Below are 72,089 nucleotides of genomic sequence, written 5' to 3'. Positions count from 1 at the left end.
GCTTGTAATAAAACTGCTTAGGGGAAGAAGAAAAAGCACAGTTGCTAAATATAGCAACTTAAAAGTGTATAAAGCAGAGCCAAAGCAGTGTCAGCAGGCAATGATGCAATCTGCATGATGCAACTTCGTGTAGTCACATTCCAGGCTTTAAATAACTCTATTGTATAGCCCTGCAGTGTGCGATTCTGTTTGGCAAGCATACCCCCACGGCAGCTTTCCGTGAATGATGAATGCAAATCAATATTACTACTTCATCTATTCCTTTGAAATACTGTGCATGTTTTCATTTTAGCTTTGCCTCTGCAGGAGACAATATAATAATCTAAGGGTCCCCAACCCCCAGGCCACACAAATAAGCCAAGCTCCATTCACAGGATGCAGGCAGCATGCAAAACCATGCCCCCTCTGAGCCGCGGAAAAACCTTTCTCCATGGAACCAATCCCTGGTGCCCAAAAGGTTGGGGGCCACTAATATATTCTATTCTTCTTGTTGTGAATCAATAAAAAGTAACTAGCCTAAATGCAAAGCAGGTTTTGAAAGCCTGCACACCTGATTGGTCCTTAAACAACGAATAAGGATTGGTCCATAACAAGTCCCTGATTGGCCAATATTAGGACACTTCTTATTGGGTATTAGTTGAACTTGTTGCACATATTATTGGTTAATAAGGTAGCAGCCAACCCTATAAAAGGGTTACTGCTGCCCATAGCCTTGCTCTGTTCTGTTCTATCTACTGTTATTAAAGAGTTGAAGTCACTGGTCAGATGTCTGGTCTCCATTATTCTCCAAACTTAACACTGGCGACAGGGTGGGATGCGGAGACCGAAGAGCTGACTGATCTACAGAGCAACCAACAGAGCACGTGGTCGAACACGCACTATCAACGGCAACATGGCCAGCGGTGCTGTACCACCCACTCCATTCGACCCAGAAACCGAGGACTGGGAGTCGACATGGATAGGTTCCAGATGTTTCTGGAGACCAACAATTTGAAAGATGCAACAACCAGCAAAAAAAGAGCTATATTTCTAACCCACTGCGGGCCTACCGTGTTTAAAATGGCAAAATCACTTGCCAAGCCAGCCAAGTAAAAGCGATGGACTGGGACGTCCTCGAGCCTTTGCTACGGGCCCTGCGCCCACCGTGCCAACCTTAGTCAGAAGACACGAATATTACCAGAGGGTCCAGCGGAAAGGCGAAAGCCTTGCCAACTACGTCGCAGACCTCCGCAACCTTGGAGGCCTCTGCGGATTCTCTGACTTAGAAGAAGCCCTCCGAGACCGCCTAGTTCTGGGCCTAGAAGACTGCACGATCCAGAGTAAAATCATGGCTAAGGGGACATCAGCCTCACCGATGCCCTTAAAGAAGCCACTGCAGCGGAGGCAACCAAAAAGTCGGCAGCCGAATGCGTCGCACCAGTGCACCGCACGCCAACTCACCAACGATACCTCTCGCCTCGCTCAGAGAGACACCCAGTATTGACTCACCATGAAGACCTAGAATCCCGTCAGAAAGCGATGAGGAAGAGGTCAACCGACTCTGAGCGAACGAGACCAGTCCACACAACGCTCATTTCGACCTTGTGCAGGATGTGGAGCTAATCACCCACGATCCAGCTGCAAATTCCTCGACGCACTCTGCCGCGTTTGGAAAAGAGGTCACATCGCAAAGGTTTGCAGAAGCAAACAAAACTCCAACTCAAACCCGACAGGCCGAATGCCAGTCTTCAGGATTCTTCGGCACACCCGAGACAAACTGAATCACCAATGGGGAAGCCACTCCTACAGAAACAAACCGTCCACCACTTCCACCAGGCGGGAAGAAACCAGGCGGGAAGAGACCCACCAATTACCATAGGCCACGCTACATCCCTTGATGCCGGGAAAATCAGAGTGAAGGTCGCTATCGAAAACAAACCTTGTGTAATGGAGGTGGACTCAGGATCATCCCTCTCGATGGTGTCCTGGAAGACGCTCCAACAGCTCATTCCGACGATTCGCCGCCAAGACCTCAACCCTCAAAGGGTTATACTCAAAGATTACCAGGGTAACCGAATTCCCGTTGTCGGGTCCCACCGATTCCAGGTCTCTTTCAAGGACCGCATCCGTCGCACTGCCACTGACTGTCGTTGACCGTGACCGGCCTAGTCTTTTAGGCCTGCAATGGTTCAGACCGCTCGGAATCACTGTAGCGGAGTCCACCGTGCCGAGAGCAACAATTGGGAGGAAGCCTCGTGCAAGAATTCCAAGACGTTTTGCGAACGGACTAGGCAAGTACAAGGGGACCCCGATCTCATTTAACTTGAACCTGAGGTAGCACCCATCCGCCTTAAGCCGCATCGGGTGCCGTTCGCCCTGAAACCTAAAATCGATGAACAACTCGATAAGCTAATAGCACAGGGCGTGCTGGAACCCACCGACCACGCCCGGTGGGAAACCCCAATAGTGACGCCTATCAAGCCTGATGGGTCACTGAGAATTTGGAGACTACCGGGCCACCTAAACCACGCACTTCAGCAAAGTGCATATCCAGTGCCGGTAGTGCAACACCTGCTCCATTCCCTGGGCGGCGGGAAAGTTTTAGCTAAATTAGACCTAGCGCAGGCGTATCAACAATTGCCTGTAGATCCGGCCACCGCGGAGGTGCAAACTATCGTCACGCATAGGGCGCATTTAAATGCAACCGGCTCCAGTTCGGGGTAAGCGTTGCACCAGGAATCTTTCAGAGCTTAATGGAAAGGCTGTTACAAGGAATAAGAGGGGTCGTACCGTATTTCGACGATGTACTCATCGCCGCCCTAACAGAGACATTCTAGAAAAACGACTCCGAGAGGTCTTACAAAGGTTCCAAGACGCAGAGCCTCAAAGTTAAAAAAATAAATGCCAGTTATGTACCGAAAGGGTGGAGTTTTGGGATACCTCCTGGACAGTCAAGGAATCCATCCCACTGAGGACAAATTAAAGGCAATTAGAAGGCCCCCACTCCAAGGAACAAGGCAGATCTACAGGCGTTCCTTGGACTTATCAATTTTTATAACGTCTTTTTACCCAATAAAACAACGGTAGCTGAACCATTACATAGACTCTTAGACAAAAAGCAACGTGGGTTTGGGGACAACGTGAACAATACGCTTTCCAACAAGTAAAGAAATTGCTAACTTCTGATTCTGTACTTATGCAGTACAACGAGACTCTGCCGCTAACTATTACTTGTGACGCCTCACCTTTTGGGGTTGGAACAATCCTGGCCCACGTATTACCGAACGGAGCAGAAGCTCCCATCGCTTTTTTCGCGAACTTTAGCTAAAGCTGAAAGAAATTATAGTCAGCTGGATAAAGAAGCTTTAGCTATTGTCGCTGCAGTTAAACGATTTCATGAATATGTGTATGGGCGTGCGTTTACAATAATTACTGATCATAAACCACTACTGGGGATTATTGCGGGTAATAAACCAACCCCGTATATATTGTCCCCCAGAATGACCCGCTGGTCTGAATTCTTGGCGGCGTACAACTACACCTTGCAACACCGCCCGGGAAATCAATTCTCCACGCTGATGCATTGAGCAGAACGCCGCTCCCAGAATCGGTTGAAGATCCAGCCCCAACCATCACAACGCTGCAAATTGAGGCTCTACACGTGCCGCCACTGACAGCGAGAGACATTGCCCTCGAAACAAAAGCGAGATCCGGTCCTGCAACACATCCTACGCTGGGTTGAACGTGGTTGGCCAACAGAACAACTATCACCTGAATTGGCGCCTTTCAAAGCCCGCCAAACCGAACTGTTTTCCCAAAAGGGCTGCATCTTGTGGGCGATAGAGTCGTAATCCGGGCAAACTGCAACGAACTGTTTTAGCGGTATTGCACGACGGACATCCGGGCATCGTGCGGATGAAAGCACTCGCACGGAGCTACGCCTGGTGGCGGGAATCGACAAAAGAATCGAGGCCTGGGTCGCTACTTGTCAACGTTGCCAGGACGTCAGCAACGCCCCACCTAAAGCAAGCCCAACCGAATGGGAAACTCCGAGGGACCATGGTCCCGTATTCATATTGACTTTGCGGGGCCTACAAAGGACACACTTTCCTTATTACTGTCGCGCCTATTCAAATTGGCTCGAGATCCATCGAATGAACACAACTACAACGGACTCAGTTATCAACAAATTAAACAGGCTATTTGCCACACATGGTTTTCCGGACGTTCTGGTCTCGGATAACGCCCACAGTTCACAGCATTACCATTTGAACAATATCTTGCTGACCGGGGCATCCGCCATGCGCTAACCTCGCCCGCGCACCCTGCGGCGAACGGACGTGCAGAGCGCATGGTACAGTTTGTAAAAAGACCCTCCACAAAATGGAATTCGAAACATCGATGAAAAAATCAATCGAATTTTATTGTTGCAGCACATCACGCCCACAGCGTTACCAACAAAACGCCCACCGAACTTCTCATGGGGCGGAAACTACGATCTCACCTTGACTGGCTCCACCCCGCATACGCACCTGAAAAGCCTTTCGGCTCCAGCAGCAAATGCCGGGAATTTAAGGTAGGCGATTTAATCTTTGCCAAAAACTTCTCCGGCGACCCTTTATGGATACCCACAACCGTCACCCACCTCACAGGGCCTAGATCTTACCGCCTGCTAACAGACGATGGGAGGGTGTGGAAACGCCATATAGACAACTCCGTTCGAGATTACCACCCAGCGCCCATGGCCCCGGGTTCACCAACTGAGGGGAGGAAATATCGAGGAAATTGACTTCGATATGACAGATAGCAGGCCAACGGAAACCCTACGGCCCAGCGAAGTACCAGGAATCGAAGCAGGGAGGGAGTTGACTTTCCCATGGGACGTGAACACGGGGAAACCGAACTGCGAAACCCCGAAGAAACACTGATTGGTGGGGACAACCACAACGAAAGCAACACGGAAATTCCGTGCAGCGAAACGGAGCTTAACAGAGATCATCCAAACGCTCCACCGGAACCGGACTTTAGGCCTAACCGGTGGAACCACGGAATCATCCAGACAGACCAAACGGCCTGTCTATCTTGAGGATTTTGTTACAGCTCCCTCAAACGGAACCCAAGGGGAGGGTGTTGTGAATCAATAAAAAGTAACTAGCCTAAATGCAAAGCAGGTTTTGAAAGCCTGCACACCTGATTGGTCCTTAAACAACGAATAAGGATTGGTCCATAACAAGTCCCTGATTGGCCAATATTAGGACACTTCTTATTGGGTATTAGTTGAACTTGTTGCACATATTATTGGTTAATAAGGTAGCAGCCAACCCTATAAAAGGGTTACTGCTGCCCATAGCCTTGCTCTGTTCTGTGCGATCTACTGTTATTAAAGAGTTGAAGTCACTGGTCAGATGTCTGGTCTCCATTATTCTCCAAACTTAACACTTCTATAGTACAAGAAGCAATGGGTGGAGACTAATCAAGGAGAGAACCAATCTAGAATTAAGGAGAATTTTCCTGACAATTATGAAAATTAATCAGTGGAGCAACTTATCTCCAGAGGTTCTGGGTGCTCCAGCACTAGACGTTTTTAAGAAGAGATTGGACAACATTTTGTCTGAAATGGTATGGAGTTCCTGCTTGAGCAGGAGGTTGGACTAGAAGACCTTCAAGGTCCCTTCTATTATTCTGTTATTCTGTTATTACTGATAGTCCTCAACTTACAACAGTTTATCTAGCGACCATTCAAAGTTACAATGACACTGAAAAATGTGACTTATGATCATTTTTCACAGTTAACACCAAAATCCCCAGAAAAGCAAGCTCTGAAAAGCTGGAAGAATGCTACATAGGGAGATGGGGTGGACTGCAACCCGAGATCAGATCAGTCTTCCTTTTCCTGCAATGCATTGAGCCAGACGTTTCCTTTCTGCAAATACACCTGTCTCTAATGAAGCAGCGTGTTAGCAGTGCCACCCTTCATACTTGGAGATATAGATAGATGGATAGATGGAGAGAGAGAGAGATAAATAGATAGATAAGAGATATAGATATAGACAGACAGACAGACAGATAGAGATAAATAGATAGATAGATAAGAGATATAGATATAGACAGATAGAGAGACAGAGATAGAGAGATAGAGATAAATAGATAGGTAACAGATATAGATATAGATAGATAGATTATATCTATCTATCTATCTATCTATCTATCTATCTATCTATCTATCTATGGTATTCAGCTTTGTTTGGGTATTTTCCCACGTCATTATAGTTGTGCTTTTAAAGTTGTAGCAACGTTTCGGCAGAATCTCATCTGCCATCATCAGGCTTCTGTATTGTGTTCGTCTGTCACAGCACAACTATAATGACGTGGGAAAATACCTGAACAAAGCTGAATACTATACATGTAAGTACCCACGAAAACTTAAGAATATGTATATGTATATGTATATGTATATGTATATGTATATGTATATGTATATGTATATGTATGTATGTATGTACGTATGCAGGTATGTGTGTATATGTATATGTATATGTATATGTATATGTATATGTATATGTATATATATATTTGTTTTCTGAGGTTTTCGCGAGTATTTGTATGTGGATCTTTGGTTATTCGGGTTTTTAAACCTAGGAAACGTCGGCAAAATACTTCCAATTTTATGCGGGAGAAAACCCGAATAACCAAAGATCTATCTATCTATCTATCTATCTATCTATCTATCTATCTATCTATCTATCTATCTATATGGTATTCAGCTTTGTTCGGGTATTTTCCACGTCATTGTAGTTGTGCTTTTAAAGTTGTAGCAGCGTTTGGCAGAATCTCATCTGCCATCATCAGGCTTCTGTATTGTGTTCATACAGAAGCCTGATGATGGCAGATGAGATTCTGCTGAAACGTTGCTACAACTTTAAAAGCACAACTACAATGACGTGGGAAAATACCTGAACAAAGCTGAATACTATACATGTAAGTACCCGCGAAAACTTAAGAATATATATATACACATACATACACATATATTCTATCTATTTATCTCTATCTCTATCTCTCTATCTATATATATCTTTCTCTCGCCCCACCCCGCCCAGCCCCACTCCACCCCACCCCTTCTCTCCAAAACCAGGCTTTAATCCAGGCAAGGATTAAAGGAACTACCAAAATTAAGAAGCACATTTCTTCTGTGGGCCAGTTCATCAAATGAGTTTTTTACTGCCTGATGACAGCAGCAGTGACACTGCATGGAGAGAGGTCAGAGGGCCAAAGGGAAAGGAAAGCAGATGCTTCCTTCCAGTTCACAAAGGCTTTCAGGGAACCCCCAGGGACATCCCCCACATCTGGCATTACTTCCAGTGACCAATCTTTCAAAAAACAGTTAATCTCCCATCAGGTTCTGGCTTCATACCTTAAGAGGGAATCAGAGAAACTGGAACAAGGCCACACATGCAAAGTTGGGAAACTATCCAAGCTCAGTCTCACTTTGCTTCCTCTTTTGCCCAGACTTGTTTTAAACCTTAAATCTGTGGCAAAGTGGGGAACAAATTTTAGGCTGACTTTTGACAGCAGAGAAAGGGAAACAAAATTCAAAGAAATTTTTGATAGCACACACACACATACACACACACACTCACACACTCACACACACATGCCCTTTGTGTGAAAAAGTGGAGAGCAAAGCACCAGCAAGTTTTGACAGATGGCTACATATATATACCTAGCCATCTGTCAAAAACTATCAGCCGACCACAAGTGTTATTATCAGTTATGCATGTAGGAGATGTCACACCGACCTTATTTTATCACTAGCGAATTGTGATATCAGAAAATCTGAACAAGCCTTGGATAACATTCTTAGCCAGATATCCAGGAATCTATGCAAACATTTCTAGATCACAAAATTATGGCTCTAACCTAAAATTAGGTAGTGTCCCCCAAATGCTAAGAATCTACTTTGTTAATTAAAAAATAAATAAATTATGGCCCACTATTTCAGGGGTCTCCAACCTTGGCCACTTTAAGATTTGTGGACTTCAACTCCCAGAGTTCCTCAGCCAGCAAAGCTGGCTGAGGAACTCTGGGAGTTGAAGTCCTGCTCTATTCTACAGAAGCAAATCAGAATGTGACTGAAATAATTAGCATATAAAACAGGTATAATCACTCTGGTTCCTTTTTTAATGATTTTCTTATTACATACAGACATACACATACACACACTTCCACTGTGTTAATTCAATTAATATATATATATATTTTAAGAAAAAAACAAAGCAATATAAATGAAAAGAAGTCACATTGTCTGAGTTTTTGACAGGTTTAGATTAGATTAGATTAGATTAGAATTCTTTATTGGACAGGTGAGATTGGACACACAAAGAACTTGTCTTGGTGCAAATGCTCTCAGTATAAGATGGCTAAGATTCTGTGCAGTTCAGAGAACGTCCGAATCCCACTCCTGGTTGGCTCCACCCCCTACCCCTCCCCTCCCAGGAGTCCCCACATGGCCTATTTTGGATGCAGGTAAGTGCAGGGCGCACGTGGAGGCTCGGCGAGGGTGAAAAACAGGCCTCCCAGAAGTTTGGGAAGGGTGAAACTGGGCACGTTTCCAGCTTCCAGAGAGCCTCCAGAGCCTGGGGAGGGCAAAAACGCCCCCACCCCACCGCTGTGGTGCAGGAGGCCGACTAGGCCACACCCATCATGGCCACGCCCACCCAGCAACCAGGCAGAGAAACCTTTGCTAAAATTTTTGAAGCCCACCCCTGCACATGCCCCTACAACCTTATCAAAAAGTGCAAAAGTGAAATGCTCATGTTGGTTTTAATGTAGAAATGAATGTTTAGAAATTAGTATAATTTAAACTGAAATGGGACAATGTTCAACATAACAAGGAAAACCCTAAGCAGGGATTTCAGTACACATTTACTCATTTGCTACCAATGAGTAATTTCAACTGGAATGTAGATAGACTGTGCCTCCTGCATTTGGAGATGTTCCTGAAAAATTGCTGCATGCTTTACAAGAACATAACATCTTCCTTCCACCCATTAAAACAGTCTTTCTTTTCTCCTGCTATCACACAAGCCTAGAAAAACATGTGATTGTTTAGGGAGTCAGTTCACAGTTAATATAGCTTTTTAATTTTATTTATTTATTCAGTATATATGGCCACCTATATACATACATAACTCTGACTGGCTAACAATAATTAGATACAAGATTTAAAACCTTCTAAACAAACCAATAAATGACATAAACAGCAGCTGAAGCAAAAGACCAATTAATACAATCACTATAAGGGTTCAAACCCCAGATTTGGTAACAAAATCAGATCTTCAAAACTCCAATGAAAGGCCAGAAGGATCGGAACAAGTCTAATACACAAGGTGATGTTTCAGAGAGTGAGTGCCACAACAGACAATGTTTTCTATCTGGCTCCTGCCACATGATACTCCATAAGTATCTGAAGTATGTCCTTCGTATTGGATATGACAGGAAAGATACTACAACTGGGTAAAGACATTCCTGCAAGTAACTGAGCCCCACGTTACTTTGAATGGAACCTGGAACCAAACTTCCAGAGCTGAGATATCACATGCACCAAATAAGCACAAATAACAGCCCGAACGGCAGCATTTTGCATTGGCTGAAGCTTCTGAATGCTCTTCAAAGGTAGCCCCATTTAGAGTGCATTGCACTAGTCCAATCTGTAGCTACCTGGTCCAGAAAAGGGCATAACTGACACACAACACATAGGCATGCCTACGTATTTTTTATGCAGGAGCCGTGAGTCAAGAAAGATCTCAAAATTGCACATAGGTTTCACCTGGGATAATACAAACTCATCCAGAACTAAAGATGGAAAACCCCCAGAACTAGGAGGTCTTAAAACTCAGAGCTACTCAGTCTTGCTAATCAGTCTCTGTTGTTCCCCATTATAATGGTATATGGGAATTTCCTTGTATGTCGAAGAGTAACAGTCACAAAGTAGATAACAGTTAAATGGCTGAGTCTGCAACAGGAATGTGGGTATGGCAAACCTCTCAGATAGGGGGAAAGATGTACCGTATATTTTGCTCCATAAGACACACTTTTTTGTCTCCCAAAAGTGGGTGGAAATGTCTGTGCATCTTATGGAGCGAATACTGCCAAAGCCCCACCCACCTGCCGGCCCCCACCCATCGGTCATTTTTGGCCTCTGCATGCCCTGTGTTTGGCCTCCATGGAGGATGCCTGTCACTGCTGCTGTCTATTGCCACCATTCGCCACTGTCTATCGCTGCCGCCATTCGCCACCACCGCCTATCAGCAGTTGGATTGGCCTCCTGGAATACCACCAATCAGCTGTTCCAAGTGGCTCAACCCAGTGACTGCTGATGCCCATCATTGCCAAGCGGCAGCAGCGGCGATAGGTGGCAGCGGCAACAGGAGGTGGCGATCCCCACCGCTTGAAATAGAAGAAGGAGCACAACATTGAAAAGGAAAGATAATAATTTTATTATTATCCAACTATCATTGGATTCCAAATTACAGAGGAAAGTGGAACATTGTTACAGTAAAAGATTTATCTAGATCAGGGCTATCAAACTCATGGTCCGTGGGCCAGACGCGTCACTGGCTGGCCACACCCATGCCCGGTTTAGCAAAGGGGGAAAAAGTTGTGATATGTCACATGACAACACGAGTTTGACACCCCTGATCTAGATCAATGCTACTCAATTTGACAACTTTAAGATAAGTGAACTTCAAGAAGTATGGCTGGTTGTGGAATTCTGGGAGTTGAAGTCCACTTATCTTACAGTTGCCAAGGTTGAGACACATTGATGTAAAAAATTGGATTCCCAATATAAACAGGATAATTACTTGTTAATTGGATAGGCTATATGTTCATTGGCTTGTCACTTCCTAAAAAGCCCTATCTTTTCCAGGAGTTGGCCATGCAGAGTGGTAAAAAGTGGATTCCCAATTAAGTAATTAACTTCGAAGAGCTTACAGCAATTGTTAGCTTATCATGGTGAGGTTTTTAGCTAACAGCACTGGAAAGAATATATTACTAAGCCTTGCATCAAATCAGTTCAAAGACAGAGAAGAAATTCTGCCTTGAGTTGATTACAAATGGAAAAAGATGTTAGTGGGAGAATCTTTGCCTTGATTCAGTCAAGGACAGAAAAATACCAGTGGAAATTTTTTCCTTTGGGACCAGTCTTTTTAGTCTGGTTAGGCAAGGAATGAAATGGGAAAAAGAATGGTTTGTGGAAATTTTTATTATCCTTTGCAACCAAAATCTCTAAATAATTTGTACTTGGATTAATATGTGGATCTGAACGCCCCCATGGCTCAATAGGTGACTTTCTCAAAAGTTTGTATTGACAATTTTCAGGTTGAACAACTGTGAATAAATCTTTCTTAAGAAAAAAGGTACACAATATGTATAGTTCAGAATGCATAGGAATGTGTGTGCATTTTAAAAGGGCAGAGAGAGGAGGACAACTCCTGAAAAGAAATATCATTCGCCCTCACCGAAACCAAGAAAAGATTAACTCTACTTGCTTATAAGCACTGTCATGATTCAACTTATGCTGCCTGAGTCAGGCCACATAACAATTATGGGTGTGTGTGTGTAAGATATTCCCATTATCTACAAGCTTTCCATTATGGGAGAATCTCTTTTCTGTGCCCTTCGGGAGAAACTCCAACTTGCCTCTGACATCTCCAGTGGGGATAAAAAAACAGAAACCTGGGAGAGGGGTGTTATCTCATGACACTGCTTTACCCTGACCTCTAGGTCACTGTGAAATGTAGCTTGTAAATATGACCCAAGAGAAATATTATTTTCAGAAGAAAGCAAGCACCAGCTTGGAATTTCCAAAGGGAAGACAAATGACTAGATATGAAAGTAGCCTTTAATTATGTTTTTCCAACCAAACCAGGTTCCCTTTTCTTGAAGTTTTCTTTCTTTTTTTAAAAACAGCTTATTGAAAAAAGATCCTAGTTTTCTTTTTATCATGGATGGTGGGGGGGGGAGTTAAAAGTGAAGCCCTACATTTTTGAAACCACCTGTGAGTTCACAAAAAAAACCTCAAACTTTGAAGAAACGCACACAGTGGTACTTAACCAAAAGAGTCAGACTATTTCCTGAATTACCTCAAGAATAAGTTCCCTTCAGTTTTGGGGAGATTACTCAACAGAACTGGCAGCTATGCAAATAAACCTTCACAAAGTTTGATGATTTAAAGAAAATTTAAAGAGGGTGTTTGCTTTCAAGAGAAAAAAGTTCAATGTGACGCTAAAGCGTAAAATTGCAGGATGTTTTTTATTTATAAAGCTTACTTCTGCATCTAATGCTTGGTCAAAGTAAAGATTTGAATTTGGATCTATTACAATTTTGTGGCAGGGCAAGGATGGGTATTTTGTTGCATCTTAACCTCTAAACATATTCAAAGCTGAAGGGTTGCAGAAATTGAGCAGTCTGGTCAATCTCTCTCTTTATCCTTCCACAATTCATTTTCATTTATTTGGTAAATGCAAGCCTATGATTTAAGGACATTAATTGTTCCATTTAAAAGTTAAAAGCTGTTATCTACTTGCCTGAGTGTTTGTCTTGGCATAATGTAAGCATTTTAAACCAAAATCTTGCAGTTTCTAGATGGAAGCTGGACTTTTTTATTTTGAGCCCATGGCAACTGGTAGGTGGTCTTCAAAACCATGTAGAGCATTACAGTAGTCCAACCTAAAAAAGATAAGACATTAGCATTTGTTTCTAGGTCCTCCTGCTCCAGGTAGGATTACAAACTGGAACACCAGCCAAAGCTGGTGAAGGCTACCAAGTCACAGCCTCCACTGCCTTTCTAGCAGTAGCCATGAGCATAGAATGACCTGAGTCACAGACTTGTTCCTTTATGGGAAGTCTTACCAATTCAGAATAAAAACTGGAGCCAAACGAGAGCCAGAAAGTCTCTCCCCAAATAATACTTCCTATTTTCAGCTTTTTCTTTCCAATCCAATTCTTCACAGCAACCAAGCCCAACGTCAGGACTTCCATAGTATCTCCAGCCCAACCCAGGGTGGCTATGTATAGCTACCGGTAAGTATGATTAACTTGGCAATACCTAACCCAAACCAGGTCTCTTCAGGTTTTTTAAAATTGATATTAAAAAGCAGGAGAGGGAGAAACGAGCTATGTAGAATTACACAAAAATGTAAAACGCTCCTTCTCCTCTACCTTTCAACTGGAACTATCCACTTACCAGTAGGAAGGAATAGAATGGGCCAGGCACAATGCCTCCAATTTCCAGCCCTTACAATAGTACAGAAGGATATCACAGATGATTCAGATGGTACTGGACTTAGCTAAAAGATCTAACAGGATTAGGAAGGTCAAATTACCCTCATCTAGGTCCTGTAAAGGCCTTCAACCAATGTAACTAGCACTGTTCTATGTCCACGAAGACTCACTAGAAGGAATTCAGATAATCCAGTTCATCTAAAGCCCTTTGCAGGTGAAGTCCCATCACTTCTCAACCATCTTCCTTAAAAAAGGGAAAATTGGATACTAGACAATAGTACAGGTAGACCTTGATTTACAACAGTTCATGTAGTGACTGTTTACAGTTACAACAGCACTGGAAAAAAACGATTTATGATTGTTTTTCACACTTGCCACCATTGCATCATCCCCATGGTCATATGATTGTTTGCCAACTGGTTTATATCCCCAGGTCATGTGATCACCTTCTGCAGCCTTCTGACAAGCAAAGTCAATGGGGAATCCATATTCACTTCACAACCATGTTCCTAACTTTTAAAAAATGCAAGGACTCACTGAACAACTGTGGCAAGAAAAGTCATAAAATGGGGCAAACTCACTTAGCAACATAAAATTTGGGCTCCATTGTGGTTGTAATTCAAGGACTACCTGTAATCTACACTGGCAGTATCCAAAGAAGCCTTCTTTAAGAGGGAATACAAAATTGTGTCTTTCAAGGAAGCTGACATCACTACCTCTCCCAATGAGAAACTGACAACCTCCCTCATCACTGGCTTCCTACAGCCAGTCATTGAACTGATTATTGATCTACTCTACAGACGGTAGTACACGTCCTAGCGATTCCTTGATTGTTGATTCACATCCTCAGACTCAACAAGCCAAAAATAATCCCAGGTAATGTTGCAAGACATTTTTCCACATCTCCTCAGAACCTGCCCATGCAGAGTCCAGATTTAAACAAATTCGAGCAATTTTTATCAGCAAGAGGTTGCACATACATCTACCGTACCTCCAGCAACCCAGACACAGAAATCAAACCCAGACAGATCTCCAAGGTATGGCTGACTATTCACCTACAAAGAGCCAGGGTTGTTGCTTTGTGTCACTGTCTGCTGTGGGAATTCCCAAAACCGTCCTCTTCTCTGGAACTGCTGTGACAGGTTGCTTTTCTCTCCCACTTTGCTTGCCTGGAAAAATCTGTGCAAAATATCAAAATCAAATAAAAAATGAGGGAGGAAAATAAAAATATTCCTCCTGCCATGGTTTCACATCCCAGAGAACCAGGAATTCAAACCTTCAGGTTGACCCATTAAGTAGTTCTACAACCAGCTGGTTTAGCTACTTGAGTGTTTTCAAGATGAGCAGCCCTTTCTCTGCCCTTCTCATTTTCCATTGTGCAACCACACAGCTATCCCACAATGCATTCATTGCAGACTATGCCTATTTAATTTGCCCCATGAGCTTATGATAACAATTAGATGGCACATAAAGTTTCAGATCAAAACAACTGGCTATAACCAGCAAGTAACACCCACCAAATGAAACCCACCATTAAATCAGAAAGTGGAGAGGGAAGTTTGAACTATATAGTGCAAATGTTTATGTTATGATTTGTTGTTTTTGAATAATAATTATCATTGCAGGCAGCCCATGGACTATAAGTTCGATATGCATGATGTAATGGAATATTCTTAAATAGTTTACTTTCTACAGAATGATGATATAAGAAACTGATATAGCTTACAATCTGAAATATACTAATTTACCAGAGCTAAGATTTAAAAAGAATCTATCCAACAGCATCCTTTTCAATAGAATTGATTTTAAATTGTGGCGCTTCTTTGTACTTTGCATATAATTTCTTTCATCACATTTTTAATATATCAGCAAGCATAAGGACTAGAATGATTTCTTTCTCTGGAAAAAAAAATGATGAAAATCACAGAATGCCTTGGGAGCCAGATAAACTTTAAAGTCTGTGCATAATCAGTCCTTAAAATAAAATGCCAGTGCTTAAACAAAACTGCATAGCAATGTATTAAAAATCTAAAATTAAATTTTCAGTTTACATAGCATTTGTTCATGTATCACTTATTTCTGCTGGATATCAGCAAGCTACAGTTTGTCTTGTACATTGTTACTCATTCTGGCATACCTTGGTACTAGATCCTGAGAGTCAATATGGACAGACATTTCTAGGATTTGATATGTGACATGTGATGAGATTTGAAATATTAAAATGTCTAGTGCTATTTCCTTTTCTTCTACACCAGGAGTGTCAAACTTGATTTCATTGAGGGCTACATCAGGGTTGTGTTTGACCTTGGGGGGGTGGGAAAGGTGGATGGTGCCAGAGTGGGCATGGCCAGCTCAACATCACTAGTGTTGGGGGCATCTGGGGTGGCCCGAGCACTCTGCCAGCAAAAACGGGCTCCCAAGCTCCGTTTTTGGCTGCGATGGCCTCCTGCAACCCTCTGCCCCGGAAACAGAACTCAGGAAGGCTGCTGCAGCCCACTTGAGCTCCATTTTCACTGGCAGAGGCACCGCGGGCCAGTCCTTTGCTGTTTCCAGGGTGGCTCTACAGGCCAGGTCTAAGCACCACACAGGCCGGATCTTGCCCGCAGGCCTTGAGTTTGACAACTCCTGTTCTATACCAATATTTCCCAACCTTGGCAACTTTAAGACCTGTGGACTTCAACTTCCAGAGCATCTAAAGAAGGTGATGGAGATTCCGCCAGTCTTCCATATATATCTGGAAGATGTATTAATATATGTATTGAAATTTTTAGCTACTGCTGCTAAAAATCAAAAAGATTCAAAAAAATTCAAAAAGAAAAGGAAGAAGGCCACCACCGCTCCTGAGAAGAAATGAATGGAGGAGGCATCTCACTTCTAAGCCATCCCAGGAATCTCACTCTGAAGTCTAAAACTAAATTAAAAGCATCTGTATCTACATTTTTATCTACATACATGTACATGTACACACAAGGTAATATTATTCCACCACATTAGTAAATAAAGAAGTTAGATCCATTCACACTTTCATGTATTCCTACAGTATAGGATTTCATACTCTCTGGCAAAATGCCGCTACTTTTTGTTACATGCATTATTTTTTTGTATTAGAAATACAATAAAATGTACAAAGATGTGCTTATTAGGTTCCTGAAATGCAAAATATTTATTTGGTATTCATTAAAATACTACCAAAATGCACTACATCTAGGGAAATAGTTTGAAAAGATATGGACATTAGGCAAAACTCCAAACAAAATGCAGACCTTATGAAAAGTGCATTAAAAAATCATTTAAATTTTAGCACCAACTTTACAAAAAATACAACAGATACTTTCTTAACAAATCAGTACATTTGGACAAAATAAATTCTGGACTGGAAAAACAAGAAATTAAGGTCACAGACAGGACTTTCCAGATTAGATCATGCCTACATGGACTCCAGATCACTTCTATTTCCAATTCAAGGGGGTGGTTTTAACCCATAGAACACTTCTTGGTTTGGAACTTTAATATCTATATAAAAGTTCCTTCCCATGCATTCCTACTTATCTTAAGTTCATACCTGGAGGACCTGTCCTGAATGCCTTCCCAAGCTAAAATGAGGTGAGTGGCTATCCAGGACCAGGTGAATGCCAAATATCCGTCTCTATTATCCTTTTCCACATCTTTAGTCTTTTAGACTTCTTAATTACAGCAATCTTTGTTCAGCAACCACAATTGGGACTAGCAATTTAGTTTTTAAGTGAAGCAGTCACTAAGTGAAACTGTGACTATACTTATAATCTTACTTCAGCTTCCCTTTGCTTTACAGACCTGTGAAGGTCATAAAATTACCTTTTTATCACCACCTTAACTGTGAATGATCACTAAACAAAGCAATCACTATTCAAGGATGTCTTCCCTTGCTGGGACACTTTTATGATGTTCATGCCTTTTTATTCTATTTTGTTTTGTCTGTTTCATTGTTTGCATTGTTTTGTCCATTTCCCCCTAAATTTTAATACGTATTTTAATCATTTTAATTTACTGTTTAACTGCGGCCTTTGATAAACCACTTTGCAATTTGACATGAGCAAATACTTAAAGGAACAAATACATAGGCATAAAGCTTTAGGCAGATAAACCAGATTTATGTTTTGTATTTATTTTGTACTTTTTTGTGTCATTTTTGTACTTTTCTACCTCTCTTCTGATGCTTTATGTTAGTGGGTTTTTTTTTCAAACTTGGTAATTTTAAAATGTGTGGACTTCACCTCTCAGAATTCCCCAGCCAGTGTGCATCTTGAAGTTGTCAAGTTTGAAAGACACCATTTTAGGTTGAATTCATGCTTCTGAATCCTACCTTCTATCATTCTTACCGTTACCCTCCTGTACTCTTATGATTTAAATTTTTAAAGTTCTGTATAGTTTAATTCCCCAGCAGTTATCTCCAATAACTTTGAATGCTTTTGCTTTGTCTGCAATTACTTTTAATAGAAAATGGACTTCAAAACTGATAGGAATAAGCGTATTTCTCTTTATCCCTTTCTTGTTCAACTAATTTATGCCGAAACAGAAGGTATGTGCTGAAATAGAGCAAACTGCTAAAAAATAAAATCATAAAGGACTCAATATTAACCAATGGTAAGGTCATCAGGAAATGTTTCCTCTTAATTAAGAAATGGCCAAATGCCATGCTGAATCTTGGAAAAAGCCACAGGAACCTCAGGACTACTTAAAAGAAGGGAAGCTGCTAAAGAGAGAGAGAAAAAAAGGAGAGGATGTGGTTTGTAATTTTGGTGGGGGGATGGAGACAAGAAAGCAGGCAGCTTATTTGTGGGGTGGGGGCAAGGCATGTTCTTCAAAGACTTTTGGCATCTATAATATATATTTAAAGTGGGTTGCAAGCACAGCAGTTTGTTATTACTGGAAGTTACTGCTTATCCTGAAGTTACTTTTGCAATGTTTTATTTTCTTCCCAATTTTTTTTTTTTTTTTGCAACCCACTTAAACTACCTCCTTTCATCTTCTTTGCCTGCCTTCCAAAATTCTGCTTCTTAAAGGACATTTTCTGTCTCTCTTTGCTGTTCTTCGTTTCAGGTACTCCACTTGAAAAGCACATCCTGCACGGAAAGTGGCATGAAGGCTAAGTATCGGAAGTGCACCTGGAAATGTAGGTCACCCAGTGGGAAAAAGTAAGTTGTCCTTCACTTTAATCAAGAATTTTATCAGTTGTCCCTCTCACCAGATACTCAGTGACAGATGCAGTTTTAAGTAGGGAAATGGGGCCGCATGTTAAAAATAACATGTTGAAATACAATGGCAGTACGCAGCTGCTTAAATATTTAGCTAGTGAGAGATAGCACGAGCATGTTCCAAATGTTTGGAAGTCTTCAGAAAGAGGGTGGCATTTTTCAGCAGCAGCAAGGCTGGATGTCTTTAATGCTTTCTTGGGGAGCATTGGTGTTCTCTGATTAAGAAGAAAACCACCAGACCATTTTTCAAACCCCAGAGTTGCTCTTGAATCAGCTGCATTGCAAGCACTGTCATCATAGCTGTATTCCAGGAAATCTGAGGGTTTTTTGTTTTTTTCTGAAACCAGATTGACAAGGCCTTGGAAGCCTGTAATTATGCTGCAATCCTGTGCTAAGAAGAAAACAAGAGCATAGCTGCAGGTTTCTAGGAAGGGTTAGAGTTTTCTGGCAATTTATGACAAAGTTAGTTTCATCAGGTTGGAGGCTCTCCACTTTGCCTTCAATGTCCATGCACTGCACTAGTCAAAGTAAAAGGGAAGCTGTGATGATGATGTCCTCCAGGTAACAATGATGTCCTCAAGGTAACTGATGAATAAACAGAAGTGGCTCCTTCTTGCTGTCTGCCAAAATTCAGACACCCAGAATGCACTGCACTGCCCAGGCATGGCTTTTTGGAAGAGGTAACTGCTACCGTTCAGCAATCTCAATACACGGGAACTGTAGAGGGCTTTTTTTACACTAGTAAAAAACTTGTCCGTGTTTCTTTTGGGACAACCTTTACAAAACTGTTCCACCACAAGGCAGGAGGTACAATTAAAATAAGCAAGATATCCACTACTATAGAAAGCTAGACCCCATTCTGATATCTTCTTAGGTTCCAATCAACATAGTATCATTTAAGGTTAAAATAAGAGTGTCCAGACTTGGCAACTTTAAGACCTGTGGACTTCAACTGCCATAATTCCCCAGCCAGCCATGCTCAGTAGAAACCTGAGAATATGTTGATAGCAAATTGAAATGCCTGCTGTAAAAGGGAGGGCTTGCTCATAAAGCCATGGGAGCAGGGATGGGATTCTACCAGTTCTATCCGGTTCTATAGAACCCCTTGTTAACTTTCTAAGCAGTTTGGAGAACTGATAGTTAGAAGCAAGCTCAGTTTGTTTTTTTTCCACCCTTATTACATTCTTGGCAGTATGCCTAGACTTATTGTCTCCAGAGCTTTTGGGGCTTGGCTTTCTTAAAGGGGAAGGGTTGTTTTAAGATTTTTACACTGCTGTTGGGAGGAAATACTTCCCTGGACAATCAGCACTTTGAAGAAATAATTGAATAATGAAGCAAAGCTTTTAGTGACAGGGAACCAAGATGAGTGACATTCAGCAAGGCTTCTTGGCTAATTAGAAAGATTGACATTCAAACGTGAGTTTACATACTCTTTCTGAGTTTTGGTCTAAAACTGGTTTTTGGTGAAGGTTAATTCTGTGCTTGGTGAAGTTTAATCCTGTGTTTATTGATGGGATGATTTTCCCTATTCAGCTTCAACAAGCAACTGTTGTGATTTAATTATTTGTATTGTGTTTGAATTTTTTCCTGCCTCGTGGTTTCTTTTTCTATCTGGGGAGGGGGTGTTTCTTCACTGCTTTAGTACTATCTGGCACTGTCCTTTTGGCGTGTACTTCCAAGAGGCAGGATGCAAGCTTGGCACTGATTTTTTTTTACTGCCTTTCTGGAGAGCATGTGACCTTTCCTTAAATCTGGATGATTTCCTTAGGATATCTTGTGAAGTGAGTGAGACCAGCTGGTATCTTTAAGTGGTGCAAATGGATCTAAGGATTGCTTTTTCTGGGTGTGCTTTTTCTGGAGAGCTTAAATGACTTCTCTGCTAAAGGGTTTCACTTTATGAGCAAGAGTTGGCTGCTTGATAGTTATCAATGCATTTTAACTATTTTCATTCCTCCAGGTACTCTGGCTTGCAAGTATTTTTAATCTAACGACTGGTATTTAGGCCAGCTTTTTGCAAGCAAAGAAGCTTTTCGTATTTTTGTACAGGTAATCCTTGACTTACAACAGTTCATTTAGTGACCATTCAAAGTTACAATGGCACTGAAAAAAGTGACTTATGACCACTTTTCGCACTTATGACCGTTGCAGCATCCCCACTGTCATGAGAGGCCAGGTGAGGAGAAGCTGCCCTTGACATGAGTGATGTTGAGTTGGCCATGCCCACCGAGTCACATGACCACCAAGCCACACCCACCAACTAAGCCACACCCACAGAATCGGTTGTTAAAAAAACTAAATCCACCCCTGCATGGGAGATCTATTTAAGTACAAAATATTGAAACCTATACACATGTTTCCTATTATCATTGTTTATCTTTCTTCTTGTCAGGTGAGCATATTCCCAAACAAGGCACTAGTCTATAGCCACTCGTCATCTTTATTTTTAAGAAAGCTTTTAGAATCCAGGGTCAATCCTGAAAATGTAGAAGAGGCCACAGGCTGGAAATTAGTTCTATGACATGCTAGTTTCTCTGCTTTTTAAAATAAATTGTTTCTTAATGCAGAACATCATAATGAACAGTTTGATGAAAAGAGTCCAGGAACGCAGTATTATTCCTAGATAGCCCCTTTGGAGCTCTTGAATGGTTTGCTTTCTATGTAAGATATTCTGCTATGTGCACTTTCTGCAAAGCTGCCTAAGTTTCCTTGACTTGATGTTGCACCAAATGCAGCATGCATCGCATATACCCAAAATGAACTGAGCTTTTGGGTTGGGAAAACAAATTTCAGAATTTTTAAGGGAGTAAAACAGATGGCTGATACTTTTTGAAGACATAAGGTAGCCATCTTGTTCCTTAATCGCCATCCCAAAATGCAAAAAGAGGCTCAAATGTATGACCTCATCCATTTTAGACAACCTCTGGAGGCCACAGAAAGGATAACAGGATGCTTTTCTTGCACCCATAAGCTTAAAGGGTACAAAGCAACATGGGTATGGAAATGGATGACTGTCCCAATTGACAGCTGAAGATTCTTGATGAATCTGGTATCTACTTGAGCTTTTATGGTGATAGGATTGTACTTTTGCTTTAAGAGTGCACTGATTCAGCATCAGCTGAACATTTGGGGAAAAGGAATGGCCCAGAAATGTTTTCAGAACATACCAAAGTAGAAAATATTGTGCTTCTTTTCAGTACCGAAGAAATCCTGCTGGAAAAAGGCCTTGGCTGGAACATTCCATTCTTGAAAACTGTACCATGTAGGGACTGCATGCCTGGGTAGCTGATCAACAAAACATCTCCTCTCTGTATCTAACAGCTTCCTGTGCAACGTCATATGCCTTCTGTCACATAGCAGGTTACCGTGACAATGAGTGAATATGAAATAGGCACTGACAGGGCAAGAAAACTCAGAGTTGCTAATCGCTCCTGCACATAATAGGTTTCCAAATGTGCTGAGAAATTTAATTCCCCTAATTGCCAGTTAATGAAGAGAGATCACACACAGATACACTCACATAAGAAAAACACATTCAAAATGAGACCTGAATAAAATCTGTACATCTCTTTTTTCCTAAATGTTGTAATTCTGCATTTCCTATTTTTTCTGAAGCCTTTATAAAAACTCCTCTTTCATGAACTCGGCTCTGGGACTACCATTGCTGTCCAAAAGAGATGACATAATCCACATTACAAATATATTAAAAGGTAAAGGTTCCCCTTGCACATACGTGCTAGTCATTTCCGGCTCTAGGGGGCGGTGCTCATCTCTGTTACAAAGCCAAAGAACCAGTGCTGTCCGAAGATATCTCTGTGGTCATGTGGCCGGCATGACTAAATGCTGAAGGTGCACGGAACGCTGTTACCTTCCCACCAAAGTGGTCCCTATTTTTCTACTTGCATTTTTTTTTACATGCTTTCGAACTGCTAGGTTGGCAGAAGCTGGGACAAGTAACGGGAGCTCACTCGGTTACGCGGTGCTAGGGATTTGAACTGCCGACCTTTGTGATCAACAAGCTCAGCATCTTAGTCACTGAGTCACCATGTCCCTCTACAAATATATTAGAATTCAGCGAAAGCATTAATTGATCGTCCCTTTGTCCTATAACCAAGAATTAAATCTCCTGCTCGAAGCTGGAATTCTTCCAACCAAAAGAAACCAGTCAAGGGGCATTCTTTGCCCCCACTCATGACAGATCTGATGGGTGGGGGGGGCAGGCTGGAAGCAAATTTCTCCTGCACCCTCGCACCTTTGGAACAGATTACCCTTGAAAACAAGAATGGCCTTTCCCTACCCTACTTCTAGAAAATGATTTAAAATGGCATCTTCTGCAGGGACTGAACAGTAACAGCGAATGCTGGCTGATGAAGGTTGACCCCAGGTATGGAATGTAGGACACCAGGTGAGTGTTACTATAATTGGAATTTTGTTTGTGGTGTTTTCATTTAATTACAGTATGGGAAATCTTGGGAACTGCTTAGAGTTGGGAAGTCGAAGCAGTATGTAAGACCAGGCAATAAACCAAGCAACAAACAAGGGACTTGAAAGGAAATCTGATAGTGACTCACAATTTATGAAAACAGGGACTGTTGGGTGTGATGATCATCCAAAGCACCATCCTGGTGAACTCTTATTTCCAGTAGCAATGAATCATTGCTCCACTTCTCCTGGAATGTTTGGAAGTTAGACAACACCCTAAACCTCGGTCATGTCCTCAACTTCACATAATGAACTACCTGAAGCTGTTAATTTATGGTTATTTTTCTCCCGTCAAAAACCATTAAATACAGTATACAGAAACGCCAATCTGTTGTCCACAGCCTGATATAATTCACAGTTCTCACATGCTGTAATTGATAAATACTCAAGCTAAATTATCCATGCTTACATCTCCATAGTGTAGATTAAGATTTTAAGAAAACTTCCTCCCGCTATTGTGGCATGGAGCCTATGGTGGCCCAGTGGTTAGAATGCACTGGTCACTGCCAGTTTGATCCCAGCTCAAGGTTGATTCAGCCTTCCATCCTTCTAAGCAGCAGTGGGAACCTACCTGTTCCACTACCGGTTTGATGATCGTGTGCACACGCAAATGCACCAAATGCACGCGTGCAGCTTTCCCCACACCAGCTGAGGCCTACAGTGCCAGTCAGCTGAGGGGATAAAGAAGAGATAAGCACAGGGGCAGATGGAAGGGCCAATCCCGTGCTTTTCTCTTCTTTCTTCTCTCAGCTAATGGTTGAAGGCTTTTTTCCTCCTCTCAGCTGATTGTGAGAGGCTTTTTTTTTACTACTGGTTCGACTGAACCGGTCCAAACCGGTAGCATACCACCACTGCTTCTGAGGTTGGTAAAATAAGGACCCAGATTGTTGGGGGCAATATAGCAATAACAATAGCATTTAGACTTATATACCGCTTTATAGTGCTTTACAGCCCTCTCAAAGTGGTATACAGAGTCAGCATATTGCCCCCAACAATTTGGGTCCTCATTTTACCCACCTCAAAAGGATGGAAGGTTGAGTCAACCTGGAGCCTGGTGGGATTTGATCTGCCAAATTGCAGTAGGAGTAGCTTGCAGTACTGTACTCTAACCACTGCACCACCAAGGTTCCTTCAATATGCTGACTCTCTAAATGGCTTAGAGAGGGCTGTAAACCACTATAAGTGCTAGTGCTGTATTTAACATGCTGATCAGTAGAGCAACTCTTTCTACTGATATTCCAATTTTTGGTAATGACATCATTAAAATATGGAGGTGAGATGAGTGAACAGGAAATAAACACAGATTTGGACATCAAAAGTCACCAAGGAATACAGAGTTTGAATTTCAACAAAAAAGAAACACAGAGGAATGCTTCAGTTAGAATTGGCTGAAGTGAAGCACTTTTACGACATTAAACATGCTTTGGGGAAAATCAGTTTCAGGATTCTACTTTAGGATTCTACTTCCAAAATATTTAATTGACAGGTAATAGATGTTAGAAAGAAACAATACATCATCTCCCAGGAAACTGAATAATATCAAGGTAAAGATGCTTCTAAATTCCTCAGTGCTCATAAAAGTGGCAAAAAGATATTATAAATATAATCTGATCTCATCTAATAGTTCTTGGAAATATTCTCCCTTTGAGCCGCTGAAGAGAGGCACACAGGAATAGGCTGGATGGCAAATACCTTCTTTTACTTAATACAGACCAAGGAGAATATTAAGTTGTTGGTTGCTCCATGTGGAAACTCCACCCTGGAGTTATTGTTGCTGTGTTTTTTCCTGTAGAGGACTTCCTGTAGCTATTGTGTATGAATTTCAAACCACCTGCTGAAGGACAGGGGCCAATGCTAGAATAAAAAGTGAACAACATTCTGCAGTTTTCAAAGCCATACAACATTAAAATTAAGATTCTTCCAAATGTTCCTCAATGAAAGAACAATTTTGATTGATTGATTGATTGATTTTGTGCCAACTACTTGATGTCAACACTTAGCATCCACATAGATAGTAATCTGTCCCTAATCTTCAGGTGAAAGGATGATACATTTCTTTCACCTGAAGGTTTTCTTTGAATCAATATTCTTTATGAGATTAGCCTAATATTATTTTGAATACATCAGATTTTTGATCAGGGGTGTCAAACTCATGGCCCATGGGCTGGATGTGCCATGTGCTACCCTCGCCCCCGCCCAGTTTAGCGAAGAGAAAGTCCCAATACGTCATGTGATGCCACCATGATGACACGAGTTTGACACCCCTGTTTTAGATCATGATTGTTTGAGGAATAACAGACTTGGAAGAGACCTTGAAGGTCTTCTAGTCCAACCCCCTGCTGAGGCAGGAAGACCTGTACCATTTCAGACAGATGGTTGTCCAATCTCTTTTTAAAAACTTCCAGTGTTGGAGCACGCACAATATATGCAGGCACTGGCTAATTGTTCAAACTGTCAGGAAATTTCTCCTTAGTTCTAGGTTGCTTCTCCCCTTGATTAATTTCCATTCAGAGGTCAACGCCACTTTAAGACTGAAAAATTGAAAGATTATTACAGTTATTATTGCTATAATGTATAATCCAGACATGGGTAAATAAATAGGAAAAGGGTTTTCTCCTGCAAAGGACCTCTAATATGTTCACCGCAGCATGGTTTTTTTAAAAAGGAGAAAAAATCTATAACCGAACAGGAAGCTACAAATAGATATGCAAATTTTGCTCATCTATAAGACTGAACTGGCTTTTTTCTGGCTCATTTACTAAACCATGTTGTTCAATCCATGATTTGGTAAAAAGCATGGCTGTAGCCATTGCAGAAATGTTTTCAGTAGCAAACTCTTTAAAAAAAAAACTGTAATTGAATTAATTTTTCCTGGTCCTGTCAAAATGTAAATTTCCTTTTTTTCCCCTGCATGAATCTGAATGTCAAAACTCATATCTCCCGTGAAAAAGTCAGAGCTCAAATAATCTCATCTTGGCTTGGTTCTTAAATGTTTGAGCACAATTTCTAGTATTTACCTACTTGTACAGCTTTAATTTCTCCTGTACCCTTTTTCTCCTTGTACTTAAATAAATGCCAAGAAGTTGAAGGAAGTCCAAAGTACAGTTGTTGGACTTCAAGACCAAGAAATATAGTATCTGCACATTCCAGTCACTGGCATTGCTATAATTAGATGACATGACAGAAACCTAATGCAGAGTTGCATAAAAAAAAAAACTGAATAAGGCAATTTCATATTTAAATGTAAGATTATATTTGTAGCTCAAGATTGAACTTTGGATCCTTGGTGCTCTCTGAACTTGGTGGCTTTCTTGCAGACATTTCATTACCAAACTAGGTAACATCATTAGTGCTAGAAGGGAATAGGATTTGCTCTGATTTTAATATATTAAGGGCTTGCCCTGTCAATGCTGGGGGAGCGATCTTGGTGATTCACTAGGGGAGCCACCAAGATATTCCCATAACATTGACAGGGCAAGTTATTAGTATATAAAAATAAAAGCAAAGCCCACTGCCTTCTTTCTCTGAGGCCCACACTCAAGCTTTTCAAGGGCCACGTGCTTCATCACTTGGTATGCAGTAAGAGAAAGGTAATCTGTGATTTATTCTTTCTGTTATTCATGGAAAAAAGTTTGGCTTCCACCCTGAGCCCATGTGTTGTCTTTAGACAAAGCATTCTAAGAGCAACACATTTAGGCCTAGAATGTTTTCCTCATTTATGATAAGATTAAATTATGTGCTCAACTATTCATTTGAACTTCTATCTGCACCACATTGACTGAAATAATAATTTCGTAAAGAAAGAAAGAGCTCTGACTAAGCCTGCAATAGATTCGCCTCTTGTGTTTGAATCCAGAATGGCAAATGTGGAGCTGTTTGTTTTTCCTCAGACACAGAGGAAGCGTTTGCTATAAATCCCAAGATTTATCAATCCTATGCCAACACTTTATTTAGTTCAGAATACTTCAATAGGTTGTGGTAATGTACTATTTGTGGAAAATGTGATGAAGCCTTTGGCATTAATTTGCTCAGCAGTATGTTTGTTAGAGTGTCTGGCCAGCCACTGGAGTCTTTAAATGCAATTAGCTGAGGTGCCAGTCCTAAGTAAACTATTGGCTAAAGAGAAGTTTATAACCCATGGAGTCCAGACTGTGTGTCCCCGCCCCTCCCTAACCTTGGATGCAACCCCCAGAATGCCTTCAAACATTGCTATGAACATGAAAGCTGCAGTTATGTGCTGCAGCAGACAATAAATAACAGTTTCTTCTTGGTGGCTGTCTGACTGAGGTTTCTTCTTGGTGGCTGTCTGAATTCTTTCCCTCTGTTCTGGCTAGACCACTCCATTCTTCCATTTGTGCAATGACAGCACTGAAATTGCTGCATTCCAGTAGCAGCTGGCTTGAGCAGCAGAAAGAAGCATGAAGTGGAGCAGCTATGTTGCCTCTCTGCCCTACCTCCCCAATGCAGTGAGTGGGGTTGGGTAGACAGTCCAATGCAACAGCCAGGACTGTATCAACGCAGCACTTCGTTTTCAAACTGAAAAATACTGTAGAAACCAAATATATAGAGATGCACAACAGTTAATGGAGACAAACTATTTTGCCCTGTTTTCTAAGTAACTAATTATGTTTTTACGTACTTCCCACTCTCATATACACACAGCCACAACACACTAAGCCATGGTGTTTTAATCCTGGTTTATTGTACAAGCCAACATCAAACCGAGTATTTCTTAAAGATGAGCAAAGTAACCACAAAAATCTGGGAGAAGACAGCAAATTGGGACAGAGGCCTGGATTGGACTGGAGAAATGGAGATCAATTTGCGTTGCAAAGTTGAAATGAATGCTTAAATTCAGTTGGAATAATTGCTCATACCTTAGACTGTTGGCTTTTGATCATCATACACAATGGTGGGATTCAAATTTTTTCACCACTGTTTCTGTGGGCATGGCTTGGTGGGTGTGGCCAGGGAAGGATACTGTAAAATCTCCAGTCAGAGGTGGTATTTGCCGGTTCTCCGAAGTACTCAAAATTTCCACTACCGATTCTCCAGAACTGGTCAGAACCTGCTGAATACCACCTCTGATCATACATCATATTTTTAATACAATAGTCTGTTGATTGTGGATATTGCTGTTATGATTTTATTTAATAAGATCTTCACCTCCTAATTTCAGACTAGCCGAGTTGAAATCATATTGTGATATTCATTTCATTCAGCAAATATGTAGTCTTTTAAGAGTTTGACAGCCAGTTTTTCCAGTACTCAAATTCTGCATTTTGATGGGACGCTGTGTAACAGTTTCTGCTTGTTTCTTTGCTATTTGGAAAGCTAGTGCTATTTTTTGTATGTTTGTTTCCCTTTTTATATATTGATTTTGTTAGATTGTGGCAGCTAAAGAACGTTATGACTTAGATGTACAATACTTTTATGACTTGGAGTTCTCTTCTATGTACAAAAAGTTCTTGGGTCAATTGATTAGCAGGATGACATCTTTTTCAACCTTTTTTTTAAAGCTTTTCAAAACTGACATAAAAGTGGATCATAATTTTGCATTTCACTCTGGCAATATGTAAAGTATTGCTAGTCTGTTAAGATTTTAATTAGATATTAACATTATCTTTTCTATAAATATTTGCTGGGGCACATAAATCACCAGCTAATCTAGAAGAACTGTTATTTAGTAAAAAAAATACTTTTGATTCCAATAAAATTGTTAATGTAAGACGGTAAGACGGTCTTATTGTTTAGAATTACAAACAATGAAACTGTTCCCTTTGACCTGGCAATGGCAACAACCTAGAAAATCAGAACTAAGGAACTATGAGCCAGAACTAAAATAAATAAATAAATCAGGAAATAAGAAGAAACCAGGACTGGAAAACAAATTAGGATTCGGGATCAAACACACTGTTTCAAGATATACTGACTCTTAGATACAACTTAATAAGACTTATTGGGGGCGGGAAATCCAATGCGGGTCAGCAAAGCAAAACAGATATATAAAGCTGGATCACCACATTGGCCAATAGTGATCAATAAGTGTGTATGGAAGGTCTCAGGGAAAATGTGTATGTATGTGTGTGTGTGAGAGAGAGAGAGATTAATATCTGTTGAATCATGTAGTTTGAAAGAACTGTAGAATTGCTTGGAGTTTCATCAGCAGTCTTTTCTAACTATTTCATAAAAGTTAATTGTGTTTGGCCGATTATTCATTTCATCTACTGCAACACACACACAACAGTAGCATGTCCAACTACTTCTTTCGCACTGGTATGTTACAGCAAGAACAGAATGTGTGTGTGATTATGCACAAAGGACACTGTGCTTGCGCAAGTCAGGATCTTCTAATTTAACCTTCTGATGTACAAAATGTATAAAAGAAAAGAAACTGTAATTATAAGCAAGAATAGTACAATACTGCACATTTATTATCTTGTTTTTCTAAAACAGCCTTCGCCAAGTTTTCAGATGTGGTGGACTCTTCAAATCACCCCAATTAATGAAGATATCGAACCCTTCCTTAAAACAATATTTGTTATAATCATGGACTTTTCATCAAAACTGCTCTTAAATAAATTTCATCCATCTTAAAAAAATAGTTGTAGCAAGGAATTGAAGACTTTTGTTACTGAGGACAATAGGTCATTTCCATTTAACAAGCTCAGATCGCTATTAATAATGTGGCTAAGAGGGCAAGTTTACTTTCACATTCCTCACATTAATGTAATTGCTGAAAGTGTGAAATCAGTGGGTTTACGCTGACATGGTGAGTGCATGAATGCTTTGCTTTTATGTCTACTATGGCTGAAGAACCTCATTAAGTTCCGCGTGAAAGTTCTAAAAAGATGTGAAAGTGACGTTATGCCTATTACAGGGACTCCTTGACTCATGACTGCAGTTGAGCCAAAATTTCTATTGCTTAGCGAGAAACTTAAGTGAATTTTCCCCCGTTTTACAACCTTTCTTGCCACAGATGCTAAGTGAATCACTGCAGTTGTTAAGTTAGTTACACCGTTAAGTGAATCTGGCTTCCCTATTGAATTTGCTTGTCAGAAGGTTGCAAAAGATGACCCCAGGATATTGCAACCATCATAAATATAAGTCAATTGCCAACCGGCTGAATTTTGATCACATGATGATGGGGATGCTATAACAGTTGTTAAGTGCGAAAAAACAATCACAAGTCACCTTTTTCAGTGCTGTAACTTTGAAAGGTCACTATAGAAACTGTTGTAAGTCAAGGTCTACCTGTACTAGCAACATTAAGGTAAAGATAAACATTCCCTGCGCACATACATGCTAGTCGTTTCCGGCTCTAGGAGGCGGTGCTCATCTCCGTTACAAAGCCAAAGAGCCAGCGCTGTCCAAAGATGTCTGGTCATGTGGCCAGCATGACTAAATGCTGAAGGTGCACAGAACGCTGTTACCTTCCCACCAAAGTGGTCCCTATTTTTCTATTTGCATTTTTACATGCTTTCAAACTGCTAGGTTGGCAGAAGCTGGGACAAGTAACGGGAGCTCACCCCATTACGCGGTGCTAGGGATTTGAACCGCCGAACTGCCGACTTTTCTGATTGACAAGCTCAGTGCCTTAGCCACTGAGCCACCGCGTCCCCTTACTAGCAACATTATACAATAGGAAAGCCATTATCTTTATGTATCTGCTTTAAAAAGGTGAGAGAGATAAGAAGATCATAGGGAGATTTTTGGCTCAGGTGTCTTTTTTTTTTTAAAGGTTCTTGCTGTGAAAATTAGCAACACAGCTCATCTGAAGAACCGGTAGATCTTGTTTAGACTTGATGTTGAAAGCATTCTTCATTACAGTATATCCCTTGCTATAACAAGAAATGCCAGTGTTACTATTTTGAGCAGAGTTTCCCAAGGTATATTTTAGTACTGTAATTTCCAAAGCGCTTCATCAGTACGGTCTTTAGTTAGACCCTGGTCTGAAAGCTTGATTTTAAAATTTGCATTTGAAATCTTATTCTTTGGTCAACCAGTGAAAATGGTTGATATGGACAAGTACAAAGCAGCCTTTTCAGCTGTTGCTTAGTGTTTGAAATAAGCAAATCCACCTATTTGCCTGTGTGGCCCAGGCATGGGAGCTGGCTAAAAAAAAGTATTAACCCAGGAAGCTATATTTGATTTGCAGCAATCAATTTGTTACATATGTTGTTAGTCAACTAATTTGTGTGGGGATTTTCCTAATGACAAAAGTGCAAGGGAAGCAGTGCGTGACAACTTGGTACTATTTATGACATAATTTTCCAAGGCCATTTTCTTTGTTGTTATTAGTTTTGAGTGATGTCGTTTCATTAGTAATGTTTTATGTATTGTATTTTCTTTTGTTAATTAATTTAGCACAATAACATTCGTTTTAGAAAGAAGCAATTTCAGAAGGAAATTCCAATTTGCACGTTAATTTTAGAATATTGTTAAATACATTCTGCAGCTAACATTATTTCAGCAAAGGATGCATTGAATTTTAAGGACTGTCGTTGTGGTTTTGTTGTGCAATTGCTTTTAAAAGCCTGGTTTGTACTTACCCATATCACTACTGAAATATATTTAAGGGTTCGTAATAAACATTTTAGCCTATGAACAGTAGTACCTGTATTTAACATTTATTCAACAACTAAGCATGGCACAGAAGTTATACATGGCTTTATAAATCTAATTAGGAACTTCAAAGAATGAATGTTATTTTCCTTTAAGAAATTACTTGAGGTACTAAGGTAATCAGATGGGTCAGAATATTCTATAGTACTTGAAGAGCTAAGCAGAGATTGCAGGTTTTCTCATGCCTTTCGTAAGCAGAATGTGAGTTTTGATCCTAACAGGTTGTGAAGGGCTACAGGAAGAAGAGAAAAGCTGAATCTGCATCGTTTTCTACAGCCTTTGGAATATTTTGAGACATGTACATCTTGCATCTCCAGCTGGTATTCAACGTGAGAATAAAACCCTTCTGCATGTTGGACCAAGGAAAGTAAGTCTATGAGTTGCTTCTGAGAAAATGAGACTTAGAAAAACAACCATATGTGCTATGCATTCAAAGCACTGTACTCCCACAGAATGGTTTCTCTGTAGCATGGTTTCATTATTCTCAGGCAACAAATGTTATTCTACATGGCTATTAATAGCTACCTGTTATGCAGTAGTTTAAATATCTGATGTATAACAAATCATATACCTTAGAAACAGTCTTCCTGTATTTAAAGAACATGCAAACTGTTGCCCCATGCACAAACCAGAGATAACAGAATGCTGGCTGATTCTTCGAGGAGGTTCAAGTTGCACTGATAGATAAACCCTTCATTATAGGAACCATAAGGACATATTGTAAGGAAGTGGAAAAGAGTATGTGTGTTCTGTTCTCTACATCAGGGGTTGCCAACCTTTTGGACCTCAGGGACCACCAAACTCATAATTTTAAATCCCGCAGACCAGAGACCCTGGGTAAATCCCAAAAAATGTCTGGAGGAAAATTCCCCACCTCGTTTTCTTACCAATCAATCTTTCTTTATTTGGGATTGCAGGATACCATCTCCAGCTGCATTCTCGGTGCAGGGGGGGGGGAGAGACTTTTGGCTTCATGCAAGGAAAGCAGCAGAAGTCTTTCTTCCTCTCCTCCAAACTCCGCCAGAATGGCGCAGCATCTTGGAGCAGACTGCCTTGCAGGGTCCCAAAGACTCATTTCTGGCAGAGTTTGGGGGAGAGAAAGAAAGACTTTTGCTGCTTTCCTTGCATGCAGACAAAAGCAGAAGAAAGAAGCAGCCCAGTGGCCAGGCGAGGCATGTAGTGCGAGTGGGGCAAGTCCCCCCCCTCCACCCTTCCACCCTCTCCTACCTCGTGTTGTTCACAATGCAAGCGACACAAGGCTTGTGTTTCCCCGGGCCATGTGGGCGGCGCAGCCTTGTGTTCCTGCACAGCCTGAATTAATTGCTTTGGGGGGTGCTTTGGGGGTAACATTTCTCTGCGGACCACCAAAATTTTCTCACAGACCACCAGTGGTCCACGGCCCACTGGTTGGCAACCACTGCTGTACACAAATGCCCTATGGTAGGCTTGTCATGTTTGTTCTGGCAGTCATTGGCAAGAGGTCAGTGGGACTCATTTGTTCTAAATTGAAACTATCCAACTAGTGCTATGTAGGGTTTTGACTCTGCCCTCACTGTGGACAGTGCATTATAGAAAGCCTCTTCCTAAATGCAAAGGAGGGAAGTAATATATGGCATGGGAGAAGCTGAGGGTCAAGATACCTGCTTGATTCTGTGCCCCACTCTATTTATCAGAAATGCCTGAATAAGTCTTTCCTGGCTTATCGTTCATCACTTCAATGGAATATGCAATGAGGGGTTTCCACACCTCCCGATCCCTGTAGCCAACTCAGTCTAGGGTGCGATGCTCTCCATCATGCCCACCAAAGTTGCAGCTGCCATTTGCGTCATGAAAAATGGTAGAGTGACTAGATGAGATGACATCCCAGCTGAAATCTAGAAGAAGATGGGACTTTAGGCTCAACCTGTTGTGAGTCAACAAAAGCGTGTGTTCATGTAATTGCTTGTCATATCAAAGATGATACAGGCTACATTTATTATACAATTTCCTGTCTGTGATTTTAGCATTTTATTGGGGGGGGGCATTCCAGACAATGATGAAATCTATCTGTAAGTCTCCTTCCTTTTATTTCTGTATGCTTTTTTTCAGTTTAGGAGAGGATGACAGATAACCTGCCTAATATGTAATAATTGGAAGCTCTAAAAGCCATCTGTCTGGAAGAAAGCATGCTACAAAGAAATGAATCAAAATAATGTTGTGGATTACAGCCACTGAAGGGAGGAGGGAGGGAGAGAATTACATTCAGCAAGTCCTATCTCCAAATACAGAAGAACTGAGGGTGCTTATAGCCTTGTTTGTGAAGGCACTTTGCACATGGTCAGAGGGATTTACTTTTTCAATATTATACCATCCAAGACGAACATCAGGAAGAGGATTCTGGATTCAGGCAGAGCAAGTCTAACGAACTCCCAGCCGTCCTCTTTTGTGGCCCAGCAAGAAGGATTCGTGTAGCTTTTGTTACCAGCTGCAGTTCTTTGAAGAAGCACCTGCTGAATCCTTCTCCAAGAATACAGAGGCATTCTGTGGTACCCCAAAGCCCCATTGAAGCCTTTGGCTTCTGGGTTGTCTTTGGGGTGGCAAGGCCTGCATTGTTTGGTTCTCTGAGTTGTGCCTCTCAAGGGACTAGGCACAGAGGGTCAAGTGGATTCAGACAGCTGGCAGTCACCTGCTCCCCCAGCAAGGAAGGTGGCGAGAGCAAGAACTCCACCCCTCTACCCCCAATGTTAGCATGACAGCTGTGACTTTTGTGCACCGCAAAGATAACATCACAGCTTTAACCAACTGTCAATCAGTTATGGTTGCAACTAGGCTTCTGTCAATTGCTCAGTCCCATGATAGAAGATTGTTGGCAGGGTAAAGATAAAGCTCCTTTAAATCAAACTTCATTTCTGCTAACTTCAAAGAAGTGCATGCTCAGTTTTCTTGGCACAATAAGGATGTGGTTAGCCATTGTCTTTGGGGATGTTCTTTCAACTTTCCAGTCTAAGATTCCCAGCTACCCTTTTCTCCCTCCCTCCCTCCCCTCTCCTCCTCCCTCTCCCAAATCTTCTAGCCCAGCAACAATCAGGCTGCTTAACTTCTGAGGGTTCCTTGCACAAATGCCCAGGCAATCATGAAAACACGGGCTCTCACCTACATTCCACAGGCTGTGATTTTCTCCTACGTTCACAGTTATAGTCTTTTTCTGTGGGGGAGTGGAGACAACAGAAGATCTCCACATGATGAAGTGGGAGAAATGGGGGTGGGGAAGCTGATTCAGTTCACTCCTTCAGATTTAGGGACACGAATCTGTTCTAGAACATGTGGGCGACTGAGAATTCCGTTTCTCGAATTGTGCAGTTTAATTATCCTTATTTGGCAATGAATGTTTTAGCTGAAGGATAAGCTATGACACAGCAAATTAGAATTACAAACAAGATGCATTTTCTGTCTTTGTTTGGTTCAGTATCATATGTAAAAGAGATTGACAAACATGGAGGGCAGCTGAAGACAAACTGTCCGAGGTTTATGCAATGGCTTGTTCTGGGACCGTGCATAATACAGACTCACAGGCATGACGGAGGGGGAGGAGGCGAAGGAGGCACAATGGCCATTGTAACACAAACTCCACCCCTTACATATTCGTGTGAATTGTTGTCACGCAAGTAGAAAAGGGCAGAGCTTCCACTGTGATGTCACAATGCATGTTTTATCATTTTTGGCACAAACTTGGTTAGAACAGAGGCCCTTGTGAAGAAAATGTCTGTGCAACCCATGTTGCAAGTGTGAATTAGTTGATTAGAGCTCCACTTTCATGTATTAGCCAAAAGAAATCCATCATTCATTTAACAATATATATTTTCTCAGCAGGCACTTTGTGAACATCATAGCCTTTCTTCAAAGTGATCTATATGCCCAGAGGCTTCCAAAGTGCAGTTTTAAGGCTAGATCAGCATTTTTTTACCTTAGCAGATTTAAGGTAGCTGGGGAATTCTGGGAATGGAAGTCCACACATCTTAAAGCTGCTAAGGTTGAGAAATATTGGACTAGACACTTAATACCAATGCGCTGCTGACTATAATCCTTATTTATAAATGGTTGAACATTGTGTTGAAGTGCATATTACAGACTTTATTAAGTCAGAAGCCTAGTTGTAGCCTTTCTTTAAGAAATATGAGGAAAATTACACAGGTGCTCAGGGTCATTCACCCAGGCACGCCCACACAGACAGCTGTTTCAGCTTAAGTATTTAGTATATATTTTTGTGGTACAGATAGTCCTCAACTTACAACTATTTTGTTTAGAAGCAGTTTGAGGTTATGACAGCATTAAAGAAAGGGATTTACAACCTGTCTTCACATTTAGTATGGGTGTAGCATTCCCAGGGTCACATGGTCAAAATTTGGCTGGGTGTATTTATGACAGTTGCAGCATCCTGGGGTCACATGATCTCCATGTGTAGTCCAAATTATGATCACAAGTTGACAATTACCTGTAAGCATGTGATGACTAAAGCAATAATACAATAATACTCTCTCTGTAGCACCTACCATTGTGAATTATCTGTTTTATTTACACTCATTTTTTTTTGTTCAGGAGCCCAAGATACATACAAATGCTCCTTCTATTTTTCCCAACAACAACAATCTTATGTGGTAAATTAAAACTGAGAGTGGTTGGCTGAAAGTTACCTGGTGAGTGCCAGTGAGTGAGGATGGTCTAGATTAAAACTTGGGTCTTCCTACTCCTTGTTCCACCACTACACCATATGCTATATTTATTTATGTCTATATCTTTTATGCTGCTTTGGTCAAAATGACTGGATAACTGAGTCTTCTAACACAGCTAAACATCCACAAAACAACAATAAAGGACAAAAGTTCATAATCAGTAATATTTCAACAAAATCCGCTTGTGTGGAATCGCTCGGTCTTCCTTGGAAGTTTTAAGGGAAGGAGCTGATCTCATCCTCAGGGAGGGAAGGGGAAACGTCCCTGAGGAAGGCAACCCCACAGGATATGCTCATTCCCACATGGTCTCCTGTTGTACTACATGCAGCTGGGGATGCTCAACATGCATTCTCTGTATTGGGGGAGCAGATCCTAGCAGGAAAAGGATGCTTCTAGTTTTAATCCATCTATGTTTGATTGCAACCAGGTCAATCGCGGGCTCTTTTTGGCATCACGGTGCCCAAGGGATCAGCCATTTAGGTCAGGCAGAACCAGTTTGCTGACAATCACCTGCTCTCTCAGCAAGAGAACCAAGAGGCAGACTGAAACAATGAGATCTTCACACGCAGGAGTTGGTGCTATTGGTAGCCTATTGGTATTGCTATTGCCTTTGGACTGCAAGAGGAGAATTGCACAATTTGAATATGTTTGGGATGGGATACTTGTGTCTTCCTCCCCTGTTGTCAGGGTCTCTCTGCCCTTAATTACCAGTGTAGATTTTGGTGTATTTAAAGCAGTAGTACAGAAATGGTAGCTACCACCAAATATTTATATGGAAAGATAAATCTACAATTATAGAGCACTTGTGCACAGCAATGGCCTGTTAACTTCTTGTCTATTATTACTGGCAATGGTAGAACCAATAACACAATTTCACCATTATGATTTCCAAACTCACATTCTAGCCTTCTCTTTACTGCATATGAAATACAAATACAGAAATATAAATTCATACTACATATGAAATATAAATACAGTTGTTTGAGCGGTGTTTCTCAATCTTAGCCATTTTAAAATGAGCAGATGTCAAATCCCAGAATTCCCCAAGAAGCCATGCTGGCTGGGGAATTCCAAGAATTGCTCCACCCATCTTAAAGTTGATAAGATTGGGAAACATTGCTTTAGAGCATTGGCCAAGGATTTCATGTGACATTACACAAGATTACCTGCTGTATCACAGAATCACATCTGGGAGGGAAAGCAAAGCCCTTCTGGTCCTGCCTTTTTAGGGTAACCAAATTGTTCTTAAGCTCAGTACACATCAACTCTATCTGTACTATCTGTGCTCTACATAGACTGCAGTAAAGTCTGTGCACACTTAATGGCTGCAAATTACTGAAGCTGAGTAAGGCAAGCTGATAGACTTCAAGTGAAGAGCTCTTCTGTCCCTGAACAATTTCCCTTGACCCAAAGGTGCTTTTTTCAAGAGGCAACTGGGCTTTCTGGTTTTTCTTTGAAGGTGTTTCGCTTCTCATCCAAGAAGCTTCTTCAGCTCTGAAAAAGCATCTTTGGGACAATCATGACCTGAATGACTGAAAATCTCCATAGACAATTTGCCTTGTACTTGATAGTGGGAGTAATAATGCTCTACCCTGGTACAAACCATTTATGTTAGCCCATTGTTTTTAGTGTGATAGATGGAAGGAGGATGGGAGAAATGGTTAGCACTGTTCCCCTACTTTGTACAGGTAGTCTTCGATTTACAAGGGTTTGTCTAATGACTATTCAAAGTTACGGCACTTTAAAAAAGTGACACAATTGTTTTTCACACTTAAAACCAACATCCCCATGGTCACGTGATCAAAATTCAGATGCTTGGCAACTGACTGATACTTATGATGGTTGCAGTGTCCCAGTCAATGGGGAAGCCGGATTTGCATATCATCTATGTTGCTAACTGAACAACTGAAGAGATTCACTTAACAACTGTAGCAAGAAAGATTGTAGACTCACTTCACAACTGTTTTGCTTAGCAACAGAAATTGCGGCTCAATTGTGACCAGAAATTGAGGGCTACCTGCATCTTGCTTAATCTTTCAAGGCAACTGCAGAGGTCATGTAGGGTTACTGGTTTGTTGATGAATCTCAAATCAAGTCTCAGGCATATATTAAAGAATTGTACTCCACACCATTTTAATTAAAAAAAAAAAGATTGGACTTCTCAGACTATATTTCTCCATCCCCACAAATAACGACCCGAGAAATAATAGTTTGTTCTTGGACTTTTATTTTTCCACATTTTCTTCTCTCACAGCTGAAGTTTGAACTATCCTGGTGGCAAATGTGAAGTACCATTTAGTAGCGTAACAGCTTGGGGCCATAAAATTTATGTTCTACAAACAGGAGGAAAGGAAGTTGCTTTATTAACTTTTTCATATCCACATTAAGGAACCTACACAACTGTGTTTTTGTTCATTTGGAACAAGTGTTTCAAATGCTTGCCAACCTTTGAGCTTTTCCAATAAACCTTCTCATATTTGGCTATAGTTTTCAGAACCATTTGATCTGCTGAACGAATTATCTCAGGGTTGTTCTGTACTTAATCATTTATGATTTTGCAGCTAGAAGACAAGCAGGAATATATAGGAATTAGTCTAGCACACCAGATGCTACCTAAATCAACATTTCTTGAATTAGTATATTTCAGAAGGTCTTACACTACAACTCCCATCTTTCCCTAGCCAGCACAGCCATGCTTCCTAAGAGGGATGTTAGCTATAGTTCAACATATCAAAACAATAGCAGATCTGGGACAAGCTCATGTATATTACATATTGTCTTTTTCTGCACTCAGTATCTCCATTTCTTCAAATGGCTCTGACCATAGGCAATATGTATGCCAAGGTTAAAATAACCTGACATTTTCATCCTGCCTTCTAGAAGTCAGAGGCAGTGTGTTTTGAAAGATCTTGAAAACATGTTTGTACTGTAGTCTAATATCTTATCACAAGTCAAAACACACATTATCCCAGCTGCAGTACTCAATTATTTCTTTGCCATTAATTTATTATTGCAACCAGAACTCATATATAATTTCACATGTCCTGAATGGATTTTAACTGAACTTTTCTACCTCGTGCAGTAATAATAAGAGCAACTGTGTTCTTTAGTTATTTCTGTAAATCGGTGTTTCCTTACCTCAGCAATTTTAAGATGTGGAGACTTCAACTCCCAGAATTCCCCTGCCAAAGGGTTGAAGGTATTTGGAATTCACGTTACCATCAACATCTAAAAGTTGCTAAGGTTGAAAAACACAGTTTTAAATGATTATCTGCCTAAACGATTAGGCACTTTTATAAAGGACACACAAATAAAATGGCCTGACAGTTTTGATTTAAAAAATAAATAAAGTTGGATTCATTGTGGAAAAAAGTGGTTGGACAGAGAACAGATGGAGCCAGTTACAAGTGGAAACTGTGTTGCCTTCCCCCACCAAGGTCTATAAAACAGGTTGCATAAATGTTTCACCTAGAAGGACTCCAAGAATAAAGAAATAAACAAGATAGGCCCAGATACACCTTTTCTGATTCCAATATTTATTGATGTCAAGTTTAAGCTTTCAAGATTCAGAAATCTACCAATAATAAATGTTATTGCCATGTGTATACTATTTCCCTTGATGTCCAAGTACCCGTGGACACATTTCAACTTAGAAAGGAGGCTCACTCCCCCTTGTGTGGTCTGCTGTGGCACACACTTTTCTGCTTCTTTGGGCTTTGCACTTAGCCATTCCTCCTCCTCCTCTTCCTCCTCCTCCTCCTCCTCCCTCCCCCTCTTGTCTCTGCCTAGAAGGTGCAATCTGGAAAGACTGCTGGAAGCTCTCTTCGCTTCAGCTGCCAACAATGGCACCATTGCAAAGCGTGGCCTCTCTGCCTCTTTGCTCCGACGACGGGCCTCTTGTGTTCCTGAAAGGAGACTCACATTTCTGGTGCAGGAGCAGCTGTTGCGGGAGCTGAAGCGCTCTTTTCAAAGACCTTCCCTCCTCCCCCTGCCCGTCTTTTGTCTTTGGTAAAGCGTGCTCCCCCCCTTTGACCTCATGGCGAGTGCAAAATCCAGCTCCTTTGTCAGCCGCTGCAGACAAGTTCCACCCTAAATCAAGCCTTGTCTTGGCCCCCAGAAGCCAGCACGTGCCCACGGCCCCCTAATCTTTTAATTTCACCCCAGGATAAAAAAAAAAAAAAGCAGCTGTTCCTGAGCCACCCGGGGCACAGCTGTCAGCTGCAGGCTTGTGGCCTCCTTAAGCGGTGAACAAGGGGGGGGGAGGGGGCAAATAGAAAGATATACAGGGCTGTAAATTTTCAACAGTTGGCAGCACGAGCTCCCAAAGGCCACTTTTTGGCCAGCCACAGTCAACATTTTCAGGCACTTTCAAACTTCAGCTTTGTTTGGTAGGGAACAAAAAGTTCATCTTGAAAGGGCAGGGCACCCTGTCTGGCTGTATTATAACTTTGCCACACCGAAATGATCAACTGTGAAATTACAGGGTATAGAGGAAAACAAGAAGCTAGTTCTTAAGGTGTGCTCCCTTAGGCCTACTGCCCAATCTTTAGATAATGCAAGCGGGAGTAGCAGAGTATGCAGTCAATATGTAAAGAGGAGAAGAGCAATATCAATGATCTGCACTCTTTGCTTGTCTGAGTAACAAAAAGAAAAGCCCAGTTCTGCATATTAAGTAGTTTGTCTTTCTTATTTGCAGACGTCGGGATCCTTGAGCATGATTCATTTCCTGCACAGAAAGCATTTCTGCAGCTGAAAAAAGGTCAGTGCTCCTGTATAAGTTGTCAAACCTGAAAACTGCATAGATTAAAAAAAATAATACCTGTGCAGCTATTCCATGTGACTTTCCACTCTTACGATTTCCACACCTTTTCCACAGCAGAATGACTACAACAAACGTAAGTAGACAAAGGCTAAAAGTGATAAAGCAAATTCCGGAATTCTCTGTTTGAGAATCTTTCATTCACATGACTATCAGGCGCCTATAAGAGTACAATATGAGAAGCACCCTCTATATGCTCTTAAAAATTGTTCACATATGTTATGAAATTGCATATAAAATTTCTGCTTTTGCAAAACTGAAAGCTGCAGGGGGGGGGGCTGCACTGTTTTACAGCAGTACACGATATGCATGCAAGTGAAACCTTCTAAACAATTTAAGTAACTGAAAATTACCATCAACAAGAATGAAAATCCTAAAGATTCAAATTAGGTTTCGACTGTACTTTGCTTAGATATAAGTAGAATAAAATTCAGCAGCGGCAGCCTTGCAGGTAGGAAAATAGAGCAGTTCAACTTAAATGTGCAGTTTTGCCCTCTTTTTTGTATGCTGTCTTTTTTTTTCTGAAGCCTGTCTCGTCTGAACTCTGGGTTGGCAGCAACAAGACAGCAGCTGCATAAAGATCAAAGGAGGCTCCCCTGAGCATTTGAGACAATTCAGTTTTTGGGGTGGAGAAAGCATGTAAAAACCAACTGCATTTGCTTTTGTGTTTTTCAGCAGAGTTGAAATGTGTGCCGAAAAATCTATGGAGAAAACATCCACTACCGATTAAGCAAAATCTTGAGTAATACGAAGCCTGAGGAAATTGAGAATGACAATGCCATCTGATAACATGTCTCCTGGATAAACTAAGCAGCCAAAGAAGAATCCTTTTCATGAATACTTCTGGGGAATCATGTTTATTTCAAGATAAGCACCGAAGAACCAGTATTAAATCACTGCTTATAATGATCGGCCTTTATTAGCATATTGAACATGCAATCTAGCTCTGCTTTTTTAGGCACATGCCTGTTTTTGCTCAGCTCCTCTCACCTGGCTTGCAATTTACAGAACTTTAAGGAAACACTATACTAAGTGCAACATATGGCCAATGGTACACCTGCCCTCTACTTAGCACCTGCTGAATAGCTCTGCGGGAGTCGGGCTTCTGCCTACAGCTTTGAGGGCCAAGGGGCAAAAGCATTCCAGCTCATTTGCATGCCGGACTGAAGCCACGTGCCTGGACTTTGGACACGGCTAACTCAGCAGCCTGGCAGGGCTTTCTGTATTATTAGCAAATCTGAAGAGAATGACAGCCTTTTCTGTAAAAACCATCCACATACAGACAACTATACAGAGACCAAAGACATACAGTACACAGCAATTCTATTGAAATGGGAGTCAGGAACCGAAAATGCCATTTAAATTAGTTGGCTTGAGTGTTGTTATCTCATTAAAAGCATTTGTGTATCAGTCATACAGCTGACCATACAAAGAAAGCAGACATTGTCATGAGATTCAACAATGCAGAGAATAATGCAGAGAATAAGAAGATCTTCTTCACAGCTATAGCAAGTTGTGGTCAAAGTAAGCACAATTAATTCAAGTAAAACTTGGTTAAAACAGTAATTCTAGTCATCTTTAGAAATAAGTCTGACTTAATTATATAGGTTATATAAGTCAATTCTTGAAATAAAAAAAACCTTTTCCATTCAAAGAAGCTCCAAAATGTGAAGCTAATGAAAAACTCTGAAATTTTCAATTATTGTATGACAAATTCTGCCTTTTTTTCCTCTTCACATGGTAACACAAACTCTATACACAAGCAACAAAACAAAGATCTAAGGAGTCTTAAAGAGTCCATCTATTCAGTGGGATATTGAAATAACACTTAATATCTGGGCTACAAAGATCTGGATATCCATTAGCAAAGAATTCTAAATCATTTAACTTCATTAAAATAGATATATTGGAAGATAAAATAGACCGCCAGCTCTGATCAATCATACTTATATTCTGTCACTACTGTGTCCATTTACTCATATGTACCTGGAAGTAAACCCCAATGAAATCAATGGACTATTTTTGGATAAACTTGATACAAAGGCCAAAATTTGCCTCAATAAAAATCATCTCAAAACTAAAACAATAAACTACTTAAGCTAACAAATAGTAATAAAATATGTATATTTCTCATCTGAAAATTTACATTTAATGAATTTAGAAATTAAGCAATAAAGTCATTCTATGCATGGTAATTGAAACCTATGCATTAATTCTGCAAATTGCTTGCTTTTAATCCATCTAGTGTAGATTTACACAAAAAATTGTCTGTATTTACTTTTATGCACACTTGATCCAGTGGCAGCACATAGATGAAGATAATTGGACGCAGAATTAAAATAATCAACACCTCTTGCTGTTTTAATATACAACATAGAGTAAATATGTCCTATAATATATGATCTAAGTCAGCATTTTTCAAACTTGGCAACTTTAAGTATGCTGGTTGGAGAATTCTGGGAGCTGAAACCCAAACATCTTAAATTGCCAGGTATGAAAACCATTGCCTAAATGGTATTTTTCCTTTTGCAAACAAACAAAAAATCAGTACGTCCAAACAATGTATCATGAATAAGACATAAAGAGAGATAATGGGCTTGACACTTCGGCAAGTACCGGAACACATATGTATGATGAAACTGAGATCACATGACTAGAGCTAGATGAATAACAAGTGTTTGCAAGACTCAAAAACTTGTTTCAAGGGGGAGCTACTAAGGAAAATATACTTGTTAATGTAACAAGTAATGAATCCACCCAGAAGAGCAGCTGCATCCACAGGCTTTTGTTGCCTTTTCAGATTGACAAATGCAATGTTTCAGCCATGCTCCTCAAGTTCTGTACCTATCAAGTAACATATACAACAACATAACACAGAGAGAGAAAAGGAATGAGGCTTATATAATAATATTACAGCACTGCCAGCAATATCCATCTCCAGATATTGCATGTGTGTGTGTACACACACACACACACACACACACATGTATATGTATTTATATATATGTTCTAATACTGCACAGAAATTTTCAAAAGGTTCTCTACCTTAATTCTTTGTTTGACTCAACATTTTTGTATTAGTATTGACCCAAGGGGGAAACATTCACCAATGTTTCTTCTTCTAAAGCCTCACCATTAGGCAGAGTGGGAGATTTACTTCAGATGTCACGTGATGGGTAAAATGGAGATTGTTGTTTATCCAAGGCACCTATCTTGTATTTGGGCTACTATTTTCAGGGTGCAAAAATCCAAATGACCGATGGATTGGTTGCTATCTATTGGATGTCAAAATGTGGTATCCTATCACGTGGCCTCTCACCTCCTTTTGCTGCCCTATCACCCATAGGCCCAAGTAAGATTTAATTAGCAGACCAGCTGTCTTCTACCCATCTTGTTTTGGACAATAAAATCACTTGTATTGATTCTGACCACTAAAGCAAAGTAAGCATATTTCCTTGTTCTTGTAACTTTGCTTCTCCCACTTCCTCCAAATTAACTGTACATATACCAGTTTGGGGCTTACTTGCAAGAGCATTTCTCTTTTGGTGTATTTTGAGTGACTCTGGAGGCAGAAGAAAGGAACCACAAACCCAGGTGGTTTCTCTGATGCACAACTGGTCAGGTTGAAACAGAGCTCCCTTAAGCATGACTTCTCACTCCCCTCTGTCATAGTTCCCCCCACCCTTTCTCTTGTTCATTGGTCTGGAATTGAGCTATCAGCACACGCTCTCAGGCTTCAGTCTAGCCTTAAACTGCTGTAACCTAGCCCCATCTGTCACCCTATCTGGGCCATCTTTGCACAAGGCTTGGGGGAAAAAAGGCTATGCCAGATAGGCCTTGTGGCAACTTGGGCCTACAGATGGCGGGGGGGGTGAGTGGGTGGGGAGAGGATCTTTGGATGGAATGTTGGGACAGGAGGAGGCCCACCTGGGACTTGAAGGCCCAACTCACTGCAGCAGCTGATGGCTGGAGAATGCTGCTGTGCTGCTGAACATCCTCTTCCTGCAGGCAGCAGACATTTCTGGCAGCCTCTTCCCATTTGCATTCATTCATTTAGAGAAGCCCCTTTAAATTCAAAGGGGGATTAGGCTCTTTTTCTCCCCACCCCCAACGTGGCCTCCAGATAACTCCAAAGGCAACTGGGAGAGACCCGCTGTAAGGCCATTAGCAAAGAACAATGAGAAACTGAAAGGGTAAATCTGAGTGAATAGAAGAATGAAAGTTGGCTTGTGCCAGAGATCTTGTCTTATCACATTATGTGCGGCAGCAGATGGGAGTGTGGCCTGGTTGCCAAGCAGAATTCTAGAGTCGTAGAGCATTCATGTCTAATATTCTGAAAAAGTACTCTAATAATAAACGACCCAAGTCTTGTACGCTTTTAACTCAGTGAGAGCTGCCATAAAAACACCATGTTTATTGATACAATTCATATTTCTATAAGGCAAAACAAAATGTGGATTTTATTGTTTATTTTGTGTGTTCTTTTTCCTAGAGAGTTATTCAGTCAAGCAAAAACAGAGGGTTGTTTCATTTTAACCTACTGTTTGCAATGTAATGCATTGTGCACGCAGACACACAAGTACATCTTAACATATGTCTTGAAACACAAAAGGAAAGCAATGGTACAGGCCCTGCATTCTGAAATAACCTTTGTTTCAGAAATTCTCATTTTGAAATAAATGTCTATTCAGATAACTTCTTTAAAGAAAAATGCAACAAAGATTTTTCAACGTACATTGGACATCTGCTATCTTTATCCAGTGCTATGCCATAGTCCATAAGGCTAAACTCTAAAGGGCTTTCAATTAATTTTTTTTCAAGACTCATTATATAGACAGCCAGAATAGCAAACACAGCAAGCCAGTATGCTCACATTACATCAGGAGTGATGAATAAGAGACAGAGGTGGCCTCACCATGCAGCTGAATGGACTGCCATGCCCCATATTTCTCAACCTAAGGAAAAAATCCACAACCAGAACATCCCCCAAATCATTAAAAGACCAGATGTCCACAGCATGCCTTGAAGCTCTGTTCTACATCCACCAAACTTAAGATGTGTCAGAAAAAATATCACTACCCACAATGAAGGGAAACAGTGAACTCACCATGATAGGAACATATTCCCATTAGAACCTTCCACCAACGTTACACCAAACAACAATACCAAAGCATTTTCTATCAATCTTGTGGCAAGCAGGACTCTTGCAGTTGCCAATCTTCAGGCATTCCACTGTTTCAGGCCCAACACCTAAAGACAGAGGAGCATTCAGGGGAAGTCAAACCGTTAGTTTGAAAAATGTTACAGGCTTCTGTACAAATAAAAATGTTATATGTAGCCCTTTAGGAAAGGCTAGATATGAAAAACATATACCTCTATTAGATCGAAGTTCAAAAACTACCAAGGTGGAAGGGAAACATATTTTGCAGAGCAGCAAAGCGGATAGGACTATTGCAGGGTGAAGAATAGAAGAGTATCAACAAGGAGAGTTGCAGGCGTTTCTTTGCTCAGAGACTTTGCATATTTTATTTTTGCTTGTAATCGGGGTGGGATTGAACCAGGGTTACTATCGGTTTGGTGACTCCATTTTGCTGCGCGTGCATGTAAAAAAAAAAAATCAGCTGTGTTGCCCAGACAGCTGAAAAGCGCTGCGCCTGGGTGCACAGCGTTTGAATAGCCTATTTTTTCCTGCTTTTTCAACCTCAGCTGTGCCGCACACAGCTGTTGAAGTTGAAAAAGCAGGAAATAAAGGACAGGTAAGAGCCCAGGCGGGCGGGTGGGCCAAACAGCAGCAAACACAGAACCGGTTCGGTATCTGCTGCTCTTCAGAGCAACCAGCTCTTTAGAACCAGGCGGAACCAGTAGCATCCCACCCTTGCTTTTAATGTTTAGATTTAGGCTCCATCTTTCCTCTAGGAGTTCAAACAAGCTTACGTGGAGATCCTATACCTTCACAACAACAACCCTTTGAGGCAAGATGACTTAGAGAGATTAAGCCAAAGTTTCTGACAGACAGCTTTATCAAGGTGTTTTTCATGCGTTTATTATTTATGAACTATTTATATCCTTTCTTAGGTAAGCCTTACCTTCTCAAAAGTAAACATATTTTTTAAAAAATGAACAAGGCTTATCACAAAGGATGAATGCCTCTAGCAGTGCAGTCGATTTGCAAAGAAAGCTGAAGGAGTAATTTAGGGAGCTGAAGTTGTTGTCATCTGAACAACACCTTACACTCTTTTCCTTGGCAAATTAGCAGTAATAGCTAGCCAGTTGGATTGGCAGGCATCCAGTGCCATTCAATCCAAGCTCTTTTCGAGAATCCAGGAAGTGTGCTCCCAGTTATGATAATCCCCAGCTACACTCAGCAAGAGAAGCCTATTCAAAATAAAAACAAAAAAACAGGCCACCTGTTAAAACTACCATCCTCCCTTCTTTTTTCCCCCCTCCTCCTATCAAGTAAATTCAGATTTCCTGGAAAGGCTTGACTTGCCAATGAATTAGCAACAGGCAGGGCATAAATAAACTCTCCAAATGGGCTTTTTTAAAAAAAAAAAAAAAACTTCCTGCCCTTGAGTTTCTGAATCAGTGACATGAAAGTGTTGCTCTGAAACCTAATTTTGGGAATTTGATATAGAACATACCAAACTGCAACTGTATTTCAAATATTGGAGTAAGTATTCCAATAATGGAATGAAGATGTCAAGTTGTAAACATATGGGTGGTTGTTTTCTTTGTCACGTGTCAGTTGGAAGGCTTTGGAAAAGAGGTTGGAGAGATAGAGATGTGCTTGTCTGAATTCACATTTTAATCCACTGGAGGAGCACTTTTATGGTATTTCTTTGCAGCTAGATTTATATAAGATATTATATTGGGAACGCCATGATAGGATCATTCAGTCTCCAATCCCTGTGCACAGAGTCGCAGAATGTAAGGATTGGAAAGGATCTTGGATATCAGATAGTACAATCCCAGGCATAGTGCAGGTATCCATTCTAACAAAGATCCAGCAAAAAGAGGACACACCTTTCTTTTTGTCCTCATTTCCACCTCCTAGCAGGTTTAAAAAGCAAATATGCAGCTTTTTGAGTATCTCTTCCTGAGCAGCTTTTCTCTATGGCCCAGCTTCCCTAATAAGCGCTAATCACAAGCTAACAAGCTCAACTCTGTGAACATAATTAGTTGATTAGTACCCTTCAGCCAGCTTGCCTGCTGCTTGAAATTGACCAGACCGTAATCAGTTACATCCTGAAGGGATGTCTCTTTAACAGGTTCTAGCACATTCCTGAAATTGAAAAACCAGTCTTTCTGATGCTGGAAAAAGTAATTTCATATGCATGTAAACTTAAGTACAGGGTTTTTGTTTTGTTTTGCAGTTTTCACTGTAATTTTTGGTCATGAATGCCAAGAAAGGTAAATGGTTAGTGTGTCCTCCTTTCCCCGTTTGTCCTCCTTTCCAATTGCACAAGTCCTCCTCTGCCTTTTCAGATGTCTAGTAACCTTATTCCTACAACATGATGCCAGCAGAGCAGTTTTCTGGCACATGCACTGCGGAAAGTTTTGAAGCATGTTTGCTGGGTTTTCCACTGAATCCCCTTTTGAAAGCAGATTTTAGAAGGGAGGCTGAAACCCTTCAGTGGGGTCAAATTGAACCAGTTGACTGCAAAGCAATTTGCAGCTTTGTTAAGCACGTTGCGATATTGCTGGCTTTTGCTGCTGTTTCTGGGGTTGTAACAGAGACTATATAATGTTGCTTCGCAACTGCATTTCAACTATGGAAAATGTTGTAGAGATGGTTTCTCTAACACTGATATGGATCAACAGCAATAGCACTTAAGACTTATATGCCTCTTCACAGTGCTCTCCCTAAGCGGTTTACAGTCAGCATATACCCCCCCCCCCCCAAACAATCTGGGTCTTCATTTTACCGACCTGGGTGGGAAGGATGGAAGGCCGAATCAACCTTGAGCTGGTGAGGAGTGAGGCCAATGAGTCCTATTGCTTTCATCTCTTTTTAGAAATAGCCTTGGTCAGGATACACACTTGTCTATTTTATCTATTTATTTAGAAAATTTATATAGCTGCCTACTCGCTCACAGCAACTCTAGGCAGCTTACAAACAAAACACAGTATGGGGGGCGGGGAAATAACCCTCTCAGCCCTACCCATACCGACAATCCAGCCAATATACGTTTATAAGACAAATCCAATTAGTCCGGAATGGGGACACAAAAACCAGTAGAAAGGCTGCTCTAGGGACACTGATGTCTCTTGACCAGCACCCAACAAAAAAGCACCTTGCATGTAAGTTGAGCTTCCACTGCCGCTACTCCTCCCAATGTGCACAAATTCCAAGTTTCTCTGTACACTACTGTTTCTCACACACTTGGCCTTTTTAAGATGTGTGAATTTCAACTCCCAGAATTCCCCAGCCACACTGGTCTACCTAGACTGCTGGTGCGTCTGCCGCAGACTTCCTGGAAGGAGGCCAAGGAGGTCCTGGATTGTAGGTCGGCAACGGAGCCCCCAGAGACCCTGGCAGCTTCACTAGTGCTGGCAACTCTCCTTCCGAGCCTTTCCTGAGGCTCTGGCCTAATAGAGCATCAGCAGCAAGGAGGAACAGGCCATATGCCCCTGCTTTGTGTGTCCTCAATTGTCACAACCTAGGGAGTGGGTAGACTTGGCACCTGAGCTCTCTTACCATTGGGGAGGCCCATTTTGCTTTGTAGCTGGAGAGCTCAGTTTTATGCTCTGAATCAACCCAGTCGGATTAGTCTGAATGTAGTAAATGAGCACGTGTTGTTCTATAAAAAGAGGGCCCTGCAACTGATGTGACAGCTGCAGAACTTCACAGGCAACTTTTATCTTACATAGTGAAAGTGGGGGAAATCATAGATTTGACTCCTCCCAAAGTTCAACTTTTTTTTTCCCCATTTGATTCTGAGCCAGAATTTTATTCTCCATTGGAATAAAAGCACCTTCCCTCACGCTAATGGAAAGAAATTGCTTTATTTGTTTTTCCAAATGACAGGTTATGTTCTGTAAAATTCTGGTGGCTGGGACCGGAATTCTTTACACTTACTTTAGTTATCAAATAACAGGCCAAAAGTATAGGAGTAAATATCTTGCCTTTCACTATAATATTATCTCTCTGCCAGAGTGCAACTTCCTACGCAGCAATGAAATTCTAAGTAAAGAAATCAGATGACAGTTAAATATCATGGGAAAACCAATGAAAATTATTTAGTTCAGAACACTTGGGCCTCTAGGGAAAGAACAAAGCAAAGGATTCATATACTATAGAAAACATCAATTAAGTTTCTTTGCTACCTCACAACAATGGAATACTTTCAGAAACACCACCCAAAGAAATTCTAAAATGCTTCAATGATGTAAAAAACAAGTTCTCATATCAGATGTAGCTTGGAACTTTGGACTAAATTAAATGGATTTGAGACCTATGGATTTTGTTTGGCTTTTTAAATATTAAAATTGCCTTTGGCTAGATCTGATTTGTGTAGGAATTACTGTGGAGATTTGGTTCTCCCCACCCTTATTTCTGATTTATATTGGTGTAGTTTAGATCTGAGTTTTAGTACTGTATCTCCACCCTCTGCTGAAAAGCTTAACACTTTTTAACAAGCAGAAAAGAATGATCTTGGGGGAAAAAGAGCAATGGTGAGGTGGGTTTTGTAGGCAGTATAAATACATGGATGTTAAACAATCACGCTCACTGTTTTGTATTTAGGCAGAGCAGGAGCAGATTAGTATTTGGAAGTTCATAAACACTGTATTCATTTCCTAGAAGTTAGCAACTAATTTCCTACAGAGAAGTACCATGTGCATACAGAAAGACTGCCCGAATCCGATACAGTTTCAAGAAGACACCCATCTGGTATGTTCCCAAACAAGATCACATGAGCATTCATGCACTCACTTTTGCCTTCTTTTAAATAAGACACGTGTTTTTCTAATAAGTAGCATGGAAACATATTAAAAATGCAATTTCAAGGCTAAGCAAAGCAAAATAATTACATTTTCAAAAATGTATACAAAACACATTCTACCTAAGCCAGGGATGTCAAACTCGCATCATGTCACATGGCATATAGTGACTTTTTTTCCTTTGCTAAACCAGGGTGGCCAGCAGGTGACACATATGGCCCCATGGGCTGCGAGTTTGACAACCCTGACCTATGACCTGGGTAATTTAACTGATGTCAGCAGTGTACCCTGACGTTGACCTGAACACATGAAGAGGAAATAAGCATCATACACTAATTCCTAGGTAATACGTTATATGTATAATGTATTGCTTGGCCAAGGTGATCTCTGGAAGGTGATCATTGGCTGCATTCTTAAGAACAACCTCTATATTAGACGGCAACCCCAGAGGGCCCAAAAGTTGGGAAAGCCTGCTCCAGAGTAATTGCTTTTCTTTACCCATCTGACAAATAAGCCCCACTCAGCAGGAAAATGTTCACTTAAGAAAACAGGTATGGGAGTGCATATGTATTAGGATGGCTGGTATTAAGGTGAGAGAGCTCCTGCAGTAACTTGCATTTGCTGCAAGTCCCACTTCAATACACCTAGGTATGGAAAAGAAAATGATGCGTGCTTGGCTAAACAGGTGCCAAAGAATCCTTCTCTGCGTGCCATGTGTCCTTACCTTGCAGTAGAATTTAGTGTAGAAATGAGAGCTGAACAACACAGGAGTTTTCTCCATGTGCCAGAGCCAGATAACTGTTGTGAAGCAGCGAAGTGTAGCAAGCATTTGGGGGATTAGGTGCAAAGTTCCTATTTACAAATAACTCTTAAGACACGAGGTAATCATACCCCTTACATAATGTCATCATCAGGTAAACAACCCCGGAGCACAAGCCCGGCAAATCGTTACCGAAAGAAAAACACGATTTCAGTTACTTAAGTCCCAGCTAGCCTCACATCCTTGCAAGCTTCTGGGTCTGTTGTTTGAACAGCGTGTATATGATTATTGAGCGGCATTCAGTGTAACAATCGCCGCTGCAGTCCAAACTATGGGAGTTGCACGCAAGCAAGAGAGAGCCAGTCCTGTTAGCAATTACGGAAGGCCGTTTGAAAGCCAGGTTGTTGCAAAACAGGCCTTAGCTTCAAAGACGCCGATGAAAGCTGAGAGCGTCGCAAACCTTGTTGCTCGCGCTGTTCTCTCGAAACCAGGGATGTTTTGCCAGGAATTCACATAGCAAGGATGGGCATAGTGGGAGTTTCAAAATGTTCCGGCTGCAGCTTATTTTTACTCTGGCTGTTTTCATTCTCTCTGCGTGGTCTGTTGAGAGAAGAGAGGAAAGTTCGGAGGAACAAAAATAAACGAGAGAGATCCCCTTTCTCTCTTTCTTCTAAGATACATTTTTGTTTACTTCTCCGTTTGTACCAAGAGAGAAAAAAAACACAGCTGAAGCAACCTTCGGTGTCATGACATTTCTCTGGAGAGTTCCCTGACTTAGATTTCTCTATAATACCGCCTACCGCATTCTGCAAAATTTGGGTGCAAGTTTGTTGGAGGAGTGAGGGGATTGGCAAAGGTGCAAAGAAGAGACCTCTTGAAGATTTGCCAAAAAAAAAAAAATAGCATTACTTGTTGAAATGCAAGAGCTTTGCTTTGCTTGGAAGTCCTTTCCGAATTAGTTGGGATCTTTAATAAGGGTAAAAATGATTTCCAGAACTTATCCCTGGGTAACAAACAGCGAATGCCATGTGATCAAATTATTGTAATGACAGTAGCCAAAGACTTGCATTTGATCAAATGTCATAACACGATGTTCTGCCAAAAGGCAACAGCAACTGTCATGTGTGTGTTGTGTTCTGACAGAGGAAAAAGTTGGGAAGGAAATAAATAACATAATACCAGGTTTAAGGTTAAATAAAAGGAGAAGGTGAGAAGAATGAAAGATATCGAGGATTGTTAAAATATTTTTAGATCCAAGAGGGAAGCAAACTGCTGGAAACTGAAGGACATCTGTAAGTGAACATGCACAAATCATATTCTGAAATTTAGTGAATAAAAACACAGTTTGAGTCTGAGACATTGCCAATCCATTCTGCTTGGATTCCCAATCTTATCTTTTTTTCCCCTCTAGTCTTTCAATTTCTTTGACTTCCTGCAAATACTAAAAAAGAGGTGAGCTCTTATCATCCAACAATATTACTTGTTTATTACTTTGGGATAGTCTTTTAAAAACCATAATGAGATTTTTGCACTGGCTCTGAGAACTCCCCTTCCCCTCTTATTTGAGTCCAACTCTTAGAACACCAAGCAAACGTCATTGGGATCAGCACTGACAGAATTGACTAATCTTGACATAAATTGTGAGCTCTGCAAGAAATCAAGCATTCTTCCCCAAAGTTAATGTTTTATAAGTTTACAATGGAGCAGCTGCTCTGCTAATACTACAGCCAGGAAAGAATTTGCATTTAAATCTACACAGTCATACTTTTACTGCATGAGTCAGCTGAAATTATTATTGCTAGCTTTTGCTTATGTTACAAACTAGTCTAGGACTAGGTTTATTTGAAGGCAGAAGACATTATTACAAAGCTGTATATCCAAGTTATTTTGGGAGTTTTTGAATTGTAAGGGTTGTAAAGAACAGGCAAATATTTTCTTTACCATAAATCTAGATGCTTTTATTTGTTTTATCTCATGACCATAAGCAAGCAAATATGTTAGACACTTATATTTCATAAGTGGAAAACAGGAATAACTTGTAACTCCTCTTCCATCAGAAGCCACGTGTTGCATATTTAATCTCAATGGGCTAGAGCAGTGGCCCCCAACCTTTTTTGTGCCACGGCCCGGTACCGGCATCACAAAATGATCCGCGGCCCGGTATCGGCATCAGCACGCATGACAAGGCAAGGCGAGCCGAGCGACCAGCCAGCCAGCCGTCCCCCGCTTCTCCCTGCCACCTTCAACTCCTCCTTTGTACCTTTGTCGATGGGCTTCGCTTCAGGATGGCTTCGGGACGGTCGCTCGGCTCGCCTTGCCTTGGGTGCTGAAAGAATCCTCGCACCTTAGTTTCGTTCGAAGCCCCCCCCCCCCCTTCGATGAAACTAAGGCGCGAGGACCCAAACACCGCTTTCCAACCGGAAAAGCTCACCCGGAAGCACTTTCTCGTCAAACAAGATGGCGGCGCCCAGCAAACCGGCGGCCCGGTAGGAAATGTTCCACGGCCCGGTACCGGTCCGCGGCCTGGTGGTTGGGGACCCCTGGGCTAGAGTACTGATATTACTGAACAATGAGGACCAGTTCATATCGAATAAGTGAAAATACTTAAGTGGTCTGGAGGAGCTCTGATGGTGCATGGTTAGAATGAAGTAATGCAGGCTAACTCTGCCCACAACCAAGGCTGACTGGCACAAGGTTGACTCAGCCTTCCATTCTTCTGAGATGTGTAAAATGAAGGCCCAGATTGTTGGGGACACTATGCTGATTCTGCAAACTGTTCAGAGAGTGTTGTAAAGCACTATGGAGCAGTATATAAGTAAACCAGGGGTGTCAAACTTGTGTCATCATGGTGACGTCGCGTGACGTATTGAGACTTTTTCCCCCTTCGCTAAACCGGGCAGCGCAGGGTCAGCATATGATGCATCCGGCCTGTGGGCCGTGAGTTTGGCATCCCTGGTCTAAATGCTATAAAGAACATGCCACTGGTTCATAGATTCCTTCAGCCACATGATCACTTCTCCCTTTAAATATTCTAAATATTTTCCTTTCTGCTTTTTTGAGCAAATCCTAATATGCTACTATTTTCCACTCTACTAAAACCACAGATTGCGTCAAGATGAAAATGGGAACCTACAGCAGAAATTTTCTCAAGCAGCTGCTTTGCATCGCCTGCCTATTTCAATAATCCTTACTTACCAGATTGCCTTTGTAGGAATTGCTTCATCTCTTGCTTGTGATCCTTGTAGTGTATTTACATAAAAAATAATGGGTAAATTTGCTCATTGAAAATTAAGTGTCTAGCCCTTCAGATTTCAATTATTGTTCTATGTTGCATTCATTTGATTTTTCCTGTTGCTGAATGTCCTTCATAGGAAAAAGTTCCTCAGCCCTAACTGAAACCATAATATGCCTTCAAACAAGAAGCAGAGATTTACTGTGAAATACTAATTTCAGTCAAGGCAATAGATATATGCTGGAGGGTTCCAAATAGACCAGTGGTTCCCAAAGTGGGTGGTACCGCCTGGGGCGGTGGGATGCCTTAGGGGGCAGTAAGAGACAAGGGGGCCGTGGGGGGTGCTAAGACATGGCAGGGGGCGTTCGAGGTGCTGGCCCCGCAGGCTCACTGACTGCCGGCCACACAGCCCATTGACTGTTTCATCGCTTCATAGCCGGCGCCTCGAATGTGGAACCCGCACGTGGTGAGCTCTGCCAAGCCTGGGGGAGAGGTGGGAGGTGGTGGAAAGAGGGCGCCTTAGCTTGCAGGCTGCCCTTTCCGGTGGAAGTGGCAGAGGCACGCCAGAAGGCCCGAAAGCAAAACCCTCCCAAGGCGCGCAGTGGAAAGGGTGGGTGGTCCAGCATTAGGGTCCCCTTCCCCGGAGAACAACGGAGTGCACAGCGCCCGCCCGGCCTCTGCCTCTCCAGCCAGCCGGGCTTGCGCACAGGATGCCAGTGGGTGCAGCTGCGGCTCTCCAAGGCGCGTGGCTCAGTTCGGTTCGGCTCTACGTGGCCATCCCGGACCTAGAACCTAGCCTCCCTCTGCAGCCCGGTTCTTCCGACTGAGCCCTGCGCTTGCTTGCTTGCTTGCTTGCTTCCTTGCTTCCTTGCTTCCTTGCTTGCTTGCTTGCTTGCTTGTTTGCTTGCTTGCTTGCTTTCCAAGCGATCATTCCCTCTGCCTCCGCTGGTCTGGGCTGCTTTCGCACGCCTTCCTCCTGCTGGGCAGAGCATAAAGATGGCCGGAATGCTTCACTGAAGTTGGGAGTCTCTGAGCATGTGCAGAGTACCTCCCCTTGCTTGGCCCAATGGAAGTGGACCTTGGGTTGAAGCAAAGAGGGTGAGGTCGGCTGCATCGCTGCCCGGGGAGGTTGCCATTGCAAAATTGGATGCCAAAGGGGGCTGCAGAAGGGGCAGAGGGGCAGCTGCATTAAGGAGCAGGAAGATCTTAGCCATGGTTTATTCACTGACTAAGCCGGAATCAAACAGCATGCTAAACTCTAAACCAGAATGGCTGGGTTGATATATTCAGCCCGTGTTTCTCAACCTTGGCAACTTGTGTGGACTTCAATTGCTCTACTTTCTCAAAGTGCCACTGCTGTCACATTCTTTCTTTCTGTTTGTCCGTCCGTCCATCCATCCATCCATCCATCCATCCATCCATCCATCCAAAAGGTCTGCCTGTCTGTCTGCCTGCCTTTCTGTCTACCTACCTACCTATCTATATACCAATATAGATCTATCTATCTATCCATCTATCCATCCATCCATCCATCCAAAATGTCTGTCTGTCTGCCTGCCTTCCTGCCTACCTCTTTCTGTCTACCTACCTATCTACCAATATAGATCTACCTACCTACCTACTTATCTACCAATCTACTTACCTACCTACCTACCTATCCATACATTCATCCAAAAGGTCTGCCTGCCTGCCTATCTACCTATCTATCTACCAATCTATCTACCTACCTACCTACCTGTCTCTCTCTGTCTGTCTGTCTGTCTCTCTATCCATCCATCCATCTATCCATGTTCGAAGTGCCAGCCCCACAGGCACATTGGGAAAGTAGAGCAAAGCCAGTCTGGGAGGGAGAGAGAGAGAGACCTGATGCATCTGATTGAAATGAGGCCTAGTTTAGACTGAGGCCCTTTTCCACATTGAAACATCTTTGCCAGCACATTGAAACATATTTGGCTTCTATTAAAGGTTTTGTGGACAAAACATGGTCAAGACTATCAGGAAGCTCTCACATTTTTTTGAGGCTTTAAACAGGATCCATTGGACCAGATCTCCACCCTAAAAATTACTTTTCCCCAATGTACTACAGTGCCAATTCTGAAGAAGGCAAAACCAAAATGTACTGGTAAATTACAAGGAGAACACAAACACACACACACACACACACACACACACACACACACACACCCTTCTAACCCTGCTGGAGCAGGTGATTGGACTAGAATAGATATCTCATTATCTTTCTCCTCCCTCCCTCCCTCCTTCTTTATTTCTTTTTCTTTCTGTCCCTTCCTTCCATCCCCCCCTCTTTTTTGTCCCCTTTTCTTTCTTTCCCTTTTCTCTTTCTTTTCTTCCTTCTCTCTCTCTCTCTCTCTCTCTGTCTCTCTCTCTTCTTTCTCTCTCTTTCCCTCTCTCAGGCTCACCCCATTGACTTGACTTGCTTGAGCAGGTCCCTCCAATGCAGTGGGCTCAATGGGGTGGACCTGTGGGGGGCCGGCACCTAGAACGCGGCAGTGTCAGTATGTTTGAAAAGTAGAGCAAAGCCAGAGGTTAGTAATTTTTGCTGCAAAGAATCACAAAAGCTTCTGGGTTGTGCACAAGAAGGGACACACATGTCAATGCAATTCAGCAACATAAAATAATGAGATACAAATAAAACAAATCAACAAGAATCGGCAAAGCATCTCTGATTAGATTTTATTCACTGCTAGAATCTAATCAGAGATGCTTTGCCAATTCTAGTGCAATGACCTGCTCCAGCAGGGTTAGAAGGGAGTGTGTCATGTGTATGTGTGTGCATGGCTGTCAAAACTCCAAAAACAGGTCAAGTATCTCTGGGGAGGCCAGTCATAAATTAGAACACTTGCTAAACGACCGGCCATTAACTGAGGACCACTTGTATTTGGTTTGCCAGTCACCTGGCCATGCCCACCCAGTCACATGACCACCAAATCACACCTACCCCATCATGTGACCAGCAAGCCACACCCACCCAGTCACATGACCAGCAAGCCACACCCTCAAATTAGGCCACACCCACAGAAATTTGAATCCCAGCCCTGGGTGGAGGGCACCGAGGAGGAGTTGTAGCACCAAGGGAGCAGTGGACTGAAAAAGTTTGGGAACCACTGAAATAGACCATATATTTGGAACCATGACTATCCATAACATTCGTTGAGTCATGTAGAGCAATACCAGAATAAGAATCTTGTATGGAAACACCTAGAATTACATTTGATTTCAAAGGAAGAAATTTCTCAAGAAGAAGAGGTAAGGAGTAAGGAAACTGACAGATAAAGAGAATAAAAGAGCCCTGGAAGACTTGTTATTATTCAAAACTACTCAGTAATAGGAGCTTAGAATGTATAATGTACCACAGATAATGCAAAATAAAATCAAGTTTTAAGGAAAATGATGAAAACAAAATGATTTTAAGACTTAATGGCTTTGGTGATTAGAAAGAACAGGTTATAAAAAGAAGGGAATTATGATGTAATTTTATAAAGAGAGCTTTTATTAGAATTGAATGTATAGCTGCCAAGAGCGAGATTACAGTGTGCCACTACAACTACAACTACAGTGTGCCACTACAACTGTTCCAGGCTACACCCTTCCTCATGGAGCCGCTATAGGCAGAGCAGATCCCCTCTGCAGGAGCATGTATATTTACTCAATGGGACATAATACTGTCCTTGGATATAAGTAACATTTTGTCAGCAACATTTTCATTCTGTTACCAGTAATACATCCAGCTGGCATTCTGCTAGGTATCCACGGCCGTTTATTCGGCAAAACTAGTATCATGGTTAACCATGATATCAAATTCCACCATCCACAGTCTGATAAATGTGTCTGGCAGCCTGAAGCGCAATACCAGACGTTATCACCTATTTTAAAAGCACTTGGCTCTTTCCTTTTCAGGCCTTGAAATTTTTATATTTTTATAATAAATAATAAACAATCTTCTCCCAGTTGCGTTAATCATAGACTCCTTCAGCAGTTTTATCAAAATAAAAGGGAATGTTTCAATGGATTTTATGAAAAAAAAAACTGACATAGATAAAGCCCCTATTCTGCTTCAAACTGATCCTCTGGAACAAGTCCAAGTACATGCAGTTGTGAGGCTGCTGGCAGGACAAGCCCATGTGTGCAGAATATCTTTTCCAAAGTCACTGTACTAACTACTTGTAGATTTCTGAGCCTGATTCAAAATGCTGGCCATTACCTTTCAAGATTTGCATGGAACAGCTCCAGGATACCTAAAGTAGTACTTTGGATCAGAATATTCATTCTGAACAATTAAGGGAAGGCCTTGCAAAGTAGATTGGGTCTGAAAATCACACCAGGCTTTCTTGCCAGTAGTTCCCACTTTGCAGAATTTTCTCCCCACAAAGCTATAAGCAGCTCTAACCCTCCTTGCATTGCAAAACCAAATGAAAAGAGTCCTATTTCATTGTGCATTTGCCCCAAAGTGAATGCAAACATCATAATAGAATATTATGCATCAGCTTTATCAGAATATTGTTACTTTTGTAAATGTTCATCTATGCTGTTTGCATATTTGGGAAGAATATCCCAAAAAAGAAATTAATACATGTTGAATAAAAAACAGTTCCATGCTCAGCGAGATTATTAATCAGGTGAAATACTCCAGGACTAATGCAATGTCACATTATGTTGATGTAGGTTTGTGTAAAAAGCAAAACATTATGTGTTTGCTCCGAAATGTAATTTCGTGGGAATTTTCTCAATGTTAAAATGAGCACAACCACTAAGTCTCATTAGAAAAAAAAACAGCTCCCTCCCCCCCACACACACTTTTTTTTTGAAGAAGGCAGTAAGGATACCTATTTAAACTATTTTATTTATTTATTTTTATTTGTCGATTGCTGACAAGATAATAGGTATAAGTAAAAACATAGTTATGAATACATGGATACTGTTCCGAACTAAGCAGGCTCGTAAGCCTGCAAACCTGACTAGCCGCTTCCAAGCAGGCTCGTAATCCTGCACTTTTGATTGGTTCGTTGACAGCGAGTCGCGATTGGTCAATTGGGACTGATCTGATTGGCTAGTTAATGGGCTGCTGCGATTGGACGCTCCAAGCACGGCAAACTTAAACCATTGGACACTTTGACAGCAGCCAGCTCTATAAAAGGAGCTGCTGTTGCTATTCTTTTTGCTCTGCTTCCTGAAGTCACTAATAAAGAGTTGAAGTCACAATTCGATGTCTCGTCTCTGTTATCGCGCTTACCCTCCGAGGTAGAACACTGGCGACGAGGATAGGATGCGGAGACAATAAGAGCTGACTGAAACACTCACGTAGTATTGGCAGAGCACGTGGCTGACATCGCGCAAAGACAGCAGAATGACCAGCAGCGCAATACCACCCGCTCCGTTCGATCCAGCTAACGAAGATTGGGACTCGTATATGGACAGGTTCCAAATGTTCCTGGAAACCAATAATCTGAAGGATGCTACACCTGGAAAAAAACTCACGGTGTTCCTAACGCATTGCGGACCCGCCATTTTTAAAATGGCAAAGGCGTTAGCGAAACCAGCTGAAGTCAAAACTATGGATTGGGACACCCTCGCTCCCATTCTCAGGGCTCATTACGCCCCAGCGGTTCCAATCCTCATCAGAAGACACGAGTTTTACCAGAGGGACCAACAGGAAGGCGAGAGCATCGGGGACTTTGTAGCTGACCTAAGAAATTTGGGTGGACTATGTGGCTTCGCGAATCTCGAAGAAGCCATGAGAGATCGGATTGTCCTGGGTCTAAGAGACCTCACCATCCAAAGCAAGATTATGGCAAAAGGAGATATCACCCTCGCAGATGCCATAGCGGATGCTACTGCAGCAGAAGCAACCAGGAAGTCAGCGGCTCGAATGCGCCGAGCGACTGGATCCAGCCACCAGCTCGCCAGCGACATCACAACGCCCACAGAAAGACACACAACAACAGCCCACCATGAAGACATCGAGTCCTCATCAGAAGGTGAAGAAGAAGAAGTCAATAGACTCAGATCAGAGCGCGACCAGCGAGACCAGCGAGGTTGCAAAACCAGCTACCAATACGCCGGATGCGGGCGAAACCACCCACGAGCAGATTGCAGGTTCCTAGACGCCATCTGTCGTACCTGTGATAAAAGGGGCCACATCGCCAAAGTCTGCAGGAGTAAACGGGTATCCAGCCCCAAGAGGAACGAAAATACCTTCCGGCAGACAGCGGGCAGCCACCCATCAAGCCGGGACCGCCCGAACACTCAGTGGAGCCCGTACAATAGGAGCCGAATGCTTGCAGCCACTACCAGACGAGAAGAGGCACATCAGACCGTCATTATTGGCCACGCATCATCAGTGGATGCAAAGAAAATCCGGGTAAAGGTCACCATCGAAGACAGACCATGCATCATGGAAGTTGACTCCGGGTCGTCCCTATCAATGGTCTCCTGGAAAACTCTCAAGCAACTGATCCCTGACATCCGCCGTCAGGATCTCTGCACCCAGAGACTCATATTAAAAGACTACCAAGGCAATCGAATCCCGGTTGCTGGTTCCAGTCATGTCCAGGTCTCGTTTAAAGACCACACCGCAACTCTACCTCTCACCGTCGTTGACAGAGACAGACCCAGTCTATTGGGATTACAGTGGTTCGCACCATTAGGAATCAAATTGGCAGGCATCAACCAGACTGTAAGGGAGGACTGGGAGGCGGCCCTCATCCGGGATTTCCAAGACGTTTTCACCGAGCAACTAGGCAAGTACAAGGGGTCCCCCATTTCGTTTAATCTCCACCCTGACATCGCACTCATCCGTCTAAAGCCACGCCGAGTTCCCTTTGCCCTCAAACCGAAAATTGATGAACAATTGAACAAATTAATAGCACAGGGCATATTAGAACCCATCGACCACGCCCGGTGGGAGACCCCAATAGTAACCCCCATAAAACCTGACGGGTCCCTGAGAATTTGTGGGGATTACAAGGCCACCCTGAATCGCGCGCTTCAACAGAGCGCCTATCCAGTACCTGTGGTCCAACACCTTCTTCACTCGCTCGGGGGCGGAAAGGTATTCGCTAAGCTTGACCTGGCCCAAGCGTATCAGCAACTACCAGTAGACGCAAAGACCGCAGAAGCCCAGACTATAGTCACACACAGGGGTGCGTTCAAATGTAATAGACTCCAGTTCGGAGTAAGCGTAGCACCTGGCATTTTTCAAAGTTTGATGGAAAGGTTGCTACAGGGCATAAAAGGAGTCGTACCCTATTTCGATGATGTATTGATAGCCGCCCCTACACGAAGTCAATTAGAAAAACGCCTAAGAACCGTCCTACAAAAGTTCCAGGACGCAGGACTCAAAGTCAAGAGGGACAAGTGCCAATTATGCACTGAGAGGGTTGAATTTCTTGGCTACCTTCTTGACAAGCATGGTATTCACCCTACCGAAAAGAAATTAGCAGCTATCAAAAACGCTCCAAGGCCCAGAAACAAGACAGACCTCCAAGCCTTCCTGGGCCTCATTAACTTTTATAACATCTTCCTACCCCAGAAGGCGACTGTTGCTGAACCCCTGCATAGGCTCCTCGACAAGAAGGCTTCCTGGTTTTGGGGATGTCGAGAGGAGCAAGCCTTCCAACAAGTCAAAGACCTCCTCACATCTGATGCAGTATTAATCCAATATAACGAAACACTACCCTTGACTGTGACGTGTGACGCTTCACCTTTTGGAGTAGGAGCCATCCTGAGCCACGTTCTACCAAACGGTACAGAGGCGCCTATCGCATTCTTTTCAAGAACTTTGTCAAAAACTGAAAGGAACTATAGTCAATTGGATAAAGAAGCCCTTGCTATTGTATCCGCAATTAAAAGGTTCCACGAATACGTATATGGACGATCCTTTTCTATAATCACAGACCACAAGCCATTGCTTGGCATTTTGGCAGGGGATAAACCAACTCCCCACATCCTATCACCAAGAATGACACGTTGGTCGGAGTTCTTAGCCGCATACGACTACCAGTTAAGACATCGACCGGGGAAAGCCATTCCCCATGCTGACGCCTTAAGCCGTTCGCCATTGCCTGAGTTCCTAGATGACCCAGCTCCTACACTTTCCACGCTACACATAGAGATGCTTCCCTCACCTCCACTAACTGCGCAGGATATCGCATTAGAAACAAAAAAAAGACCCTTGTCTGGCACAAGTCCTCAGCTGGGTGGAGAGGGGAAATCGAACCCAACGACAAGTTCAAACCCTTCAAAAACAGACAGACAGAACTATTCTCCCAAAAGGGGTGCGTGCTATGGGGAGACCGAGTAGCCATTCCAGAAAAACTTCAACGCAGAGTCCTGGAAGTGCTGCACGATGGACACCCGGGCATCGTACGTATGAAAGCGCTGGCAAGGAGCTACGCATGGCAAGGAGCTACGCATGGTGGCCAGGCATGGACAGACAAATCGAAGCCTGGGTTGCCACCTGTAACAAATGCCAAGAAACGCGCGCAGCTCCACCAAAAGCACCCCCAACGGAATGGGAAACGCCCAGGGGTCCATGGTCCCACATCCACATCGATTTTGCAGGACCTACAAAAGGCCATACCTTTCTGATAACAGTGGACGCCTACTCGAACTGGCTCGAGGTGAACAAGATGAAGACCACAACCACAGAAGCGGTCATCAAAAAACTAAACAGACTGTTTGCAACACACGGATTTCCAGATGTCCTGGTCTCCGACAATGGCCTGCAGTTTACCGCCCTGGCGTTTGAACAATACCTAGCTGACCGGGGAATACATCATGCCTTGACATCACCTGCTCATCCGGCAGCCAATGGCAGGGCTGAACGAATGGTTCAGTTTTCTAAAACAACCCTACACAAAATGGACCAAGGAAATATTCATGACAGAGTCACCAGAATGCTCCTTCTCCAACATATCACACCGAACAGCACCACAAACAAAAGCCCAGCCGAACTTCTGATGGGCAGAAAACTTAGATCACACCTGGACTGCCTACACCCTGCCTACACCCCAGAAAAGCCCCTGGGTTCCAGCAGCAAACATCGCACATTCAAGGTAGGAGACTTCGTGTTCGCTAAGAATTTTACAGGTGACCCTTTGTGGGTCCCTGCCAAGATAACACAAATTACGGGGCCCCGCTCCTACCGATTAGAAACCACAGATGGAAGATTGTGGAAACGCCACATTGACCAGCTGCGTTCAAGGCTACTAACTACCCCCTCCACGAACTCTGACATCGAAACCAGAGGGGGGAGGGAAACCGAGGATTTTGAAAACGAAATAAGACCTGCCCCAGGACACGCTAGCCCGCAGTTCGCACATCCAAGCCCAGCATACTCACCTGATGATGAGGACCCGTGGCAGACGGTCGTTTCCCCAGGCAGCAGCAGCTGAGCGGGGTCAGCAAGTTCGGAGGATCCAGATGACAGGGACATCGTTGTAGGCATCCCTGAGTCACCTCCAAGGATACCCAGCATAGAAGCCAGGTCACCGTTGAACAACCCACCAGAACCAGCGTCCGAGCTAAGGCAGGTTGAACAACGCAAATCAGGTAGACAGGTGCGAAGACCTGCCTACCTGCACGAATACATCACCCCACCCCTGAGACGGAACCTAGAGGGGAGGGGTGTTCCGAACTAAGCAGGCTCGTAAGCCTGCAAACCTGACTAGCCGCTTCCAAGCACGCTTGTAATCCTGCACTTTTGATTGGTTCGTTGACAGCGAGTTGCGATTGGTCAATTGGGACTGATCTGATTGGCTAGTTAACGGGCTGCCGCGATTGGACGCTCCAAACTTAAACCATTGGACGCTTTGACAGCAGCCAGCTCTATAAAAGGAGCTGCTGTTGCTATTCTTTTTGCTCTGCTTCCTGAAGTCACTAATAAAGAGTTGAAGTCACAATTCGATGTCTCGTCTCCGTTATCGCGCCTACCCTCCGAGATAGAACAGATACATATAAGAAAAATAAAATATATATAAAAGAAACAATAAGACAGGGATGGTAGGCACGTTGGTGCGCTTATGCATGTCCCCTACAGACCTCTTAGGAAAGGGATGAGGTCAATAGTAGACAGTCTAAGGTTAAAGTTTTTGGGGTTTGGGGAAAAAAACCACAGAGTCAGGTAGAGTATTCCAGACATTGACCACTCTGTTGCTGAAGTTGTATTTCCTGCAATCAAGTTTGGTGCGATTAACCTTGAGTTTGTATCTATTGTTTGCTCTTGTGTTGTTATGGTTGAAGCTGAAATATTCATTGACTGGTAGGACATTGCAATGTATGATTTTATATACTATGCTTCGATCGGACCAAAGGCGGCGTAGTTCTAGGTCTAGAATTTCTGGTGGCATAAGGTATTCTGCAATGAGTAGAGGAGTGGAGAAGTCTTCTTGTGAAATATTTCTGGACTTTCTCAATTGTGTTAATATCAGATACGTAATGTGGGTTCCAGACTGATGAGCTGTATTCGAGTATTGGTCTAGCAAATGTTTTGTATGCTCTAGTTATTAGTTTAATATTACCAGAGAAAAAGCTACGTAAGATTAGGTTAACAACTCTTAACGCCTTTTTGGCTATGTAGTTACAGTGGGCTCTGGCACTTAGGTCATTTGAGATGAGTACTCCAAAATCCTTGACAGAGTTTGGATCATCAACAAGGTCTTGACTATTCAGCCTGTATTTTATTTTCTGATTTTTTTTGCTAATATGTAGGACAGAGAATTTATTTGTTGAGATTTGAAGTTGCCATTTGCTTGACCATTCTGATACATAATCAAGATCTTTTTGAAGGGTAGCTGTATTGTCTGTGGTGTTGAATAGCTTTATATCATCATTTGATGGAGGTGCAGGGAGAGTTTTGTAGCATGTAAGCCCTGAGCTCCAATTTGCTTTCTTTGCCTTGGAAGAATTAGCTGTTGACTCTTCCTGTTACTTATCAGACTCTTTTATGAAGTCAGCAAGTCCAGTACAGAATGTATGCCTTCCTTTGCCTCATCAGCATGCCACTCCTGCTCAGCAGGCTTGTATCAAATATTACGTTGGGGCCGGTGGGGGGAAGAAAAAAAGCTGCATGCCAAGTGCTTGCCTTGTTTGGAGCCTGTCTTCCCAGCAGAATTGGAGGCAGTCGCTCAGGAGCAAAGAGCATATCTTGCATTAAGTTGCACAATTCAGCAGAAAGTCAACAAAATTCACTAAAGAACTGCCTGTACTTTGGCTAGCCACAATTCCATGGTGCTATCAGTCATAGGGTCTCTTGTCCCAAGGTCCCTGGCAAACAGAATCTGTGGGATGAAGCGATAAAAGCACTCATGATGCTGTTCTAACACAATACGTTGCTTCCCATAACTATATTTCTCCAAACGAGTGGACGGGGCAATGCAAAGGCTCTGTGCAGGGGGAGAGTTAGCTGCCTTTGCCTTGATCACAGCTGCTGCTGATATACAAAGACAGAACTCATTTGCCAATTCTGGATCTTTAAGAAAGCCAACTGGCACCATCCCAGCAATAGTCTGCGCAAGCAGTGGGGGAAAGTAGAGTTAGCAGAAGTTTTTTTTAAAAAGTATTTAGGGGAAAAAAATAATAGGAAGAATAGCTGAATGAGACTCAGAGTTCTAATTGGGAGTGATTTAAACTTACTGAAACAAAGAATTGCATTGGCATATCCCTTTCACAGCAGTCTTAAAACTGTCACTAACTTTTACCATACTAATAATCGTATTTATTATATACACATATACACACCAAGTATGCAACCTTTCCTCAAATAGTTCCAAGCTTTGACACGGGTCTTTCTTTTTATGCAATTTGTGGATAACTAGGCTACCATTTTGACAACTGATTTGAGATAAATTTATACAGGGAAGCAGATTTCTAGTGTTGGAATAGATTAATTCTGTGCACATACAAATCTTGATATTACTTACAGTAAGTTGCCTATTCAGATGCCTATCCTTTTCCATATCTAATCAGAATTCTATAAAAACCACTTTGGTATACAGCTGGATCTGTTGCACACTGTTGGTTTCACACTAATATTTGCTAGAGTATTAAAATCCAGCCGAATACACCAGAGAATGCTAGTGACTGCATAACATATAACATTCTTCCTGAAGTAATTTTCCCACACTATTTGAAAATTACATGAGTCACTTGTTTATATTTTCAAACAAAATAATGGAGTTTATTAGAATTCCAAAACCCAATGTCTCAGAATCAAACTGTTAAGTTTTATGTTTTTACACAATCTACAAAAGGAGCAGTTATATTTGACATCAAATATATCTTATTGTTCAGGGGTCTTCAAACTTGACGCTTTAAGACTTGTGGACTTCAACTCCCAGAATTCCTTCTCCAGTCATGTTAGCTCAGGAATTCTGGGAGTTGAAGTCCACAAGTCTTAAATTTGCCAAGTTTGAAGACCCTTGGTTTAACTGCTATGAGAAGGTAAAATCTCATCTCAGCACCCAAGTACAAAGGAGATAATGGGAATTATAAGACAATTAATTTAACTATGTTCTAATCTGAACTCCTTTGACCCAGAGGATTGGGTAACTTTATAATTGACATTAACATCTAAAAGCTAATCGCCAATTGATATGCCTCTGTAATAATTGGAGAAATGGATCATAACTTCCAAGAAGGTTTGCAATACCTTTTCCATGAAACTCTGAGTGTTCCTTGATGCTGAAGACATGTGTTAACTGTCCTATTTGCAAAACTGTTCATGAGGTCCCAATAATTTCTCAACCAGTCATGAAATATTTGAAGAGTTCATAGGCAGGGAAGCTTCTGATCAATCTAAATGCTTCATGCAATTCATGATTTTGGTTTGCTTACTACTGGCAAGGTGGCGTGATCAAATGGATCTGGGTAGATTTGCATGGCTCACCAAGCCAACTGCATTGGCTCAAGATATTTGCTGTCCATGTCACCTACATAGACTAGACCCTGGAGTGGTAATTGAATCCAGTAATTAAATGCTGCAGTACCAGGTTGAGCAAGGGTTCATATCAGCAGTAAAAGACAGAATGTGTAGCACCCAGAGTTCTGACCCAACCAACATTTGACACAGCATTTGGCTGCCCCTAATTTTACTTAATGTTAGGGAAGGTTGTCATTCATATCTGGTACACAGTGTTCATCAGCACTATAGACCAGGCATGTCTGACCCACAGGCTGCATGTGACCCTGGACAACTAGTAATGAGGCCTCTCAAGTTTGCAAATTGTTAAGATTATTATGTGATTTTATATACATAAACTACTGTATATATTTTATCAGTGACCCAAGACAATTCCTCTTCACTCAGTGTGGCCCTGGCAAGCCAAAAGGTTGGACATCCATGATTTTGACAGTAGGTCTAAATTAGATAATTTGAAAACTTGGGCATGCAGGAGTAGGAGCTGCCACAAAATATTGTAGCGTAGAATCCTTCTGTTCAATCATCCATGTCCTGTTTCAGGATGTGCTATTCTATCTGCCTCCTCCCTTTTTTCTTTCTTTCTTAAGAGTGATTCTGCATTCTAGAGCACTAAACAAACCTAGACTGAATTGTGTTATTTGCAGAGTTTTCTTAAGGTTTTTTTCCCCCCTCGGATTTGTTTGCTGTATTTCTTTGCATGATGGTTAATTCCGCTTGCCTGTGTGCCAGCAGTGTGTTTTGACTACAGAAAGCTGCTTGCGTGCACACAACACCTCTGAATATTTGCTATGGGAGGAATTATGCTTACCAAATATCCCAGTTCTAAAAATATATTTGTGCCCATCAGACCATGTAGCTGGAGCAATATGATTCATGCAATTTCCATGAAGCTACAGTAGATATAATCTGTTCTTTATTTACATAAAAAAGTTGTAGACAGGTGCAGTAGCAAATACAATGCCACAACTGGTGTATTAGAACCAAAACCCAAATGCATCCAGTTCTGTCTTGAAACCAAGATAACTTATTTTCTCCTGCATCAAGAAAGACAACCTGATGCTCTAGTATTGTAATGCCGCAAGCAAGCACTATTACACACAACCCTGGCACTATTTGAAATCATCCCTGAGAACAGTTGCAAACATACAAATAGAAAACTTGTTTTACACATCTTCAGAATCATTTTTCTTCTCAGTCTAAAATCAGGTTACATTGGCTACTCTGTTATGGTTTGGAAGTACAGTACTACCTATTCATATGAAACCACAGAATGATTTTGCTGCTGGTTCCTAGGTAATTGGAAAAACAAAACAGAAATAGTGTGAGCTGCTTCTCCTCCACAATGGGGAATCTGAATCTCATAAAAGAGGGGGGAGAGGAAAGAAATCCCATGCCTACATTTTTAATGAAGTCTCCAAGTTAACTATGACAAATATTGACCCACAGCTATATCCCAAAGCGCACACTTATAGCTGGGGGACAACGTGCATTGTATTGGGTAAGCATACAAAAGAGTAAATATGGGCTGACATGACTGTTGGCTTCCCTCTGAGGGAAGTTTCCTGCTAAGGGAGGGCAGCCTGAGCTAAAATAACAAGTATGAGGAGAAGAGATTGGCCAATGTCCACAAGACCAGTTTTATTTCGCCTTTTGTTCCAAGAACTCGGCTAGCTGATGATGAGAATAGCAAAACACTAGAGAAGGTGTTTTGCATCCTGTACACAACAGCCCAGTCCCTTATAATAGAGAGAAGGGAAGAAAACAAATCCGAGAGAAAGAACTCTTATTTTTTCCTCAGGAACAGCACATTTCCATCCTTGCCTTTGCTGCCATTATAAGATGATGGTGACTTTCTGTCTTTCTCTTGGACTAATTATATCAAATAAGACTTTACTCCTGCTGTTTTAAAACCAAAACAAGACTTGGCTTATTTTTGTTACAGTAAGCACAGCCTTAGGGAATGTGCATATGAGAAGGATCTCTTTTCTCTCAACTTCAAGCACATTCTTGCATAGACCAGACTTAACAGTGTTTTGGTCAGTCAAGTTTTTCCATCAATATAAGAGTAAAGTAATCAACTAGCTACATCTGACACACAAACCTATTGTATGTAATGATTAAAAATTCCCGAGAGCAGGCCACAGAAACCCAGCAGTAAACCATCATATCCCAAAGTCATGACTTCCTGTTCCTTTTACATACATAAAATCGTTTTAAAGTCCAATATACAAATCTTATTTGTCTTCATGATCATGTTCTGGCATCCTTCTCCTTCTTTTAAAAAATTAATTCCTCAGCCACCACAAACTTTCCTCCTCTTAAACTGATGGATGTGTTTATTTGGTAGCTTGCATGTAAAGTTGTTTCAGTATGGAAAATGCAGGAATACAAAAAGTACAAGGAAAAATACAGAACATATTTACCAGTTTAAGAAAGAGTAGCTACAGAAAGCCGTAAGATACTCCAAAGGCAGTTTGTGTAGGGATTATATAGGCCAGCTCTACTAATAGGCATTTACTTCAGGTAGTTGTTTTTAGGTGCAATGAAAATATTTTAGGTCCAATCACTGTATTTTACTATCAGGAAAACATTGTATTTGTGAGATTTTCTGCTGGAAAATAATTTGACCTGCATATCTGAAATAACTTTACTCTGGAGATCCCATTTAGCACTGAGGATTCTCCAAGGATAACATCAAGTCCAGAAAGGTTTGTGAAAGGTTTGTTTTTTGTGCACAAAATTGATAAAGCAAATTCTCTGTGCCGCAGAGATCAGGGGGACTTGGAAATTGGACAAAAAATATGTGTGTAACATTACAGACTGCAACATCTCCAGGTTATGGGTTTTATTATAATAGATATCTATCTATTGAATAGTGGTTGTGAAATATTAAGGAAGTGATAGTTCCCATCTCATGCTTGTTTACTACTCAGTTCTCTGACTCATTGTGGGTGTTGTTCTTATAGACTACAATATAAGAATGAATACTCATTTTTAAGGCAACTGCCTCAAATTAAGTCTCCTTTAGAACCGATTACTACTTTTCTATACTCTGTGTAATGAAATGAAGCAGTAAAGCTTTCTTTTGAAGCATGCTAATTTTGACAATGTGAGTGCAGATGCTTAAAATAATTTCCTTAGTATGCATATAGCATATTATAAAGTATAAAAGGATATGGCCTTGCCCTAAAATCTGATATGAGGAGAGTTGGAGAAGGGAAGTAAAAGAGGGAAAAATGAATGAAAATGTACATACTTAAAGAAAATGACATAATACTTAACAAGAACAGAGATAGTTCAAAGAGGAGTGTTAAACTATGAAAGTTGTCTTGGAGTTTGGGAAATAGCAGCAATTCAGACAAACAAACTCTTTGGAAAAACTTTTATCTTGCTAGATTTCTGCAGAAATCATGAAATCCCCGATATTTTGTCATACTTTATTTGTACATGATTTGTACATGATTTCATGATTTCTGCAGAAATCTAGCAAGATAAAAGTTTTTCCAAAGAGTTTGTTTGTCTGAATTGCTGCTATTTCCCAAACTCCAAGACAACTTTCATAGTTTAACACTCCTCTTTTGAACTATCTCTGTTCTTGTTAAGTATTATGTCATTTTCTTTAAGTATGTACATTTTCATTCATTTTCCCCTCTTTTTACTTCCCTTCTCCAACTCTCCTCATATCAGATTTTAGGGCAAGGCCATATCCTTTTATACTTTATAATATGCTATATGCATACTAAGGAAATTATTTTAAGCATCTGCACTCACATTGTCAAAATTAGCATGCTTCAAAAGAAAGCCAGATTTAAATATCTACGGTCATATTTGACATGATGGAGAGTTAAATCAGGGCTACCTTTAAATCCACTCCTCTTCTATAGGGTATAAAGAGTCAAGTGAAATTAAGCCCAGCCATGTTGACTTCATGCTAGAAAAGTCAGGACTTTCTAATCCAAGACCCCAAATGTGCATGCCTAAAGAAGATATTACATCTCCATGGCCATCTGTGACCTCTAGTGTTCCAGGAAACTTCAACCCTATAACCAATGTCTCATGGCCACCCTACCTTCCTACCTTTTTGCC

General features: G+C 41.7%; 1 long non-coding RNA gene across 3 annotated transcripts; it reads left to right on the top strand.

The window, feature by feature from the left end:
• The first annotated feature begins 18,181 nt into the window (after positions 1-18,181).
• LOC113416311 (uncharacterized) lies at positions 18,182-43,327 on the top strand. 3 transcript variants are annotated; one of them, XR_015748088.1, is made up of 4 exons: positions 18,182-18,440; positions 31,826-31,971; positions 41,010-41,208; positions 41,808-43,327. It is a non-coding gene; the product is annotated as an uncharacterized LOC113416311 (long non-coding RNA). The 3 variants fall into 3 exon arrangements; XR_015748089.1 differs by lacking the exons at positions 18,182-18,440; positions 31,826-31,971 and adding an exon at positions 40,193-40,321; XR_015748090.1 differs by lacking the exons at positions 18,182-18,440; positions 31,826-31,971 and having other exon boundaries at positions 40,785-41,208; positions 41,811-43,327.
• The last annotated feature ends 28,762 nt before the right edge of the window (positions 43,328-72,089 follow it).

Source organism: Notechis scutatus, chromosome 2 (genome assembly GCF_049901735.1).
Source record: "Notechis scutatus isolate UNSWTSFEM ecotype Mainland chromosome 2, rNotScu1.2, whole genome shotgun sequence".
In the NCBI taxonomy this organism is placed as follows: Eukaryota; Metazoa; Chordata; class Lepidosauria; order Squamata; family Elapidae; genus Notechis; species Notechis scutatus.
Note: the sequence above shows the minus strand (reverse complement) of the source record. Positions and strands in the feature narration are given on the sequence as shown.